Here is a 71,933-nt window from a genome sequence, read left to right on the forward strand (position 1 = left end):
AGAAATGAACAACATTATAAACCCATTAGACCTAATGGATACTACACACAACAAAAGCACAATGCACATTGTTCTCAAGGGCACATGGGACATCTCCTAGATAGGCAATGTAGTGAGACCTCATCTCTATAAAAAATTTAAAAATTAGCCATGTGTGGTGGTGTGTGCCTGTAGCTTTAGCTACTTGGGAGGCTGAGGTGGGAGGATCACTTGAGCCCAAGAGTTTGAGGCTGCAGTGAGCCATGATCGTGCCACTGCAGTCCAGCCTGAGTGACAGAGACAGATCTTCTCTCTAAAAAAAAAAACCACATAAAAATAAAAGAAACTGAAAAAAAGTACAAAATAAATACAAAGCAAGAAGGGAAGAAATAAAGATTAGAGTAGATATAAATAAAATGGAATGGAAAAGCAATCGAGCATATCAGTAAAAAGTTCGTTCTTGGAAATGATCAACAAAGGTGACAAATCTTTAACTGAACTTACCAAGAAAAAAAAAGAGAGAAGACAGAAATTACTAAAATCAGGAATGAAAAAAAAAGAGGCCAGGCATGGTGGCTGTAATCCCAGCACTTTGGGAGGCCTAGGCAGGGGGATCACTTGAGGTCAGGAGTTAGAGACTGGCCTGGCCAATACGGTGAAGCCCCGTCTCTACTAAAAATACAAAAAATTAGCTGGGCATGGTGGCGTACACCTGTAATCCCAGCTACTCAGGAGGCTGAGGCAGGAGAATCGCTTGAACCTGGGAGGCAGAAGTTGCAGTGAGCTGAGATTGTGCCATTGCACTCTAGTCTAGGTGACAGAGCGAGACTCTGTCTCAAAAAAAAAACAAAAAACAAAACAAAAACATCATTACCAACCTTACAAAAATTAAAAGGATCATAAGAGTATATTATGAATAACTGCATGCCAACAAATTTGATATCATGGCCGGGTGCGGTGGCTCAGGGCTGTAATCCCAGCACTTTGGGAGGCCGAGGCGGGTGGATCACAAGGTCAGGAGATTGAGACAATCCTGACTAACAAGGTGAAACCGGTCTCTACTAAAAATACAAAAATTAGCAGGGTGTGGTGGTGGGCGCCTGTAGTCCCAGCTACTCGGGAGGCTGAGGCAGGAGAATGGCGTGAAGCCAGGAGGCGGAGCTTGCAGTGAGCTGAGATCCTGCCACTGCACTCCAGCCTGGGCAACAGAGTGAGACTCCATCTCAAAAAAAAAAAAAAAAGGATTTCAATGGTGAAACCTCGTCTCTACTAAAAATACAAAAATTAGCCGGGCATGGTGGCATGCGCCTGTAATCCCAGCTACTCAGTAGCTTGAGGCAGGACAATCGTTGGAACCCGGGGGGCAGAGGTTGCAGTGAGCCAAGATGGCGCCACTGCACTCCAGCCTGGGTGACACAGCAAGACTCCATCTCAAAAAAAAAAAAAAATTGATATCATATATGAAATGGACAAATTCCTAGAAAGGCACAAACTACTGACTCAAGAAGAAATAGAAATCCTGAATAAATCTATAAAAACTAAAGATGGAATTAGTAATTTAAAAACTCCCCCTACACACAAAAATCCCAGGCCACATGGTTTCACTGTTGAACCAAAGTTTAGAGAAGAATTAATACCAATCGCTCACAAACTCCTCCTAAAAACAGAAGAGGAAGGAACACTTCCCAATTTATTCTATGAGGCCAATATTACCCTAATACTAAAACCAGACAAAGATATCACAAGAAAACTCCATTAAAAAACGCTTAACACACTAGGAATGAAATTTAATTTTAATTTTTATCCAAATAATACATGTACATTGTTTTACATGTATGTCAATTTGGATGGCCAGGGTGGCTGACATTATCAAATAAAAGAGGATTAAAGACATTGGGGTTTTAATTTTCAGTCTCTTTGAGAGCAGCATACAATGGCCTGGGACAAGGTTTGCCTCACTTGGCCGGGCTGATGGAGGATCTAAAAATGGCTGACTTGCACATGCTGTTAGCATTAGCACAGTGCCTGGCACACAGCAAGCCTTTAGTAACCTTAGCCGTTATTCACATTATTATTGGCCGAGGTGAACGTATTTGATAATGCCAAGCACAAGTGGGAGTATGGAGAACTAGGTATTATTGCTGATGCTGAATTTACACATACCTTCTAGAAGGCAATTTGGCAACATGTTACAAAGGAGTTTTTGTTTTTTTAAGTATATTGAGGTAGTGACTTCATAGAAATTTATTCTGAAGAAATAACTTGACAGATACACAACCATGTGATTCATGCCAGTGTTGTTTATAACTAAATGATTCATCTCTGTGTTGTTTTTTGTTTGTTTGTTTGTTTTTTAGAGATGGGGTCTCACTATGTTGCCAGGAGGCTGGTATCGAACTCCTGGGCTCAAATGAGCCTCCCCCTCCTGGGCCTCCAAGAAGCTGAGACTACAGGCGTGTGCTACCATGCTCAGCTTTAGTGTTGTTTACAACATGAAAAACTAGAAAACATAATTTGTTCAGTAATAGAGATTGGTAAAGTACGGTAGTCCCAGCCAAAAAATAGAGCATTATAAAGTCATTAAAACTCATGTTACAGAAAAATGTCTTCCATGGGAAAATGCTAAGTAAAAATTAACTTTAAAAATCATCTGTATCATATTATTTCAAATACATAAAGAGTGAAATGTTATATACTTAGAAAAATATCAATGGTGATTCTCTCCCAATGGTATGATTACAGATAGTTTTAAATCTAATTTCTTTTTTATGTTTTTCTGCATGTTCTGTGTTTGCTTTTTTCTTCTTTTTGTTAATGGAGGGGGGAAAGTCAATAATGTTATTGAAAAAAAGTATAATGGTCTGTAGCATCCCAGTTCACACTTCATTATCTACTCTTTTAATATTCTTTAATTGATTCTGTAATTGATCCTCGGGTGTTAGTTTCATCTTTTCCAACCTGGAAACTGTACATCTTATAAGAAACTCTTTTGACATGAAGAGTTTTCTGTTATTCCCAATGTGTCTTTCAGACCGGAGCAATTAAACCCTGTTTAAACAGTGGCTCTACTCTGAATGGCGGCAGAAGTCTGCACAAGTTACTAATCTCGCCAACATCCTTGCACTGCAGCCCTTGTAATACACTAATAGAATTATTAATCGTCTGTAATAGGTACAGATCTTTTTTCTTGGCACTGTGAAGAGGGCACCTCAGCTGCAGAACACCATTAACATGGGATCCATTTTTCTTCTGTCTTCTCTAAAATACCTAGAACATCAAGTACCAGCAACTTAAGAAAGCTGACAGCGGCATTACTAACAAAGGCCATTCTCCCTTTCCACAAATATTCTGAAGCCATAGGTAGTAATAATGTTTGTAGTGTGCACCAGCAACTCTGATACCTACAGTAAGCTTAAAGCAAAATGAGAAAATTGTTCCAGAAAATAACAGATGCTCTCAGATCAAATTTATTTCCCCAGAGGAAGACGAAACAAACAGAAAATAACCCCAGACATGATAAGGACATCCAACTGAGGAAACATCAATATTATAGACCACTCAATTAAAAGTTATGTGCCCAGGGTTTATTTATGATATTAGTCCTTAATTTGGGGACCTGGGAATGGCAGATAAAATAAATTAGGAGTATCATAGAAGTCTCTAAACTTCCAGAATTCCATGTTGTACCTGTTGGAGCACTTTGTAACTGGGAAGCCACATAGGTAGGAGAGAGGGTCAGGCAGAAATGTATTTTAAGGTTAGCTCTGATGATCTAGACATGTGACTTTGAGTAAGTAATTGAACTTATCTGAACCTATTTTCTCATCTGTAAAATGGGTATAGACACATCTGTCTCGTAGGGTTGTTGTGAATATGAAATAAAAGAATGTACAAGAAACATCTGGGATAGTGCCCACAGGCAGTCCACAAATGGTGGCACTTAGCATTACTGGCAGCATGCAGGGACAGTGCACAATATCATATAGAGATGCAAAACAGATTTGGATAAACAAACAAATACACACAAATGACTGGGTGCTTTAAGGAGGCATCTTAATTATTTATTGGAGAAAATGGCAGAAAACTTTTGTTTAAGACTAATAATGAGGTTAGATCACTGAGTAACCATGGGCTGTAACCATATCTAATGTAACCAACATTCATTTGTTTATGGGAATCTTGAGTCCAACTCTTCCACATTAAAGTCCACACTAAAATGTGGCAGATACCATACCAGAAGAAGTTTGGAAGAAAAGAAACTGTTGTCTAGAAATTTTAAAGAGATTCTTGTGGAAACCCACAATTTCATTTTAAAAGGGAATTAAAAACAACAACAGACTCACCTCAAGGAAACATAATATTCTGGAAAGTTCCTAACAACTGGAGGATGGAGGTAGATGTGAAAAATGTGTAAAATCATTTTCCTAATCCATAACATTATATTACAAAATACCTACAATGTTGTAATAGACACACTTAAATTATTAACTAATTATTTTTAATTAAAAAATTTAAAGACCTTTAAATATTGCTTAGGATCTAGAGCTCAAATCAATAAGGGTAACACGGTGGAAACATCGTGGCAGCTGGGGTAGAAGGTGTAGCATGGATTCCCTACTCTGCCTTTCCTTAGTTGATTGACCTCGGGCAAGTAATTTAATTTTGAAACTGTTTTTGCGTCTCTAAAATGATGATTACAAACACTTAGCTTTCGTTATTGTGTGACCACTGAGATTATGCGGAGTCACAAAAGCTGAGATGTACTGGCGTCAGCTGACTTAAAGGCCATGGAGAGTCCTGGAGACACAGGGTGTTTCCAACACAGGGTGTTTCCAACACAGGCTGTCGGAGATGAGCTGGGAGATGTTTGTGGAGAAAGAGCGGGGAAAGCTGGGGCTACAACCAAAGCAGCTGAGTCCTAGAGTAAGTCAGAGAGGAATTTCTGAAAACTTTAGACTTAGAGGCACATAATTATATTTAAAAACAAAAAAAGATGAAAGTATAATGTGTGATGCCATTTTATTGTAAAGATTTTCTTGGTCATTTCTTAACTTTACCACACTGAAACAAACACACCATGACAGGCATCTTACATAGACACATGCACAGGTTAATGAAATAGTAGTTTGGGGCTAAAGGGAAAGAACTTTTGAATGATCTCCATGGAACTGAACTGTCCTGTTTGTTTGCCTTCCATAGTAAACCCCACTTGCTTGGCCAGGTGTATCTCAGACAATGCAGGTGCTGTTAAGGATCTGATGGCCAACCCATTCACATTCATCTAGCATGATTTCAAACAGAGCTTGTTCTTAAAGCTGAGATTTCATTGAGGGTCAGGCCTGCAAAGCCAGAGTTTTGAGTATTTAGATCATATTGTTTATTATGAGAGGGTGAAAATATTTTATTATAGTAGTTGCAATTTTGAAAAATCATCCAGTTTATAATAATATCAGAACCAATACATTTTGTGTCCAGTAAACATTATTACCGAAACTCTACAATTTTCTTGATCAAATAAAAAAGAGTTGATGAGCTTGACTGAACTGCTGGCATATGGGATTTAAGAAAAAGAAAATTTTTTTGTAGTGGAGGGCCAGTATGTGGAAAGTGAGCTGTGCTATGTCTTGGAATTCACTGTATCTCTGCACTGAATAGGGAGGAAAGGAGGTCCGTGTCTTGATTTGCAAATAGCCCCATGTTTGCCCTTGTTATTCTTCTGACACAACTTGTAGGCTCCTGGACCTTTTGATATTCCTCCATCAAAACTTACTGTCTGGGTGTCCTCTTTTCAAAGAGATCCTGGCTAATCCATGCCACTGAGTTATCCCTAATTCACAGACTTTTTAACCACAGCTGAGGCTTTAACTCAAAGGACTGAGTGTAACACTGGGATTTAAAGCCGAAGTAGCCCCTGGGCTTCGAGTGTCTCTCTTTGTTAGCAAACTCACTAGACTTGTGTTGGAACTCTTCAGAGGAAGACATTGCATTTCCATCAACTAGAACAATTCTTGTCCCATGATTAAGTACCCCATGAATGCTTGTTGAATGAAAGAAAGAGTAAAAATGAAGCTGATGAGGGAGATCTTTTATGGCAGGTCTCAAATTATTGTCATTAATATATTTTAATAGGTATTTCTTAATACTTATGAAAATTTTCTAATACCTATTAGAAAATACCTATTAAATACATTAATAGTAGGTATTAGAAGATACCTGTTAAGATATATTAATAACAATAATTAATAGGTCTACTTTTAGATCTAATTGTCTAAATTTTGCCCTTGTCTGAAGTCCTCTTTCATCCTGACCCCATTGCTCTCTAATAGGCAGCAATTTTGCTTCTGTTTGAGAGACACTGTTGGGATAAGTAATTTGCCTAATATCTCTCTCTCACACACACACAGCAAAATAGATCTGGAAACAGATCCTGCCTCGACCCAGAAAAAGCCTGCTGAAACTCCCCTCCTCCAGCTCTTTGCCATTCCCCTCCCTGCTCCCCACACCAGCAGCCTTTGTAATAAATCGAGAGCTACATAACTACCTGCACTGTGCAGCTTTAAAAAGAGAACGCTGTCTGAAAGACGCACAAATATTGTGACTCCCTGGAATGAAAGCTTCTCTCCTGGGAGTCAGGAGGAGAGAACGCACAGAAATCTTAACCTCTTTGAACATCCCGTCCTTTAAGTAAAGCTCCTATTTAAGAGCAGTCCCTAGGGGCTCCCTGCTTGTCATATTCCTGACACTCTTTCGCACAGGACTGTTTATTAGTGAGACGGCTTAACACAGACGATGGAGGAAGGCCAACTGGAGCACAGGCTTTGTTCAGGGACTGTATCTTCTGATGGCCAATCCATCAGCAGCCCTGCACTCTGATTCCAGATTTCTCTGCAACTGCAGTTTTAATCTCTCCCTGGGCATAGATCTTTTTAAGGCAAAATGGTGTGGTAGAAAAAGTGGCTTTAAAATCAGATATAGCTAGGTTCAAATCCTTGCTTGCCTACTTCTTATGTGATTCTGGGCATATTACTTAACCCCTTGTCTTAGTCTATTCATGCTGTATAACAAACTACCATAGACTGTGTAATTTATAAACAATAGAAATGCGTTGCTCACAGTTCTAGAGGCTGGGAAGTCCAAGATCAAGGCACTAGTAGATTTGGTGTCTGCTAAGGGCTTGCTCTCTGCTTTTTAGATAGTGCCTTCTTGCTGTGTCCTCACATGGCAGAAAGAGAAAGGAAGATCCCTGGGGCCTCTTTTGTAAGGGCACTAATCCATTCATGAAGATGGAGCCCTCAGGACCTAATTTTCTCCTAAAGACCCCACCTCTTAGTACGGCATTAGGGATTAGGTTTTGATATATGAATTCTGGGGGGACAGAAATATTCAAGCCATAGCACCCCTCTGAGTTTTCCCATCTGTAACAAGGTGGTATTAACACCTGCTTTGCAGAGGTGCTGTATTGTTCAGCAGAGTTGAATGGAACCTGGCTGAGAGGTGGTCAATCAGCTTTCCAAATGGAATTCCAAAAAGAAAAGTGGTCGAATTCTGGGGCCTGTTTTGTTCCGCCCCTCTCAGGGGCCACCAAGGCTGGGAGCAGGAAATCACTTGCCTTGTCTTCCTGTTTAAGGGCTTGTTTGCATTGCATTCTTGTTTGAGAAACGTTAATAAGAGAAAGATCCATTTAAGTGACATGTTCTCAATGTCCTGCAAAGGCGGTGAGTCATGCCTGCTGTCTGCCCTTTTGCTTGCCACAGGGGTTTTACTCACTCTGTGTTCCTTTGAGGAATGTCTGGGTACCCCAGAACAGCTCTTAGCCGTTTCGTGTGAATGAGGTCACAGCAGGCTGGTTGTAGCTGGCATGGCACAGGGCAGGGCTAGGACCAATTATTACCATGATGGCCTTTGGAGCTGCTTTCTTTTTCCCTCCCTTCTGCCCCACCCCAGCCTCTTCTTTGCCTTTGAGAGCATGGACATTTGTCAACAATGGCTGTACTGAAGCACTCACAGCATCCCTGTGGCTTGGAGAGAGATGCTTTCAGTAACTCTGGCCCAGCAGTCAGTGTAGGTGTAGTAGGGGCTATTCTTCCAAGCAGCTGGCTAAACTCTTGCACCTCCCAAAGATGCTTGGAATTCCCTCCAACCTCCAGTATCCTGTGACACTCTCAATCCCATCACACCCTAACCATCTTGCTAACTCATGAGACATTTTTTAAAAAGGAAAAAGATTACTCTGAAACTAGACAGAAACGAACTGGCTTCTTTGGGTCCTAAATATGATCCATGCTGGATTAATTAGCTAATCCATACTTCCATGCTTTCAAAATAAGAATAATTTTAAAACTTAAAATGCAGTAGAGGATGTAAAAGATAGCTTCCTGGGCAATTATTATGTGCCAGGCATTGTCCTAAGCACTTTACAGACATTACCTACCTTGTAAGGTGTATGGGCTCTGAAATCAGACTCTCAATTTGAATTTTGGCTTTGACATGGAGTAGCCATATGGCCTTGGATAATTTGTGATTTCACCTCCCTAAGCCTCAGTGTCCTTGTCAGTTTCCCAGTGTTGGCTCTGGGCCTTGCTTGGCTGGCTCCTTCTCCTTCTCCAGGTTTTAGCTTAAATATTACATCCTCCTAGAGATGTCTCCCTGATCGCCCTATCTTAAATAACACCACACCCCATCTGCCATTGTTATTTATCAGATTAACCCGATAATTTCCTTCTGAGCACTTATTGTCTTGAACAAGAGCGCATGTTTGCTGCAAGTCCTGCTTAGACCAGGCCTGGTTTCTAGTTGCAGGGGATACAGCAATGAATACCAACTCCTCCTATGGAGCTTACATTCTAGTAGGGAGAGGCAGAGAAGTAGACAGGCAGGGTGAAAACAAATAAATAATATTCCAAATATTCTAAATTACTTGTTTACTGCCCATCTGCCTTAATAAAAGTGTTAGCTTCTTAAGAGCAAGTTTGATTTGTTTTTATTTCTGATGAATGCCCAGAGCCTAGCCCAGTGTTTACCACATCTTATGCTTAAAAAGGAATTTATGCTTAAAAAGGATTTTTTTTCTTGCTTAACAGGAAACAGCACACCCAAAGTGGTGACTGATAAGAATTTAATGCAGGGATCATTTACAGAGGCATAGGAAGGGGCAAGGGAGCCAAAAAGATATAGTAAAGACACAGAGGGCTATGTGGGAAACAAGGTCTCCTTTATATACCACCTGGCTACTGCAGTAACCTTGTTAGCCAGTTCCAGCCTCACCTCCTTTGCATCTACTCTAGGACCAAATTAATTTCCCAAGTGCCCAATTCTGGTTCTTTTTTCCTTTGCCTAAAAACTCTAACAGTTTCCTATTACCTATGAAATGAATCTTAAACTCCTTCGCTTGGCATTCAAAGATCACTTTCCCCTCCCTTTCTAGCCCTACCGCATTACTCCCTTCATGCACCTCACCTTCTGGCCATGTGTGAACCGCACAACATTTGGAACACCCTTCTGTGTTCTTGCTCAGGCTTTTCCACCTGGCTCAGCTTCCCCACCCCAACCTACTATCTCCCTGCTGAGATCCCCCCACCTTCCAAGGTTCTTCTAGGACTTCTCCTCTATTAAACCTCTTCCAGCCACCTTGGCCACATGAGGCTCTCCCTCCTCTGATATCGCACAGCACTTTATGTCTATCCATGCTTGCCACAGTCTGCTTCTTATTATAGGAATTTCGTGCATAAAGATAAGAATGTCTACCCCTCAGGATTATTGTGGGGTTATAATTAAACATGATTTTAATGTGCCTAGACAGTTCATATCATTAAGCAGAATTCAGTAATTGTACATTGTTATATATAATTCTATAATATTTGTCAGTTATTTTGGACACAATGTGGTAAAGTAGTTGAGAACACAACTTCGTAATCCAATTGAAAAACAACTAACACTTCTATTAAATGTTTACCACGTGCCAGGCGCTACACCAAGAGCTTCAACGCAGCTATCTTTGGAGACACAGAAAGCGAAGGCATTTCTTGAGGGCTTCACTCTGAGACCTGGTTTGGGGAGGTGGTAGTGATAACAGAATGGAGAGAGCAAATGCAACGGGCAGAATTACCTAGCCCAGGTGCAGGCAAGAGGCAAAGGAAGGTGTCAAACCCGACTGTGAGGTTTCAAGCGTGAGTGGTTGATGCTCTTCTGATATACTTGGCACACTATTAAGTTCAGACCCAGATAGCTTGAGGGTTCTTTAACTCAGACAATCTTTCAAAAATTCTTTCTCATGAGGGAGTGGGCCTTTCTCTAACTTGAGATTGTCTCCACCTTCCATGACTTCATGTAGCATGCGCTCTTGATAGCACAGTACCCTGGTGCAGTGCTAGTGCAAGGTTGGCATTCAAGAAACGTTTATCAAGCTGAGCTAAATGGAATCGAATGATTGGTTTGAGGCCACTTTCTTGGTTGCCACCAAAGGTGAATCCAACTTCTGTCTTCAGGAACCTAGAGACAGCTGAAGCTAATCCAAGTGGGTCTGCTCCCTGCTCTGAGGGACTTCCACTCAGGATCCAGGGGACTGAATGGCGGGCAGTGGCGTGGCCTGGCTACTGCATCGGCTGATCTATATGCACAGCTTGCTTACAGACACTGCAAGGATCACAGTGTCTGAAAATGACTGCTGAAGTGTTTGGAACCTATGAGATTAAAATTATAGAGTATTGTTAATTACCTCTATGAGGCAAAATGGCTGGATGGGTTTACACTACATCTGGCAGGTATTTTGGGGAATGGTGTGACTTAAAATACAGGTTTTACATGAAATTCACTCGTGCGTGTATGTGTGTGGGAGGGTGGTGGGCAGGCGGTTTCTGTGTGGCACCCGGGACAGATGGCAGGCATCTTGCAGAGCAAGTGGAGCTGAGGGAAGACTTATTGCAGTGTTCACAAACCAGGTGATGCTTTAAAGCAAGAGCCTTGAATCAGAACTCCAAAGAGTAGATGTTCCTAAGAACAGGTATAGATTTGTATTCAAGATTCTTCACACAAAGGCAATTCTATGTAGCACGCTTTAAGGCAGGTTACTAGTTATTCAATTGTCGTTGGTTGATAATTCTCCCAAACAACACAAGAAATAAGTTTTAAGAGTCCAGAAAAATCAGTATTTTCTCTTCTGTCAATATTCAAGACACTAAAAGCAGGGCCTTCATAACTCAGCACCAACAACATGTCACCAGCCTGAAATTTCGCCCTTGTTGTATATCTTCTGTTTGCCCTTTCTGATCTACATCCACCCTTCTCCCCACTCTCCATGGGGTCCCATGGGGCTGACAGAATGGACTGCACACACCAACTCTCTTCCCTATGGGTTTTGGTTGGGTTTGGCCTGTGGGGAGGTTGATGGAGGTTGGAGTAAGAGGGGCTAAAGTCCTCTGCCTCTTTTCCTATGAGGTCACATCAGGCTGGCTCCCTAGACCCAAGGTCTCGGCTCTTAAGACAGCCCCTCCACATAGCCCTCTGTGTCTCTAGGGGCCCAGTAACAGCTCCTCCCTTGTCCCTCCAGACCTAGGAGAGGCCCCTGGCCTTGGAGTGTGCACTGTGCCTGGTGGTTTCCCTGTCTCTGTACCCTGTACCCTGTATCATGTCCACTCCTTTGTAAATAGCTCCTTTAGAAAACGCCCCCTTTGAATCACCCTAATTTGGGCATGCCTTCTGTTTCCTGCTGGGATGCTGCCTGACACCTTCTTATTGCTTCACAGCCCCCACATATCTCATTTCCTCCAGGGCCTTACCTTTGGATGAACAAAAAAATCTGTTTTCCCTCTCTCTGCCTCTCTCTTACCCAGCCCTCACCTCAGGAGTCAGAGTGGAATTTTCATCTTGTAGGGCCCCTTTCAGTGCATGATTCTCTGTGCTGAGTAATGTGGGAGCTTTCTCCTAGTGAACTGTTTCTATGACTCGGGAGTGGGCTCCAGTAATTCAGATCTGTTTCCTCTTTTTATTTTCTGTAAAACAAAATCATTGACTCTGATAGTTGCTTTTATGTAGCTGAAACTCTATTTGAATTGTTAATGAATTCTTTTTTTGTTTGTTTGTTTTTGAGATGGAGTTTCACTCTTGTTGCCCAGGCTGGAGTGCAATGGCATGATCTCGGCTCACTGCAACCTCCGCCTCCTGGGTTCATGATTCTCTTGCCTCGCTAGTAGCTGGGATTACAGGCATATGCCACCATGCCCAGCTAATTTTGTAGTTTTAGTAGAGACGGGGTTTCTCCATGTTGGTCAGGCTGGTCTCACACTCCTGACCTCAGGTGATCTGCCCACCTTGGCCTCCCAAAGTGCTGGGATTATAGATGTGAGCCACTGCAACTGGCCTGTTGATGAATTCTTAAGAGAGAGTCAATTTTGTGTTCATTGTATAGTGTTTCTGGTCATTTAAGACAGACATCAATGGAAAAACTCCTACAGAGATGGCCTCTCCATTTAAACATATTGACCTCTGTGCTGGTAGTTTTCTGTTTGCCTCCAGATCTACTTATTGTCCTTCTCCAGACTACTATGCTCTCATGCCCACTTGCTTCCAGTTAGGTTTAGTCCATGGAAGTTACTAGCATTGAACAGAAAACCAGGAGCAGAGAGGGTCTGGGGTATTTATTCCCCCTACTCCTCTGCCAGGTTGTCAGGTGGCATTGTCCATGGTGATGACTCTTGCTGGGCTCTGGAAACAGCTTGGTCCCTTTGTCCCTTCAGTGCTAGGGTGGTATCAATGTTGCTAGTACATGGGTGCTTTACTATTTCTTTTTGGCTCCCTTGTTCCTTCCTATGCCTCTGTAAATGGTCCCTGCATTAAATTCTTATCAGTCACCAGTTTGGGTGTGCCATCTGTTTCCTGTGGGGACTTTTACTGAGATATCTTTAATTGCCATTCGGAGGCTGGAAGGCTGGCTTGCAACCTAACAAGCAAGGTTAGGTAGAATTCAGAAGTCACCCTTGGGATTCTAATACTTCAAATCTCAGATATTTCTTCAAGTTCATGATAAATCCAATACATTTTCTATTGATGTGATTTCCCAAAATATACTCTAAACTCCAGGAATAAGTTAAATTAAGAATTCTGAATTCTCTGGCAGACACCTCCCGGAGTACAGGATCTCAAGGCAGCTATCTTTAGAGACACAGAAAGCAAAGGCATTTCTTGAGAGCTTTACTGTGAGACATCTGGTTTCCTCTGGTGAGCCAAACTGGTCTATATGTGGTCCATGGAGGTCATTATTGCCCCTCTAGCCTAAGAGCTCAACTAAAAGCAAACTAGGCAGTCTCCATGGTCTGTTTCCCCAGACTCACATCCAGGGCTGGAGAAAAACTGGGATGACTCTTCAAACCAATATGCTTGAAATGTTTGTTCAACATTTATTCAGTGGAGTATGAGTTGAGATTTACTAAGAATAGTTTTTTTAAAATTTCTTGTCTACTTTGACATGAGTGAGATCAATTTATATATTTTGTTAGTTATAGTAAAAAAACAAAAAGACATGTATAGAGATCTGGGCTAATTGGCTCCTTATGGGTGGGCACAGGGGACCCATCAAAGAATATTCTAATTCTTCTCTCCAGAAGGTCAACCTTCTAGAGTAGATGCCCAATTAATTGTGCCTATATCAGAAACTTCTCTATAGGAGTGAAATGAGAGCTCGTCCAGAAGGTAAAATGGACCACAATCAGCCTTCTTGCTGTGGGGTGTATTAGAATAACACTTTTTAAAAAAGAGATGGGGGTCCTGCTATGTTGCCCGGGCTGGACTCAAACTCTTGGGCTCAAGTGATCTTCCTATCTCAGCCTCCCAAGTAGCTGGGACTATAGGCACGCAGCACCATGCCAGGCTAATAACACCATTTTCTGTGGTGGGAATGACCCATCGAGCGTTGGAAACTAGGGGCTGAGACTGATTAAAGATGAACAAATGAAGAAAAAGGGGCAAACGGGACAAAGACTGAGCAGTATTTTTTTTTCTCAAGTCCTCTTTTTCCCCCCTCAATCAGTAAAGGAGAGATGAGTACCATTAGCAAATGAACGGTGGGCTAAAGTGATAGAGGGAAGGCAAGCAAATTAATTCAGTTGCTTTAACAGCAGCTATGTGGCATTGTGAGTTTGTGTTCAAGTCAGCTCCTGTTTGCTTTGATATATTTATCTTTGTGCTCTTTGAAATATGTGATGCTGAACTAATCTACATAGGAAGGTTACATAATGTCCATGTCCCATGAAACTCCGTTTTTAGAAAAAGTGATCACATAATTAACACGTACTATTTGTCTCATTGGTGGATTACTCCTTACTCTTCTTCCCTCTCATTAATCATTTCACCACCATTTGTGTCACCTGAATTGGATTTTTTGATTGATCAAGACATCTCAGACCCCTGCATAACACAAAGTTGTTTTCAAATCCTTCAAGGTGCCGCAGCTTGAAAGGAACTGTAGAAACCAGTCCATCAGTCACTGTTGTAAAGTGCTCAAAGTGTCTCCCTGATTTGGCAATTCAACCTGCATTTTAGGGGAAGAAATGCCTTGGGAACAAAAGGTAAAACATTTTCACCAACTTAGCCCACTCAGAGCGCAGGGTAGAATCAAGTGTACCATCCACTGCATTACCCAGTGATCCTCCTAGGAATAAGATGCGAAGGCAACCACTAGATTTTATAAAAACATGTCTCCATCTCCTTGTACTGGGTTTATTTTCTTCTCTCACCATGCTCTGTTTTTGTTTTTCTGCCTTCCAGAGAGGCCTTCTCTCTACTTTACATCTTGCCATTCTCACCACAATAAAACTCATTCTCTCTTTCTCTAGTTCCCTCTGTTGCTCTCAAGGGTTTTCCTAGTGTAGTCTCCTGCTATATTGTATCATAGGCCAAATACTTGTTTGTTATTTTTTATAATGAGACAATGATGGCATGGTCTGGAGGCACAGCTTTTGTGAAACAAGGTGAGACTGGCTCAGGATAACACATTTGTGTCTTTTAAAGTGGTTTTCTTCCAATATCCAAAGAGCTAAACGTGACCAGAATAAAGAAGAACTATTTGCCAACATACCATTTTTAATGGAGACTCAAAACATTAAAAAAAAAAAAAAATCAGAACTGAGCATTGCCAGGAGAGGTCAGACTTGCCATAGGATACACTTTCTGGGTCTCATATGAAACCTCCATAGACAGAAGCGTGTCCTATGTCCATGGCCTTTCTGGATGTAAACTGGAGTCTCTGACAAACTATAGCGCTTTTCCAAGCTCACCTCTCCAGCCTGTGATGAATACTGTCAAATACATGAAGTGAAACACCAAAGCCTAGAGGGTGCTGGGCAAGAGAAAATGGTGTCAGTTGGTCCAGCATTCGGACCTCATATTTGTATTGATGGTTCTCCCCCTCCTTGCCTCCTCCCTACTCCACCTCTGCTGCCCTTATGCTTAGTACCTCTCATTTTGGCTCTGCCCCTCTGGAAGATCCTCTCTGTATCCTCATCCTCTGATGAGTGGTGGCAATGTGTGCCCTGAGCCCTATGCTAAGGTGAGTGGTTTCTTTCAGTGTTCTCAGATTTTCCCCAGCTCAGTCCTCCCTCCTTCTCTGCAGCTTGGTCCTGATTTCTTCTTGCCGGCGTCTCCAAGCAGCAATGATGGCTTCATCGTCCATTTCTTCCTCTTCCTCCCTGTCAGTGCTTCTCCGATACTGGGACCGCCGTCCAGATGCAAACCTCCCTTCTTCTCTGTTTTCTGTCCTCTCTTTCTCTCCCTCTTCTTCAGACCTCATAAAGCTCTGGGTGAACTTCCTCTTGGCTCCAAATTCAGAGAAGTCTGACTTGGATGACTCTTCCACATCTTCCCAGTCCCTGGACCTGGCCCAGTTTGGGCGTTGTGGCTCTGGGGACTCTTCCGTTTCTGAGGGCTCTGGGGTCCGGCGGAAGAAATAGGGCTCTGGGCTCTCCTCTCGGGAACTTGAGGTCTCATTGTACGTGGACCTAGAGAACTTGTGCATCTCTCTGCCCTCCCTGGTGGAGGCAGATGAGAACCGTGAAGTGCTTCTTACAGAGTTGCCATTTGCCTCGTGGTAGGAAGAGGTGTCCTGTTCCTCTGACTGGGATTTGGAAAACTTGTAACTGGAGGATTTAGACTCTGTCTCCCTGAGCAGGGACGATCTGGTGTACTTCCCCCTGGAACTTCCAGACCAGTCACTTTGGAAAGGAGGTTTTTCCTCTGTCCTGAGGCCACTGAGCCACTTATTAATACTGCTATCCATCTCTTTGCCAACTCTGCTGCCACTTGCATAGTGATCACAGACAGCCAGGGAGGAGGATGTGTCTGTTTCAGGTTTCTGGGAATTACTGCGGGAAGAATATCGGAAGCTCCCTATGGCACTGTCAGTGTCCTCATCCCCATCACCCACACCATCATCCTCATCTTCCTTGACCTTCTTCTTCTTGAAGAGGGAGCTGCGTTTGTTGTCTGAGGCCAGCTTTTCCATTTTGTACTCGGACATCTTCTCCCTAAGCTCCATCTGCATCTCCTTCTCCTTCCAGCCAAGTTTCTTTAGGTCCACATTGTCAGCAAAGAGGCTGTAGATGGGCTTGCTGGTCCCCCTCACTTTGCTCCTGGAACTTTCGGCGGGTGAGCTCAGTGTGGTGTTGCAGGACAGCACAGACTGCATGTCAGAGCTGGGTCTTGCCTGGCTCTGAGGCAATAGGCAGCCACCCAAGGAGGAGCTGCTCTGTCCACTGAGCATGGAGACTTGGTCATCCCCCAGGCAGCTGGCCGCTGGTACTGCCTTCGTGCTTGCAAGAGACGGTGAGCGGGATAACAGCAGCATTTCATTTTGCTTCTGAGCAAGGGTCTCGCTGACTACGTTGGCAATCCAGTTCTGGATACTGGCAATGGAAATGGTGTCTCCAGGCCCCACTGGCAGGTTAGGCAGGGGTGTGGTGGAGTTGGAGGTTGAACACCCCGCTATGCTGCTTGCAGGCTGAGACAGGTGGGAGCGGTGGCTCTGGGTGCTCAGTACTGACACCGTGTCCCCATCAGCACTGACTGAGGGGGCTGCAGACCAGAACGCAGACAGGGGAATGCTCCCGCTGGCGGTGGAGCTGTCCGCCTCCCAGCTTGCCATAGACTGGCTCTCCTCCAGCGTCTGCCGGCTTCTCTCCAGCAGCTCCAGCCTCCGTTGCCTCTTCTTAGCCAAGGCCGAGTCCTCCCCCTTGCTGAGCTCCACCACCTCCTCCTTGTTCTCACTGCCCACCTTCTTCTGGTGTTTCAGCTTCCAGGCCTGGTAGGCTGTCAGGCTGACATCGGAGGGGTTCTTCTTCTCCCCTACTGCCTCCTCTGCACCGAGCTCACTGCTGCTGTCTCCCGCTTCCAAGTCTTTCTTGTGAAATCCAAATTGGATTCTCTTGATCTTCCATCTTTCCAGGGCAGTGAGCTTGTCCTTGTTCCTGCTGCAGAAGTTGTAGAAGGAGCTGGCCTCAGAGCCCATGCTCTCCTCATCATCTTCCCGCACCCTGCTCCCTGCTTCTGAGCTCCTGTCCGCCGCCTCCTCTCTCTTGCTCTTGGCGTGGTACCTCCGGGAAGCCTCCTTCTCAATCTCCAGCAGCCTCTCGTTCCACGCGTCCCAGGTGCTCTCCGAGGACATCGAGTCTGCGCGGCGCCTCCGGCCGTGGTCCGGGCGGTTCAGCTCCAGCTGCTGCTTCAGGACCCAGATGTCGTGGCTGCTCACACTCTCCCAGGCGCTGCTCTCGCTCAGGGTGCGCCGCCGCCTCCCCACCGAGGAGCCAGCGTCGCTCTCCTCCTCCTCCTCCTCCTCCTCCCTTCCCCACTTCCGGTGCCCTTCTGCTTGGTACCTCTCGTTTCGGCTCTGCCACTCCTGGATGATCCTCTCCACGTCCTCGTCCTCGTCCTCGAGCTCCTCCCCACCCTGGCCAGAGGAGGCTGAGCGCGGGCCACCTCCATCCCGGGGTACCTTGTCCGAGAGGAGGCCCTGCCCCTTCTTCCACTCCTCGTACAGTTTCTCCTCCTCCTCCTCGTCTATGAGGGTGAGGGGCTTGGAGGCCTGAGTGGCCTTCCCCAGGGAGGAGCCACTCAGGTGGCTGGCGCTGTCGTCCTCCTCTTCCACCGTCAGGGCGTGCACTCTGGCCCCAAGCGTGCTCCCAGTGCCCTCGCCCTCCTCAGCCTCAGCTGATCCCCCCTCCCGGCCATAGTCCTCTTCTCTCTCCTCCATCAGCTTCTCATTGAGCTCCCGCAGCTGCTTCAGGAAGCCGTCGTTGGGGTAGATGGCCCGCTTCTTACGCACGGTCATCAAAGCCTCCAGGATGGCCATGTTGTGGAAGATCATCAGGTAGGCGACCACCAGCACTGCTGACCGGCTGATGCCCATTTCGCTGCTGACCAGGACTTTCCCTGAAAAGAAAACACAAGAGAAAATGATGTAATGACAGTGGCTTCCTTGTAGTGTTCTTGTTTGTTTTCTTTGGTAAGTGCTGTCTTAATGTGCTGCACTTAAGGTGTTTACTTTGCCTCTGAAGTTCATCCCAGCTCAAGACACAGGAGGGCTGAGCATCACTGACCCCATATTACAGATGGGAGACACCACAGTCCCCACTGGCCCTGTATTTGAAACACTGGAGTGCATTTCTACTTTCTCCTCACAAACCGAGCAACAGAGGGAGGAGAAATACAAGAAAAGGGGGAAGGGTGATAAAGCAGAAAAGGAATGAGAGACTAAGATAAATGAATCACAGAGAAATAGAATCTTGATGTTGGGAAGCATCATAAGTCACATCCTAAACTTGAGAATTCCCTTTACAACATCCCTGATGCTGGATCACCTGTCACACCTGTTATCCAGCCACTGCTGAATGCTTCCAGTGACGGGGAGCTCATTAGCTCACATGGACACATAGACACAACTCACTCCATTTTTGGATCACTCTAGTCCTTCAAAATTTTTTTCATATGTTAGGGAAAAGTATAAATTTCTGTAACAAGCATCCAGTACTCCTGCTCTGACATTATAAAGTCAACTATGAATATATTATATGAAACAGGGCTTTTATACAAATATCCTTAAGAAGATTGCTATCATATTCTTCCCAAAATATATATATTTTTTCTTTTCCTGGCTATTTTGAGTCCTTCAAACATTTGAACATCTTCTCACGTTCCCTTACTATTCTAGCTACTTTCCTCTAGGTCAAAACTTGAATTTATCAGGTTTTTTTTTTTTTTTTTTTTAGGAGTTTGTATTCAGGATGGAGCAAAATATTTCAGGTTTGGACTGACTCACTCACATAGAGTAGAGTGGGCCCTTCCCCACCCTTGTTTGGGTCACTGGGGCTTTACTGATGCCATATAAACTTGCAATATGGGTGGATATGTCACACAATGAACTCAAGTTATCTTTTACATCTGTCAACTGAAACCTGTAAAATGTTTTTTAAAAACTGCAACTAAGTCATGTTCCTTTTAATGTGCAGTCATTTTTAAACTTAAGGATAATTTCACAAATTCCTAGTAACATCTTTTGGTGGATGTCTGTTTTTATAGCCTTCAGGAGCTTTTGCAAGTCTTGACTCTACCATTCAACAGATCATTTACCTGCTCCTGGCCTCCTTTTCGGCTTTGCATCCTTCATGAACGTGACAAATATGCCTCCTGTGCTTTCATTGTAATAGCTATTTAAAATGCAGACTGGGACCACTGGAGACCTTCCTCCCTGCTCTCATCAATCTACTTGCCAACAGCCTTTGGGGATGTTTGCTAAATCAGTTAAAAATCCTCTCTGACAATATGAGGTGGGAGGTGACTCTTTTATTATTATATCTTTGCAGCAGTTAAGGTCATGTCTTGGTCACACAGGAGGTCAGAGACAGAAAATTCAGGGGACTTGAGGCCCAGTAATGATGAAAGGTGTTATTGCCAAGAACCAGCAGCCACTAGAGGGAGGTAAATCAGCAGAGTCAAAGCCACAGGCCGGGGCGTGGTGGCTCATACCTGTAATCCCAGCACTTTGGGAGGACAAGTTGGAGGATCGCTTGAGGCCAGGAGTTTGAGACCGGCCTGGCAACATAGCGAAACCTCATCTCTAAAAAAAACAAAAACAAAAAACCATGGCAAGCGCCTGTAGTCTCACCTACTTGGGAGGCTGAGGTGGGAGGATCACTTGAGCCCAGGAGGTTGAGGCTGCAGTGAGTGGTGATTGTCCCATTGCATTCCAGCTCAGGCAACAGAATGAGACCCTGCCTCAAAAGTAAACAAACAAGGGTGTGGTGGCTCACATCTGTAATCCCAGCACTTTGGGAGGCCGAGGTGGGCGGATCACTTGAGGCCAGGAGTTCAAGACCAGCCTGGCCAACATGGCAAAACCCTGTCTCTACTAAAAATACAAAAATTAGCTGGGCGTGGTGGTGCATGCCTGTAATTCCAGCTATTCGGGAGGCTGAGGCAGGAGAATCACTTAAACCCAGGAGGGAAAGGCTGCAGTAAGCTGAGATCATACCAGTGCACTCTAACCTGGGCAACAGAGTGAGACTCTGTCTCTACAAAAAAAAAAAAAAAAAAGAAAGAAAAACAAGCAAAAGCCTTATAAGGAGCATCTACAGAAGCACTTGTCTTTTTTCTCCTCTCATCCTCAGCTCAGGGCTTAGCTGTCCCTTACAAGGACCTCCCCTCCACCCTCTCACCAGGCTACCATATACTGTGGCTAATCTCTAAGTCTCACTGGTTTTCTTTGGAGGTGGAATCACGAGACCAGCTCACTTCAGGACACTTCAGGACATGACCAGCCAGTCTTCTTCACAGGGGCATCAAATACTACTTAGACTCAGTCTGGCGGAGACCAGGTTGGGGTGCCACATTTTTCCTGCTGTGTTCCTAGCACACTGGGACTCCTCTGAGGAGCCTAAAGGGCAGCCAGAGAGACAAGAGAGAGGCTGGGTGGGTGAGACTCAGGGATGTTTACCCACTTCACCCAGAGCAGCAACAGGATTTTCTGTCTTCTCTGTTAGAGGCAGGCTGATGCTGTATAGATGCTTCTCTGCACAACTCTAGGGGGCCTTTTCACATCGAAATCAAAATATCAAAATATACTTGGGTTATGGTGAAAATTTTCCAACAGTAAAATGGTTTGAGGAAGGTAGTGTTTTTCTAATTAGCAGAGCTACCATTTTGATTACCAGCAGGGCTGACTGTGAAGAGGGTCCCTGTTTTTAAAATTTGAAAAGTACAGGCCGGGCGCAGTGGCTCACATCTGTAATCTCAGCACTCTGGGAGGCTGAGGTGGTGGATCACTTGAGATCAGGAGTTTGAGACTGGCCTGGCCAACATGGTGAAACCTTGTCAATACTAAAAATACAAAAATTAGCTGAGCAGTAGTGGTGCGTGCCTGCAGTTGCAGCTACTCAGGAGGCTGAGGCCTGAGAATCGCTTGAATCTGGGAGGCGGAGGTAGTGAGCCGAGAGCACATTACTGCATTCCATCCTGGGTGACAGAGTGAGACTCTGTCTCAAAAAAAGGACCTTCAAAAAAAAATTTTTTTTTAAGAGTACAGCTACTGGGGAGAGCATCAGACTTGAGCAAGACTGGATTTGAATTCTCTACACTCTCAGTATGCCTTTATATGGCAGGCAATTATGCTATACCCTCCCAATTCATAATTCCCCCTTTCCTAAGAAGGTACCCCCCTCCACACCCGTATTTGCCCAGAAGCCACCCCACTTGCCACTGTTGATGGAACTCAGGGTACACAAAAAGACCAGTATCTGACAAATTCACCAGGAAATTTGGAAATGGGACTGAGGCAGGAAATTAGCTAGTTTAATGTCAGGCCTGTGGATGGCCATTTGCTATCTGAAGTAGAAAAGAAAGAAGAGGGAAACCAAGAGTCCTGAGATTGTCCAGTCCTTGTTCCAGGCCTGCCCGGCGTGCCACGCTCCTGTCTTTGGCTTCTTTCCTGCATCTTCAGAATTAATGCCTTTGCTGCTCGTGAAGGAGTTTGAGATGGTTTCCACACTAGCAACCAAGAGAATCTTGATTATTACACAGTGCACCATACAAAGTCACCACTTAATCTTCCATGGGTCTCAACTTCCCAGTGTGTACAATGTAAATAACAACACCTCCTCATAGGCTCTTTGTGATTATCATGTAAAACGCCGGCGCCAGGTGTTTCTTTCCCTGTTCTCCTCGTCAAGAACTGACTCCTAAGCATCCTAAAGTAGAGAAAAACCACAGGACCTAAGGCTCAGGGAGTAATTCTAGGGATGCCACGAACTCTCTGTGGTGGAGTAGGAAGGACCCACAAAAGCAGCAAGCACAGCAACAATAAGGGCCTTTCGCTGCCTGGCAGGGAGAGTGAGGCTGAATCGGGAGGAGATGCCCACAGGGCGCACTGGCCCCTGCAAGGGATCTGGGCACTCAGCGCTCCGACCTACGGTCTCTGGCCGGGGTAGCTGACGCGCTGGCTCCTGGCCAGCATGACCCAGCCCGCCTTGGGTATGCTGCAGGGAAGGCAGCGCCTGGGTTACACCCGCGACAGGAAACTTCCTGCTGAGCCCGCGCGGCTCCTGGCACCGACTCCGCCTCCGCGTTTGGGCTCGTTCTTCCTCCCTCCACCCCCAAGGCTAGCTATCGCTTCTGGGATGCGTTCCACATGCTGGGATCTGCCTCATCCACCCTGGGATGCTGCGGGGGACCGCCGGCTCCACACGCTGGAGCTACTGCGCGCGTATCCGCTCCGCCTCGAGATCGGCCGGTGAGCGCCAGGACCAGCGAGCGAGGTGGGACACATTCCTTACGCCGCAGACGACCGACAGACCCATTCAATCCCACATTGGTCAAACGTCCTACATTTTAAAAAGAAGGAGTTTTTTTGGCCGGGCGCGGTGGCTTATTGTAATTCCAGCACTTTTGGAGGCCGAGGCGGGCGGATCACCTGAGGTTAGGAGTTCGAGACCACTCTGGCCAATATGGTGAAATCCCGTCTCTACTAAAAATACAAAAATTAGCTGGGCGTGGTAGCGGGAGTCTGTAATCCCAGCTACTCGGGACGCTGAGGCAGAAGAATCGCTTGAACCCAGGAGACGGAAGTTGCACTGAGCCATAGATGGCACCATTGCACTCCAGACTGGGCAACAAGAGCGAGACTCCGCCTCAAAAAAAAAAAAAAAAAAGGAGTTTTTAAGCATTGAACAAAGGAGAAAACTGAAAACTGTTTATATATATGTGAGTGTGTGTATGTGTGTATATATGTATATGTGTATACATGTGTGTATATATACACATACGTACCTCTCTCTATATATATATATGTAATTTACACACACACATACATATACATATTTAAAATATGTGTATTTGGCCAGGCATGGTGGCTCACGCCTGTAATCTCAGCACTTTGGGAGGCCGAGGTGGGAGGATCGCTTGAGCCCAGGAGGTCGAGGCTATAGTGAGCGCTCCAGCAGCCTGGGCAACAGAGCTGCATCCTGTCTCTAAAAATAAAAAAGTAAAAATAATAAAAAAAGAAAATATGTGTGCTTGTATTTTCCATTAGAAGTTACCCAACCTGGCCATTGGTGGTGACAGGCAATGCCCTTTCCAGGAAATCATTAACAATATTATTATAGCAATGGCTATAATTTTTAAAGCATTTATTGTGCCAGGTGTTGTCCCAAGGGAGTTATTTTATATGCATTTTTAAAACGTTATTCCTCACAGCAACTTTAGGATTTGATATTTTTGTCTTTGTCCTCTGCAGTTCCCAGGGCAAAAGGAAATGGCCCAAGGTCACATTGTATATACAGTGTAGCAAATCCTGGACTCAAACCCAGGTTTCTGGACACCATATCCTGAACTCTTCCCAGCCAGGCTGTCGGCCTCATTGCATGGGCTCCATCCCTCCTCCCTGAGGCCTATGACCTCTGCAGACTAGTCTCATGTCACCTTTCACTTGGATATAGCAACAGCAGCCCCAAAGCACTACGCTCTACCTTCCCAACTCGGTCTGTTCTCCAAGGCGGAGGGAGGGAGTTTTCTAAAACACAAATCAGATCAAGGTGCTGCTCCAACTTCTTACCCTGGCTTTTAGCTCCCTGTTTGATGGGGGGCCTCTGCCACTTCAACCTTCATCCACTATGCTCATCCACACTGGCCTTTGATTCCTGAACACACCAAGGTTTCCACCTTTGGATCTTTGCACTACTAGTTCTCTTCCGCAGGAATGCTCTTCTTCCAGTTTTCCCATGGCTAGCTCTTTGTCACTTGGCTTAAATGTCCCATTGTCAGAAGGCCTCCTCCCCCATACTCTCCAAGGAGCTAGCCAGTCACTCTAGCACATTGTTCTAGTTAGTCTCTGCCTCACACTTGTCACCATCTAACATTTTTTTCTCTTTTTTTTTTTTTTTTCATTTTCTGTCCCCTCTTACAGTGTAACAGTCAAAGGCTGGAAGCGTTGCCTGTATCTTTCACCACAGTGCCTAGAATAGTAGCTGGCACATGCTAGGCACTCAGTAATTACTTACTGGATGAATGATTATCCTGTCTTTTCTCCTTTTCTCAGAGAAAACGGCCCTCTTAAGACAGATACCCCCCAGACACGCCAACTAATCAGGTTTTCATAACATTCCCCACATTGCTTTTCCCCCTGTGGAATTCCAGCAGCCTGGAGCGGGCAGACCCCTCTCACCTCTGTAAGTCAGCAGCGCCTCATCGAGGAACTCAGCCGCCTTCCGGAAATGCTGGGAAATGTCCACTTCAGGAAAGTCATCCACCTCTACACCCAGGTACTGGATCTCCAGGCCAGTGTAGAATTCGGGGCCAGTGTAAACACCGGTGCCATGCGCAGCATTCAGAATGTGGGTGATTCCCAGCCTCTTCAGCCTCCCCTTGTTCACAGCGACACTCCTGGGGGAAGAGGCAGGGACCTGTTTGCCAGAGTCGGAACTAGAAAAGTGTGTCACCACAGTGATGGCGAGCCTGCCTCAGCCAGTCTGGGGCCGCAGCTGGGCAAGTGCCTCCTTTTCTGCCCCTGGTTGTCTGGGGATCACTGCAAATACCTTTATAGAAAGAGTCGATGACTTGGCCTCAGCAAAAGGAAGAAAAGACAGGGAGTTAGGTGAGGAAGGGCGAGATGAAGAGGCCAACAAAGTGATGTGTAAGGAAACCTTTGAATGATCTAGAGACTTCTAGTTTAAAACCACATGCCTTGGGCATGGATATTCATCAAGGCACAAAAGTGGTAGGCACAAATAATAAAATTAAGTATATTCTACATTGATATGGCATGCATATAATTGTCAAAATCCTTTCACATGCATTATTTTATGTTATCCTAACAATAAACTTAAGAAGTAGACAGGGACTCTTGTTTTATTCCCATTTGAAGATTATAAAACTCAATCTGAGAGCTCTTATAACTTCCCAAGATTGTGAAAGGAGAAAAAGACAACAAGAACTAGTGTTTTAGATTTCTAGTTCAGAGCTCTTTTTGCTGTAGCTGAATAAGTGCAGCTTAGTTTGAAGAGGCCCTGAGGACAGGTTGTCCGAGTAGGAACAAAAGCTTTTAGCTGAGGATACCTGGCGATGCCTGGGTTCTTAGTGACCATAAGATGAATGCTCCTGGATCTGAAGATCTATTTAAAGATCACTTAGGACTTGGTGCCCAGCTCTGAGGATCAAGTTCTAGGCAACTGATTACTCCTTGGTGAAGATAAGACCCACTGTTCAAAGCTGTTTTCCCTACTCCCTCCCCTGAGGCCAAATTTCCTCCTTTGCTTCCGGATATCTGGATAATTACCCTGGGAAAACATCTCATTAAGTATTCGATGAGTCAGCAAAAATTTGTTTCATTAATTAACCTAGTGGTAGCAATTATGCACTGGCATCCTAAAGAAATAGGATGTGACTGAGTTGTTTTTGTTCTGGAAACCGCTGATAAACTTTTAGAAAATAATAGTTTTTGGGTTATAAAAACAATGTCTACTTTAGGAAACCTGTACAAGTCAAAGGAAATCTAAAGAAGAAAATAAAAACCGCTTGTAAAAACACCTCCCAGAGAGAAACATTGTTAACATTTTCTCACATTTCCTTCTAACTGTTGTCTATGCAAAAACATGCACACACATACACACACACATCTATTGCTCAATTAGCAGCACACTGTACATGTCTTCTCCTGTAATCTAATTCTTTCTTACTGTATTGTGAACATTTTCCAATGTTGGTAGTTACATATGCATGTCAATATTATTGTCAATGGCTCCTAGTGTCTGGTTCTGTGGTAGCTACAGATGTTATGAGATGGTGAAGTTGGCAAGACTCTGTGGCAGGAAAGGCGGCCCAGGGAAGGCCTTCTTGAGGGACAAGAGAGTCCTGGCAAGAAGGCAAAGGATAAGCAGTCATGGCGGCATCTTGCCTGGAGACCTCTGAATGCAGGTGGATGGAGGGGCCTTTCTCTGGGCTGGGTCAGCGTAAGTGGCTAGGCAGCCTCATTGTGCTGGATGGACCTATGGGTGCCTTTGGTGAAAGTTGGGGGAGTTTCGTCTGTCTCAGGCACTAACCAGAGGGGTGGGACAAAGGGTCATGAAGAGCAGTCAGACTCACTTCTCAGCTATGAAGACATTGGGCCAGACCTCATCCACTTCATTCCAGGGAGCCTCTTGGCGATCCTGAACCAGGGCCCGCTGTAGGTCCAGGACACAGGGCGTACTATACAGGCTGGTGTCATCCATCTTCTCCCTGACGCGGTTGTACAGGTCCTCCACCAGCAGCTGTTCAGCAGACTCCAGCATGCCTGGACACCCTGCGTCTGCTCTGACCCCCCGTGGCTTGAGTTCTAAAGGAGACAGGCGGCATTCTCATCAGAGAGTTAGGAACATCATGGCCTTCCTGGTTCCTGGGGAGAACATGCTCTTGGCCAGTTTGCTGCCAGGATTCTGGGCATGGACTGAATGCCAGCAGGATCTCCCAGGAAGGGCTTTAATTGGGCCCAGGGTACCTGCTGCACTGGCCCAAACACTTTTAATCAGGGTCAGCAAGAAGACTGTATAGATGTGGGTAAAGGGGATCCAATTTCTTTTACTCCCTCCCATGCTTCTCTGAAGCTGGTCGATAATTTTTTAGACCAAGTACCTTAAGTACTAGGTGTACTTTGATTCATACTTAATAACTCCCACAGTGCCCAGTACAAAGTGGATGCTCAGAAGTATTTAGCGGCCAGGCATAGTGGCTCATGTCTGTAACCCCAGCACTTTGGGAGGCCAAGGTGGGCGGATGACCTGAGGTCAGTTCAAGACCAACCTGGCCAACATGGTGAAACACTGTCTCTACAAAAAATACAAAATTAGCCAAGCGTGGTGGCAAGCGCCTGTAATCCCAGCTACTTGGAAGGCTGAGGCAGGACAATCACTTGAACCTGGGAAATGGAGATTGCAGTGAGTTGAGAGCGCGCCATTGCATTCCAGCCTGGGCAAAAAGAACGAAACTCTGTCTCAAAAAAAAAAAAAAAAGGTAGAAGTATTTACCAAATGAGTGAATGGCATTCATTAATAGTATAATTCACTCTGTTAGCTTGACCCTTTTACATATGGATTGCAAATAACCCTGGGAAAAGTAAAACTTTCAGCAGTAATTTATGCAATATTACCTTCTAATATACACCTAATTTACTGATTTATTTCTTGTATTGTCTTCTTCCCCCTACTAGAATATAAGGACCTATGATTCTCAGCCTCCCAGCCCACAGATAGGTGGCAAAGGTTGGCCATGAGCTCTCATTCTAATCTCAAAATGCGACTCAGGGCCTTTCTGACCACAGGTCAGAAAAGCTCAAACTCCAAATGAACTCAAACCCCAATTCGCTCACATCTGGGGTGAATCTTTATCTTCTTCTAATAATATATTTGCTCACAGTTTATCAAATTTGGGGAAATGTAAGATGTTTTCTTTCTTTAAGTTAGACAAAAATAAGAAAGAACAAAATCATTCCTCTCACGTGGTAGCCAAAATACTGAATAGAGAGAGAAAAGAAGCTGGAAAGATGTGTCCTCTGTGTTCCCCATAGCCTCTTGCTGGCACCATCTCTTTCCCTGATGGGCAGTCTCTGGGTGGGGGCTGCAGAGAGTCCAGCCACATTTGGAAGGTAGACTTGGTTCAGCCCCTCATGGAATCTGCTCCTCCCATGGGTCTGTAAGCAGGGCTTGTTGCTCATGGACTGCAAATCCAGGGAGCCTTGGGTTCTGCCTAGGGCTCAGGATTTCATTTCCCTTCTCTCTTACCTCCTTTAACCCCCCTGAGGGACCCCCACATCCCTGCATCAGGGCTCAGCTCTAAACGTTCTCTGATCTCCGTTTCAAACGCAGAAAGAAGAAAACTCCTGCAATCCCAGAGCTCTATTTTGTTTAAAAATAGATGAAGTGTTCCTATTTTCTCCACTACCCAGTTTTCTCCCCTGGCTCTCCTGGGGTCTTTCATAGCAAATTCAGCCCGCTCTCCTTCCCTTGTCTACTTAGATGTCTTTCCCTTACTACATATAAAAAATGGGACTCCTGACACCTCATTAAAATACACAGTATTGTCTTCCTCGGCTATTTATCTAGCAGATTGTTGTTTCCATTTCTTTTCTTTGCAATTTAAAAACAAATGTCCCAGCCCTTCACCCCTGATGGCAACTCCTGCTTTCACTAGATCTCTGGTTCACACTTCAGCCTCTGTAGAGCTTGCCTCTCTCCCTGCATCAATTTCTTTCTACTACTTGACATTTCTTCAGCAGAAAGTAAAGCCCACACGTTTCTCCCCTACACTCTCGGATGTGTGGCATATGCAGAGTTTCATGAAAACAGAAGGTTTTCAGCACACATTTTTACCCCTGTAATCACTAGTGAGCATATATTGTTTTTTCTCTCCCTATAGCCCTTCAGCCACTAAGGCTAATGAAACTTAGGTTTGATGCCCCCAGAGAAGGGAAGAATAGAAAAGAGCCAGGATAAAAAAGGCATTGCACATCTTTTGGTTTCAAACTAGACTGAATGTCCATAGCATTCTATAGACTTGAAAGTGAAGCTTTCAAAGAGAGAAAATTTTTTTTTTTTTCTCCCCACAATTCCTAAAGCTGGACTTTTACTTATCAAGAACCAAAGCCTGGAGAATGGTCCACAGAATGAAGCACAAAGCAGAGATGATGCAGAATGGAAGGTTAGGGAAATTTCCAATCACAAAAGAGGAAGAAAAGACTTTCTAGAGCTATAGTGGTGCTGGGAGCAATTCAGAGAGAACTGGACCAGGGTGAAGACACTGCCTGGGTTAGCGGGCAAGATATCTTGGGACAAGATATCTTGGAGCAAGATAACAGACACCCCAGGTATGGAAGAAAAAGAAAAAAAATCCCCCAAAGCAGATGGGTCTTTGAGAAGAGGGGGCCTCCTAGAGTGCCCAGAACAGTGAGCAACAGCAAGTCAAATTTCTCGTTCTATGTGAAGTGTGCAAGAAGTCCAAATGTCCTCTGGAGACCCTGGTGGAGACCCAAATGGGTCAGGGGACCAAGACCAGAGTTAGAATGGACAAAGAGTAGCATGTGATTCTCATATTGAAAGACCAAGGAAAGGATTGTTGCCACCAGCGGTGGTTGTGAGATTAAGCCCAAAGGCCAGCTGGGCCCTGCTTCATCAGTGTGCACCTTATCCCACTCCATCCCATCTCACCAGAGTTGTGAGGCTACCCAGGGAGAAGGGAGAAGAAAGGGGAAGAAAGAAATTGCAAAAGATTATTTACTTAAAGTTGATTAGAAAAAAATTCATCTAATCCAAATAAGTATCTTTGAATGAAATATAATAGTATGTTGTCTGCTTCAAAATTTTACTGTGTAAATATTAACATATTTAATATTGGGTGCTCCCCACCCAAGCTTTTCCCTCCTTCCCATGCACCCTTCAGTTTGAAGCATCTTTAAGCACGGTGGAAGTGCAGGTCTAAGTCTAGACTCCCTTGGAAGAGAACCCTCTGGATGCTTCTGGCCATTTCTTGGGCTCTCAGGTCTGTGCCTCTGCCATAAGCCACCTCAGGACCACTGAGGTAACCAAAAATTGAGCAGGAGGCCCTAGGGACAGATTGGTCCTGCCTCTCTCGTTGTCCCTGTTCACACTGATGCATAATTATTTCCACTTCCATCCTATCAAAGTTGAGGAGGTGGGGTTGGCAGAATTGCCTTCTGCAGATCTGCTCTTCCTAACGTGATGGGCAGCACCTGAGAGGCACATTGACATCTTCTTTCTTTTCTCCCCACCTCTAAGGGTCTCCAGATGACCACTGGACTTTGCTTCCACCCAGCTTTTGATTGCATTACCTTCATTGATGATCTGTTTGGCTGCAATGGCTGAGGAGAGGTGAATGGGTTCCATGAAAATGCTTTCTGTTTCTGCATCTGAGACCATCGAATACCTAAGGGAAGAGGATATTCATGTGAGATAAGCCTGCAGCATCTGAATTGAAGGCATTCTTTTAGATGAGAAACCTGGTTTTGATTTTAGCAACAAGTGGGAAACAATGAGTGATCAAAGCAAAGCCTTCCTAAGTTTAAGGACCCAAGAATACAGAACACTGGGTATCATGTGACTCAGATGCCCACCTATTTTCAGATCACAGTTGGCACTGATGGTGTGTGATGTTTAATGACATGGTGGTCTATGTTGTGGAGGCAAGAGCGTACGTCTATGCTTGGCGGAACCCACCCTGATGTGGCTTCACTTTCTTGGATGTCCCGCTGCTCATTTTAAAAATTTTGTCTCCTTTTCCTCTGCTATCAATCTACAGGGTGTCCTTAATTGTGCCTCTGCCAGTCTTCTGCTGGACTGCTGGGCTGAATAGGTTGCCATCACTCTTTCTGTTCCCTCTGTTCTCCCTTCCTTCTCCCTGTTTGTAAGGGAATGGGCTAATGATGAAGAACTGGCACAGCACCAAGTGAAATGCTAAAGATGAACTCAAATGCACGGGTACTGATTCTGAGCACATGAAATCAAGAGTCAGGTTGAGCCCAGGGATGCAAAGAAAGTAACTTGGGTAAATGTCAAGGCAATTTCCCAAAAATAATTCAGTGCAGTTGTCAAAAGAGACCTTTAGGAACATGGAGAATCTAGAGCAGAGACAAGACTTGGGACTGCACTATGGCGGTGGGGATGGGACCACACCATAGTTCACTAGTAAACAACTTTCTAGTGAGATGTCCTGATCTCCAGGTGTTCAGATGAGCTGTGGGTCATTTTCTTTTTTCTGCTTAGTCTTTCCTTTATGTCCATAGAGGGAGGATTTAATGGATACCATTTGTGAGTGCCTTCTATGAATTTAATTCTGACAAACCCTCCACAAATTAGGTATTATTTTTATTCCTGCATTACTGATGAGAAAATTGCGGCTCAGAAAGGTTAAGAAAATTGCCTAAGGCAGTAAGTAAATGGCAGGGCTAAGTTGAGAACATAGGGCAGTCCTGCTGTAGGTCCAGTGTTCTCTCCACAATACACAGATACCATTTAGATTAGAACAGGGAGGTGGATTGGTTGGTGGAAGCAACCCCAGCTGGATTCCCAGACTCAATGCAGGCTTTGACAGGTAAGTACTTAAGAAATGCTTTATGGGAAGCCTAGATGCATGGATGAATTACACTGAGTAAAGTTAAGTTGAGCAGAATCCAGATGAGCTGAACAAAGCTAACTTGAGCTGAGACAAGTTGAGATTGAATTAAATTGAAATGATTAGCAGAACAATTCTCTTGTGCATCCACAACATCAGAGTCCACCCTAGGGAGAATGGTGTGCTCAGTGTCAGCAGGGCCAATGATCTTGCTAGGAGAAAGAAGTAGCCTGGAACTCTACCCAGGGCATGGCCAGACCTGCCTAGGCAACCTCAGGGACAGCATGCTGTGACATCATCATCCATAGTATCTGAGAGTTTTCTGATAGCAGTTGTGCTGGCTCATTCCTATTCTAGCACCAAGTACTCCTGTGACCAAAAATGCATATTCAAATATGCATGACTGGGGAGTGGGGGTGGATTAAGGGTGAGCTTTGTTCACTAGAGGCTGTATGGGCAGGTCTGGCCATATCTTGAGTAGATTCACAGGCTACTCCTTTCTCCTGGCAAGGTTATTTCCTTCTCCATGGCCTGGCTGACACTGGGCACAGCATTCTCCTGAAGTTGGACAACAATTTGTGGATGGTTACTACAAAATAATTGTTCTCCTAATCAACTCATTTTTTTACATTTCAATAGGTTTTTGGGAAGCAGGTGGTGTTTGGTTACATGGACATGTTCTTTAGTGGCGATTTCTGAGAGTTTGGTGCACCCATCACCAGAGCAGTGTACACTGTATCCAATGTGTAATTTTCTATCCCTCACCCCCTCCCATCCTTCCCCCCAAGTCCCCAAAGTCCATTGTATCATTCTTATGCCTTTGCCTCCTCATACCTTAGCTCTTACTTATAAGTGAAAACATACAATGTTTGGTTTTCCATTCCTGAGTTACTTCACTTACAATAATGGTCTCCAATTCCATCCAGGTTGCTGCAAATGCCATTATTTTAGACCGTTTTATGGCTAAGTATTATTCCATAGCATATATATATGTGTGTGTGTGTGTGTGTGTGTGTGCGCACTACATTTTCTTTATCCACTTGTTGACTGATGGGCATTTGGGCTGGTTCCATGTTTTCACAATTGTGAACTGTGCTGCTATAAACATATGGGTGCAAGTCTTTTTCACATAATGACTTCTTTTCCTCTGGGTAGATTCCCAGGAGTGGGATTGCTGGATCAAATGGTAGATCTACTTTTAGTTCTTTAAGGAAACTCCCTACTGTTTTCAATAGTGGTTGTACTAGTTTACATTCCCACAAGCAGTGTAAAAGTGTACGCTTTGCACCAAATCCATGCCAACATCTACTATCTTTTGATTTTTAAATTATGTCCATTCTTGCAGAAGTAAGGTGGTATTGCATTGTGGTTTTGATTTGCATTTCCGGATAATTAGTGATGTAGAGCATTTTTTAATATGTTTGTTGTTAACCATTGGGTATCTTCTTTTGAGAATTGTCTATTCATGTCCTTAACCCATTTTTGATGGGATTATCATTTTTTTTTCTTGCTGGTTTGCTTGAGTTCCTTGTAAAATCTGTATATTAGTCCTTTGTTGGATGCATAGTTTGCAAAAATTTTCTCCCACTCTGTGGGTTGGCTGTTTACTCTGCTGAATATCTCTTTTGCTGTGCAGAAGCTTTTTAGTTTGATTAAGTCCCATCTATTTATCTTTATTTTTGCTGCATTTGCTTTTGGGTTCTTGGTCATGAAGACTTTGTCTAAGCCAATGCCTAGAAGGGTTTTTTTTTTTTTATGTTATCTTCTAGAATTTTTATGGTTTTAGGTCTTAGATTAAAGTCTTTGATCCATCTTTAGTTATTTTTTGTATAAAGTGAGAGATGAGGATCCAGTTTCATTCTTCTACATGTAGCTTGCCAACTAGCCCAGCACCATTTATTGAATATGGTGTCCTTTCCCCACTCTATGTTTTTGTTTGCTGTGTTGAAGATTGGTTGGCTGGAAGTATTTGGCTTTATTTCTGGGGTCTCTATTCTGTTACATTGGTCTATGTGCCTATTTTTATACCAGTACCTTGCTGTTTTGGTGACTATAGCCGTATAATATAGTTTGAAGTCAGGTAATGTGATGCCTACAGATTTGCTCTTTTTGCTTAGTCTTGCTTTGGATATGTAGGCTCTTTTATGGTTCCATATTAATTTTAGAATTGTTTTTTCCAGTTCTGTGAAGAATGATGATGGTATTTTGATGGGAATTTCACTGAATTTGTAGTTTGGTTTTAGCAGTATGCTCATTTTCACAATATTGATTCTACCCAACCATGAGCATGGGATGTGTTTCCATTTGTTTGTGTCATCTATGATTTCTTTCAACAGTGTTTTGTAGCTTTCCTTGTAGAGGTCTTTCACCTTCTTGGTTAGATATATTCCTAAGCATTTTTTTTTTTTTTTTGCAGCTATTTTAAAAGGGGTTGAGTTCTTGATTTGATTCTCAGCTTGTTCACTGTTGGTGTATAGCAGTGCTACTGATTTGTGTACATTGATTTTTTATCCTGAGACTTTGCTGAATTCATTTATCAGATGTAGGAATTTTTGGATGAGTCTTCAGGTTTTTCTAGGTATATGATCATATCATCAGCAAACAGTGACAGTCTGACTTCCTTGTTACTGATTTGCATGCCCTTATTTCTTTCTCTTGTCTGATTGCTCTGGCTGGGACTTCCAGTATTATGTTGAATAGAAGAGGTGAAAGTGGGCATCTTTGTCTTGTTCCAGTTCTCAGGGGGAATGCTTTCAACTTTTCCTTGTTTAGTATAATGTTGGCTGTGTGTTTGTCATAGATGACTTTTATTACCTTAAGGTATGTCCCTTCTATGCCAATTATGCTGAGGGTTTTAAGCATAAAGCAATGCTGAATTTTATCAAATACTTTTTCTGCATCTATTGAGATGGTCATGTGATTTTTATTTTTAATTCTGTTCATGTGGTGTATCACATTTATTGACTTGCAGATGTTAAACCATCCGTGCATCCCTGGTATAAAAGCCACTTGATCATGGTGGATTATCTTTTTATTACGCTGTTGGATTCAGTTAGCTAGTATTTTGTTGAGGATTTTTGCCTCTATGTTCATCAGGGATGTTGGTCTGTAGTTTTCTTTTTTTGCTATGTCCTGTCCTGGTTTTGGTATTAGAGTGATAATGGCTTCACAGAATGATTTAGGGAGGATTCCCTCTTTCTCTATCTTTTGGGATAGTTTCAATAAGATTAGCACCAATTCTTCTTTGAATGTTTGATAGAATTTAGCTGTGAACCCATCTGGGCCTGGACTTTTTATGTGTGTATGTGCAATGTTTTTATTACCAGTTTAATCTTGCTGTTTGTTATTGGTCTGTTTCAGAGTTTCTATTTCTTCCTAGTTTAATGTAGGAGGGCTGTGTATTTCCAGGAATTTATCCATCTCCTCTAGGTTTTCTAGTTTGTACATGTAAAGGTGCTCATAGCAGCCTTGAACAATCTTTTGTATTTCTTTGGTATCAGTTGTAATAGCTCCTGTTTCATTCTAATTGAGTTTATTTGGCCCTTCTCTCTTCTTTGCTTGGTTAATCTCACTAATGATCTATCGATTTTGGTTTATCTTTTCAAAGAACCAGTTTTTTGTTTCATTTTTTTTTTGTTTGTTTGTTGGCTTCAATTTCATTTAGTTCCGCTCTGGCCTTTGTTATTTCTTTTCTTCTGCTGGGTTTGGATTCGGTTTGTTCTTGTTTCTCTAGTTCCTTGAGGTGTGACCTTAGATTGTCTATTTGTGCTTATTCAGACTTTTTGATGAAGGCATTCATTGCTATGAACTATCCTCTTCGCCCTGCTTTTGCTGTATCCCAGAGGTTTTGATAGGTTGTGTTACTATTATCATTTAGTTCAAATAATTTTTTAATTTCCATCTTGATTTCATTGTTGACCCAACTATCATTCAGGAACAGGTTGTTTAATTTCCATGTATTTGCATGGTTTTGAGGGTTCTTTTTGGAGTTGATTTCCAATTTCATTCCACTGTGGTCTGAGAAAGTATTTGATGTAATTTCAATTTTCTTAAATTTGTTGATACTTGTTTTGTGGCCTCTCATATGGTCTATCTTGGAGAATGTTCCATGTGTTGATGAATAAAATGTATATTCTGCAGTTGGTGGGTAGAATGTTCTGAAAATATCTGTTAAGTCCATTTGATCTAGGGTATAGTTTAAGTCCATTGTTTCTTTGTTGACTTTCTGTCTTAATGATCTGTCTAGTGCTGTCAGTGGAGTACTGCAGTTCCCCACTATTATTGTGTTGCTGTCTATCTCATTGCTTAGGTCTAGTAGTAATTGTTTTATAAATTTGGGAGCACCAGTGTTAGGTGCATATATATTTAGGACCATGATATTTTTCTGTTGGACTAGTTCTTTTATCATTATATAATGTCCCTCTTTGTCTTTTTTAACTGTTGTTGCTTTAAGGTCTGTTTTGTCTGATATAAGAATAGCTACTCCTGCTTGCTCTTGGTGTCCATTTGCATGGAATATCTTTTTCCACCCCTTTGCCTTAAGTTTATGAGAGTCCTTATGTGTTAGGTGAGTCTCCTGAAGACAGCAGATACTTGGTTGGTGAATTCGTATCCATTCTGCCATTCTGTCTCTTTTAAGTGGAGCATTTAGGCCAGTTACATTCAACATTCGTATTGAGATGTGAGATGTTATTCTATTAATCATGCTAATTGTTGCCTGAATACCTTTTTTTCATTGTGTTATTGTGTTATAGGCCTTGTAAGATTTGTGCTTTAAAGAAGTTCTATTTTCGTGTATTTTGAGGTTTTGTTTCAAAATTTAGAAACCCTTTTAGCAGTTCTTGTAGTGCTGGCTTGGTAGTGGCAAATTCTGTCAGCATTTGTTTGTCTGAAAAATACTATCTTTCCTTCATTTATCAAGCTTAGTTTTTGCTGGATACAAAACTCTTGGCTGATAATTGTTTTATTTAAAGACGTTAAAGATAGGAACCCAATCCATTCTAGATTGTAGGGTTTCTGATGAGAAAGCTGCTATTAATCTGATAGGGTTTCCTTTATAATTTACTTGATGCTTTTGCCTCACAGCTCTTAATATTCTTTCCTTCCTCTCGACTTTAGATAATCTGATGACTATATGCCTAGGTGATAATCGTTTTGCAATGAATTTCCTGGGTGTTCTTTGAGCTTCTTGTATTTGAATGTCTAGATCTCTAGCAAGGCCAGGGAAGTTCTCCTTGATTATTCCCTCAAGCAAGTTTTCCAAACTTTTAGATTTCTCTTCTTTCTCAGGAACACCAATTATTCTCAGGTTTGGTCATTTAACATAATTCTAAACTTCTTGGAGGCTTTGTTCGTCTTTCAAAAATTCTTTTTTCTTTGTCTTTGTTGGATTGGGTTAATTTGAAAACCTTGTGTTAGGAAAATAAAAAGGAAGTGAGCAATGGAGAGAAAGCAACTCAATGGCCAAACAGGTTTATTCACAGGAATAAGCCTGCAAGGGGTCTCCGTCAGGAATCTGGTTGAGACTCTGATAGCTTAAAGCTGAGGTTTTTATAATAAAGTTTCTACAGGAGAGGGGTTGGGGAAGTGCTGGCAGGTTGGAACTGTAAGGGGCTGGGAAAGGATGTGGTAAGGGCCAGTCAGGCTTTGTTGTGGTCAGGGTTGTTATGCTCCGTTAAAGGTACCGGTGAGGTTGACATTTGCTTTGTTTCTGGGAACACTGTCACCAAGGTAGAAAACACAATCACCAAGGTAGAAAAATGACATTACTATTGTTAATTCTCACACCTTGTCTTTGAGCTCTTAAGTTCTTTCTTCTACTTGTTTGATTTTGTTGAAACTTTCCAGTGTATTTTGTATTTCCCTAAGTGTGTCTTTCATTTCCAGAAGTTGTGTGATTTTTTTTTTTATTGATGCTATCTATTTTTCTGGAGTTTGTTTTGTTCATATCTCATATTATTTCTCAAATTTCTTTAAGTTGATTTTCACCTTTCTCTGGTGCCTCCTTGAGTTGCTTAATAATCGACCTTCTGAAATCTTTTTCTGGCAATTCAGAGATTTCTTCTTGGTTTGGATTCATTGCTGGTGAGCTAATGTGATCTTTTGGGGGTTTTAAAGAACCTTGCTTTGTCATATTGCCAGAATTGTTTTTCTGGTTCCTTCTCGTTTGGCTAGACTATGTCAGAGGAAAGATCTGGGGCTCAAGAGCCACTGTTCAGATTCTTTTGTCTCATGTGGTGTCCTCTTGATGTGATGCTCTCCTCCTTCCACTAGAGATGGGGCTTCCTGAGAGCTGGACTGCAGTGACTGTTATTGCTCTTCTGGGTCTAGCCACCCAGTGGAGCTACCAGGGCTTCAGGCTTGTACTGGGGAGTGTCTACAAAGAATCCTGTGATGTGATCCACCTTCAGGTCTCTCAGCCATGGATACCAGTACCTGCTCCAGTGGAGGTAGTAGGGGAGTGAAATGGACTCTGTGAGGGTCCTTAGTTACAGTTTTGTTTTGTGCACTGGTTTTCTCAAATGCTGGTTATGGTAGCAGTGAAGTTGTCCTGTGGACAGACTCAGGACCTCTGGTTAGCCAGGATGTTACAGGTAGTAGAATTAGCTGTTGTTTTCTCCTTTCTTAGAGCAGATTTTCTTTTATGAGTTGTTGTAATGGCTTGAGCTGGTTGACCTCCAGCCAGGATGTGGCACCTTCAGGAATGCATCAGCTGCGGTAGTATAGGGGGGAAACAAACTTGTCCTAAGGTCTTCTGGATAAATATTCAGGTGTCTCAGGTGATGGGTGAGGCCATAGAGCTCCCAAGAGATTATGTCTTTTGTCTTTGGCTATCAGGGCATGTACAGAAAGACCATAAGGTGGGGGCAGGGTTAGGTGTGTCTGAGCTCAGACTCTCCTTGGATGGGGCTTGCTGTCGGGGATGGAGGGTGTGGTTCTCAGGCCAAAGGAGTTATGTTCCCAGGGGGATTGTGGTTGCCTCTGCTGCATCATACAGGTTGCCAGGGAAGTGGGGGTAAAGCTGGCAGGGGGCGCCTCACCCAGCTCCCACACAGCCAGCAAGGCCAGTCTCACTTTCACTGTGCCCTACCAACAGCACTGAGTTTATATTTAGGCAGCCGGTAAGCAGGGATGAGATCTTGCCCCAGGCTACAAGCCTCCCTGAGGAGAAAGCAAGCAGAGCTTTCAGGCCCCACCACTACCCCCCTGTGGTGGCTTCTGTGCTCTTGTTTGCACTTCCTGTTTGCCATTCCACCATCCCCATTCTGCCCTGGACAATTTACGCTTGGTTGAAATTATTACAAAGTTCAGCTGGAAGTTTCCTTCTCACTGTGGTCCTTCCCCAATACCCCTGGCTGCCCTCCCCAAGGACCCCTGTGAGATAAAGTCAGAAATGGCTTCCCTGGGGACTGGGAGTGTTTACAGGGCTCTTCCTGCTGCTTCTTCTACTTTTACATGTTTCTCAGCTCTCTAAATTCATTTCACCTCTAGAAAAGGTTAAATCCTTCTCCTGTGATGTGGATTTTCAGGTTCCCCAGTGAGAATGTGTGTTTGGAGGCAGACTTTCCCCCCTCACACTTTGGACATTCACAGTTCTTTGGCTATCTCATGATGTTTGCAACAGCAAGCTGCTTCTTTGAAAGCGTCTGTGAATTGTTTCAGTTTTCCTGGTATGTTTCTACGGTAGTTCTTGGAGCAAAGGTTCATGATGTGAGTCTGTATATGCTGTTCTGTTCATCCAAGTGGGAGCTGCAAGTTAGTCCTGCCTCTTATCTGCCATTTTTCCCCCCATAAATCTAAGCAACTCAATTTAATTCATTTCCAAATTATCTTGGATGTTAAAACTAGAGAGGCCTTTAGAGATCTCATTGCTTGGTGAAGATAATAGAGTTTTATGACAGCAGTTGTGTTAGCTCATTTCCATTCTAGCACCAAGTACTTTCTGTGACCAAAAGATGCATTTTCAAATAAGCATTATTGGAGAGTGGGGGTGGATTAAGGGTAAAGTTCGTGGGACATTATCTTTGGGTGTTAAAACTAGAGAGATCTTTGGAATCTCATTACTTGGTGAAGACAGTAAAGACTTAAACACCTAGTGGGGGTGGCAGTGAGCTCTGTAAAGGTACAGATTAGGTGGATTAGATGGTCTTATTTACCTGTGTCTCTAGCAGATGGAAGGTGATCAGTCAGGGTTTGATGACTGAGTGAGTAGATGTACAGACAGATGGGTAGAGGGATGAAAAGCTGGATGTCTGGATGAATAGATGGACTATGGTAAGGCTGGGCCAGGTGACCACATACAACCTAGGGGATCAAAACTGATGATTTCCAAGGCCCTGTAGTCTCTGGCCCTTTCCTCCTCCTCAGCCTCAACTTGCACTGGGTTCTCTTTGGCTCACTCCTTTCCAGTACACTGGTCTTCTTTTGGCTGTTGTTCTCACCAAGTTCCTCTCTGCCTAGAGACTTTGTAGAAGTCCATTTCTGCAGCCTGATGGTTAGTCCTCTCCTGCTTCCCTCATTTTTCAGATTTTAGTTAAATCATCCCTTCTTTAGGGAAGTCTTCCTTGATCTTGCACCATACACCTGTTTTTATGGCACTTCTATAAGATGCAATTTTACACTTATTTATGAAATCATTTGATAAATATTGGTCTCCTATACTAGATCATACCCTCTATGAGGGCAAGGACCATGACTGGGTATTTTGTTGACCATTGTGTTCCTCGCACCTAGGAGAATGTCTGGCACACAGTAAATGTTTAATAGATAATTTCTGACTCACTGACTGAATTTGTCTTCAATAGTACTATACTTAAGGGAATGTGGCAGTTACAACAATCAGCAATAAGATCTATCAAGTGTTTGCTGCATGCTCATCATTTTACTGGGACACCAGTAGCAAGCCTCAAAGCAAAAGCAGGATCTTGGCTGTGTCCTCTCCATGCCTACTCTCTGCCCTTCAGAGGCCAAGATGTATACAATATCTGAGGCCTATGTTAGCAATTAGCAATTTTTTCTTATGGTAGAGTAATGGTCAACCCAGATCTGTGATACTCCTTGCATAGAGAAGTGGGGTCTATGTCTACTGCCCTAGAATCTGGGTAGTCTCTGTGACTACTCTGACCAATAGAATGGAACATGGTGGAAGTGATAATTGATCAGTTTTTGAGCCCACATCTTGAGGGAAGCTTCCCTTCTTTGGGTCTTGACACTCTCTCTGGGAACTCCTGAGCTGCCATATAAGAAGTCTGACTACCCCCAGAACACCAAGCTAGAAAGGGCACTGGTCAACAGTCCCTGCTGAGCTCCCAGCCAACAGCCAACCATGTGAATGATCCTCTTAGAAATGGACCTTGCAGCCCATCAGGCCACTCCAGCTGATGCCATATGAAACAGATAAACTGCCCAGTCAAGTCCTGTCCAAATTCCTGACTCACAAAAAGGGGAGCAAAATGAAATTATTGTCCTTAGTCATTAAGTTTTAGGGTAATTTGTTAAGCACCAATAGATAACAGGAATAGTGCTATTCCGAGGGCTAAGAAGCAAGTTTTAAGCAAATGCTTAGGCACTCTTCTCCTCAATAGTGATACACAACTTACTAAGTATCAGTGACTGAGCCAAATATGTTACGGATGGGAAGCAACAACAAAATAATGCCAATATGGTAGAGCAAACCTTGCCTCTATAACAGACCTGGTGGACATTCTGAGCTCCAGGGGTTCAGGACAGTTAGTTTTCATATAACAATATTTCATAAAACTAGAATCAAAGCCCCAGATTTTATATAAATGTGAGCAGTCATATTTTCCATTTCAACAATATTTATTAAGGAAGTTTTATTATTTTATTTTTCAGTAATTAATACTATTTATACTCCTATTAACAAAACATTAATCATTTTATTTATTAAGGGTCAGTATTATGTAAAACGAGGTTTGGGGCAAAACCAAACCAAACAGATCCATGCTGAGAATTATTGTGTTACTGTAGGGATTACAAGGGCTTCTTCCTTGCACAGCACCACATTTCTCTTACTTGGTCAGTTTTCTTTGTTCCTTTGGGTCCCAAAGAGGCTTTCTCACATCTGTAATCAGTAGTCGAAGCAACTGACACAGACTGAAAATAGACACAGGAGGCGCCCTCACCTGTCAAGTGTGCAGAAAGGCCTTGCAAGGAACTCAGCAGGTGGGATTGCCAGGATCCTGGCCTGGGATTATCCATCCGGGAGCCCTCCATCCTGCCATTTTCCCTAAAAAACGTTGACTTTGAATTGTGAGGATTTGGTTTTAAGTAACAAATACTGAGAATCAAGAATCTGTCCTAAATATACCTACACTCTGAGGCTGTGGGTTTGATAGGGGAGAATTTGAAAAAAGAAATCGCTGTGAAACATCTTTCCTTCTTCTGGGTGGTAAAGATTGAAGTTCGGCTAATGAGTCAGCAAACCTGAGAAATCATACGTGAATAGCCTACCCGGTACACTCTTGAGAAGCTGGCAGCTTTGTAATCGAGAAAAGAGGGGGGATTAAGAACAGATTTCCTCCTCAGCCCCACGATGTTTCTGTCTTTGGCTGCTAATGCTCAAATGTGAGCAACATTAAACTCTGCTCCGTATTACCCAGTGTGGAATGTACGATGTAGATTACACATGCTTTTACGAGTCAGCCGCCATGAGGAGGAGATGTAAACCTAACAGTCATAAAACTGTTTGCCACAGACACGGTTTATTAAGTCTAATAAAGAAAGCTGTGGGGGCGAGACCTAAAACGGACGCTTGTTTTCCACAGAGAAGGACTGCAGAAATAGAAACGAGAAAGGAGGGAGAGACCTGAACAACTGGCCTTGTTTATATTTGCAAGGTCAGTGAGATGGCGGCCCTGGAGGTTTTGATTTATGACTATGTCTGTGTCCCAACCGGCATACCTGAGATGGAGTGAGATGACACTCACACCCTGATTAGAAAGCAGTGAGGGCTGGCTGTTCAAGAAAGACAGGCAGGGAAAAAAAGGATCTAGGATCGATACATACCTCATCATAGGATCAGGAAGCAGCTGCTAAAAAGCCTTGAGGCTGAATTGAAAGAGGAACAATAAAGGGGAGTTTGATGGACTTCCTAACCAAAAGCAGGAGAGTGGTGCAGCTTGCTTTAGACCTGCGTTTTTCAAAATTGCAGACTGACCAATCCATGTATCATAAAATCAATTCAATGGGTTGTGTTCAGCATCTGGGACAGAAAGAAAAAAAGGAAACAGAAAAAAGGGAAGGAAGGAAGGAAAGAACGAAGGAAGGGAGGGAGGGAAGGAAGGAAAAGAGGAAGAAAGGGAGGGAAGGAGGAGGGGAAAGAAAGGGAATAGCATCACCCGTTGTAAGGATAAGTGTAGTTTTGTGAACTTTTAAAAATTTATATATACATGTATATGTCTCTGAGTTGAGATGCAAATGGCATTGTCATACTGCAGATTATAGTCAGCAAAGTTTGAAAGCCGTTGCTTTAAACTAGTTGCCTGCTGTTCAGACACGGAATGTAGTGGAATTGGGGTCCTTCAGCCCAGACTTTCCTATAGCTGATCACTTCCTGTCAAGGAGTCCCTTGGAAGTGAAATGGAGGTAGAGGCCCAGGAGGAGGTGTCTTTCTTGATATGGCTTTTGCAAAAAAGGACAAGGTTTCTGGGCTCTAAGTGTTCAGTGACTTCAGAGAAAATGACCACACACAGGCAAAGTTCAGGCTCTAAGGAAGAAGAGAAGTCAGTAAACGAAAGAAAATAGATTTTTAGCAAGCTGCTTCCAACAGGCTTAGTGAAAGAGCCGAGGTGGAGAAATTTTCACTGAAAAAGAAATGTAAACGAGAAAGGATGGACAGGAGGAGCCATTTCCCAAAGAAACATAACGAAAACACAGAGAAATTACACTTCATGCGCCTGTCTCCTACCACACCCACCACAGATGCTTGCTCGCCACAGGAAGGGAAAGGAGAGCACAGTTAAGGAAATTCACTGAAGGTCAAGGGAAACTGTCACCGTGACAGGAAGCCTGATCGAGACTTACCAAGCAGTTCTACAAAACTGGGAAGTCTTGAAAAGTTCAGATCTAAAAGCCAAAGCAAGAAATGGATTTTGACTTGGAAAGATACAAAGTCAGGTAGAAAAACATTCTTCAAATCAGGAACAAGAGAATGATAAAAATGTCTTTGCTCCTTTAGTTGGAAAGGAAGAGAAAACTGATGATAATAGCTAAGAAGGAAGAGACGGGTGGTGAGGGGCAGAGGCTGATTTGCATTACAAGCGCACTTACTTCTTCTACTTCTTTTTTTTTTTTCAAGACGGAGTCTGGCTCTGTCGCCCAGGCTGGAGTGCAGTGGCGCGATCTCCGCTCACTGCAAGCTCCGCCTCCCGGTTCATGCCATTCACTTGCCTCAGCCTCCTGAGCAGCTGGGACTACAGGTGCCCACCACCAAGCCAGGCGAATTTTTCTATTTTTAGTAGAGACGGGGTTTCACCGTGTTAGCCAGGATGGTCTCGATCTCCTGACCTTGTGATCCACCCGCCTCGGCCTCCCAAAGTGCTGGGATTACAGGCGTGAGCCACCGCGCCCGGCCGTGCACTTACGTCTTAGGCTGTATTTATTTAGGTGACTGGGAAGGCCTGACGGAGACTATAGGTAAGGGAGAAGTCCCCACCAAGCTCCCCCACTGACAGGGGGTTTTAAATTTTAGTGTCAAGTCATGAATCACTTAGGGAAATTTGCCTAGCTGTAAGACGGATGAATCTCTAACCGCCCATTTTCTTCCAGAGAGTGACTCATAGTGGCTAGGTTTGAATTTAAGGTGTTTGAAGTTAGTGCCTAACTCAGGCAAAAATGAAGATTTGATACCCCATCCATTGTCTACACCCCTTTCTCAGATTCTTAATTCACCCTAGGATGAGATTTACAGATGAGACTTGAAATGTTAAGACTCCCTGCCAGGACAGCAGGCAGGGTACATCCCTGCTAATTTTGGCTGGCTGCTAGTGGCTGTTTGGAGCACTGGGTGAAGTTTTGCAAGGCTCTGTTCTAGTTCCACAGGAAAGAGTACAATTCTGTTTCCTAGGGGCTGGATATAGGGCTGTAGTGAGTTGAACGGTGGCCCTCTAAAATGGTATGTCTTCCAAAACCTGGGAATGTAATCTTTTTTGGAAAAAGGATCATTGCAGGAGTAATTAAGTTAAAGCTTTTGAGATGAGATAACCCTAAATTAGGATGGACTCTAAAGCCAGTGGCAGGTGTTCTCAGAAGAGAAGAGAAGACAGAGCAGAAGGCCTTCTGAAGGAGCGGCAGAGATTGGAATTATGCTGCCACAATGCAAGAAACGCCCGTAGCCAACAGAAACGAGCAAGAGACAAGGAAGGAGTCTTCCCTAGAGTCTTTGGAGGCTGTGTGGCTCTGTCACCACCTTGATTTCAGACTTCTGGATTCCAATATGTGAGAAAATATATTTCTCTTGTTTTTGAGATGCCTAGTTTGTAGTAATTTGCTGTGGCAGCCCTAGGAAACTAGTACAAGGACTAAGAGTCCGGTGGTGAGGTATTTGCTGACTTGGTGCATAATTTAACTTAAAAGACTTAAAATTTAACTTAAAGACTCAAACCTTTATCTGAAGTCATAAAACCAGAAGGATGGAATTTCAGGCACTTATCAAGTACAAGGAGGACTGTTCAAGATGGGGACAAATATCAGTAAGTGATACTCTGCTTCTTAGAATACGGGATTTGCTCAGGGCAGAATTAGAGAAGCATGATGTCTTAACCAGTGTGTGTGGGACTCTGGATAAATAAAAATTTCTTGACATGATGAGTTACTGAAAAAATTTTGTTGTCAGATATCTTTCTCTGGAAGGAAAAGGGAAGAGAACCACCATTTATCAAATACCTAGTATACCTTTATATATGTTATATTATTTATTCTCTACTACTGGGTAAAACTGGTATTCTGATTTTTTTATTAAGTAATTTAAGCAAGTTTTCAAGGGTTTATAAGTAGGAGGGCAGATATGACCTCAATTTTGGTCTCCACTACACCACTTAATTTCTTTCCACAGTACCATACTGCCTCCTAAAAGAGGGTTTTATCATATATATATATATATATTTTAAAAAACAGCTTTATTATTGATATACAAACTGCACAAATTTAAAATACACAAGATTCGACATATGTATACATCCGTGAAGCCATCACTGCAACCAAGATCACATCATCCCTTGTGCCCCTTTTTAAGCCCTCCCTCTCACCCCCTCCCTGCCCTATGCCCCCCAGGCAACCATTAAACTGCTGCCACTGTAGAGATGTGTTTGCATTTTCTAGAATTTTATATAAATGGAATAATATAGTATGTACCCTTTTTTGTCTGACTTTCAAGCAGTGTAATTATTTTGAGATTCATCCATGTCGTTGTATGAATCAATAGTTCATTTCTTTTCATTGCTGTATAGTATTCCTATGTGTAAATGTGACACAATGTGTTTATCCATTCACTTGTCATTAGACATCTAGGATGTTTTTAGTTTTTTGGCTATTACAAATAAACCTGCTATGAACATTCATGTACCAGTCTTTTCATAGACATAGGCTTTTTTTTTTTTTTTTTTTGAGATGGACTCTCACTGTTGCCTAGGCTGAAGTCCAGTGGTGCAATCTTGGTTCACTGCAACCTCTACGTCTCTGGTTCAAGCGACTCTTTTGCCTCAGCCTAAGTAGCTGGGCTTACAGGTGCCCACCACCACACCCAGCTAATTTTTGTATTTTTAGTTAAGATGGGGTTTCACTCTGTTGGCCAGGCTGGTCTCAAACTCCTGACCTCAGGTGATCCACTTGCCTCGGCCTCCCAAAGTGCTGGGATTATAGACATGAGCCACTGTGCCCTGCAGACATAGGTTTTCATTTCTCTTTAGTATATACTAGGAGTAGAATGATGGGATCATGTAGATATAGGTGTACATGTTTAGGTAGATGTATGTTTAATTTTATAAGAAACTGAAAAACTGTAAAATGGACTATTTTACCTTCCCACCAGCAGTATATAAGATTGTCCCAAGTACTCTACATTTTCCACCAACATTTGGTATGGTCAATCTTTTTAATTTCAGATATTTTAATAGGTATGTAATGGTAACTCATTGTGGTTTTAATTTCTGTGTCCCTAATGATTAAGGATTTTGAGCATCCTTTCATGTGCGTATTTGCCATCCACATATCATTTTTGGTGAATATGTATTCCAATCATTTGTCTGCTTTTTAATTCAGTTGTTTGTTTCCTTATTAGTAGGTTGTGGGAGTTTTAAAAAATCTATTCTAGATAGAAGTTCTTTATCAGATATGTAATTTGAAAATATTTTCTCCAAGTCTGTAGGTTCTGTTTTCATTTTTTAAAAAGCACTGTAGACTCATTCATCTGAACTGGTTTAGGTGTGGTTCTGTGTAGTAAAGTGGGATTGATTGGATGATAGCTCCAAAGCCTGTGCAATTGTAATAGTTTGGAGTTCAGATTTTATGAGGCCATTGTGGGAAGAGATAGCCTATGAAGTGTCACCACATGTTTGCCTTCCTTGAGAATTTCTGAAAAGGGCTAGATGATTTGGGATGTTTCTAGAAATCAGTTGCTGAGTAGTATACACAAAACAAGAAGGGCATTAAAACCAACAGGATTCAGCAGCAGTCACTGCAAATCCAGAGAACATTTGCTCTGGATGTGGGGCCATGTTTTAAGGAAGTTCAGCCCATTGTACAGGAAAGTGGGTCTTTCAGGTTGAGCCTGTTTTTGCCTAGGAAGGGAGAATGGCTGCGGAAAAGGCTAAGGACTGAATGCCTTTGCTTCAATGCTTTTGTCTTGTGGTAGGCTAAGGTGATGTAAAATTGTGAAACCAGCAGAATTAGTCTTCCCTGCCTCCTATTTCCCCTTTTGGTGACTCCCTTCACCCCTACCCCTTTGTGTCATATTTATTATTTGCCATCCTCAATCAACAATCTGAGAAGCTCAATCACTCACTCCAAAGCGATAGGCAGTTAATAAAATACATATTTCCTAGGGCAATTCTATGGTTTGTCCTCACCAAAACTCATATTGAGGCTTGGTCTCCAATGGGGTGGCATTGGAAGGTAGTGTCTTAAGAGGTGATTAGGTTGTTAAGAGAGAGGAATGCTTTTCTCATGGGAATAAGTTCTTGCTCTTGGGGGACTGGATTAGTTACCATGAGAGGGGGTTGTTATAAAGTGAGGCTGCCTCTTGCATTTGGTCTCTTTTGCACATGCCTGCTCTCCTCTTTCACATGCACTCATGCTATGTGATGCCGTCTGCCATGTTATGAGGCAGCATGAGGCCCTTGCCAAATGTGGCCACTTGATGTTGGACTTTCCAGCCTCCAGAGCTATGAGCCAAATAAACCTCTATTCTTTGTACATTACCCAGTCTCAGGTATTCTGTTATAGCAACAGAAAAGAGACCAAGACAGGCAGTTTTTAAAATAAATATATATGCCAGACTTTATTTATCTAGCTTACTGCTAATTGGACAGTTCATCATGTTGTTTATACATACCATATTCTTAATGACTATTAGTTGCTAAACATTATAGTATTTATCTTCTGGTGCACATATGTAGTTATTTTTGTTAAGTATTTACTAAGAGTGAGCCTGCTGGGTCAGAGTACAACCATATGTTTAGCTTTAGTAGATACTGCAAAATAGTTCCAAATGGTTGTACTAATTTACACTCTCACCAGCAATGAATGGGAGTTTTGATTGCTTCACATCTTCATTAATATTTGCTATTGTTGGTCTTTAGTTTAAGATATTCTGGTGAGTATGTAGTAGTATTGAATTGTGATTTTAATTTGAATCTCTGTTTTTTAATTGATCTCTACCTTTATTCTTCTATGTTCAGATAACATGTTCCATATTATTTCAATCACTAAACATTTGTTGATATATGTATGGCCCAGTATATGATCTATTTTGGCAAATGTTCCACGTGTACATGATAAGAATGTGTATCCTGTACTTGTTGGGTGCATGTTCTATAAATGCTAATTAGGTTAATTTTATTTATTGTTTTGTCCAAATATTCTTGATAATTTTTTGATATTCTTATTAAAAATTATTCTTTTGATAATTTTTTTATTTTATCAGTTGCTGAGATAGTTTTTAAAAATATACATACAGTTGAGGGAGATTGTGGCTTTTAATTTTTCATTCAGTTCTGTCAGTTTTTTGCCTTATATATTTTGAGGCTGTGTTATTAAACATAGAAATTGAAAATTATTTTATCTTTCTGGTGAATTGAACCTTTGATCATTATGAAATGTCTCTTTTTGTCTCTTTGTATCTAGTAATGATTACTTTAAAATCTGCTTCACTGGTTTGCTGTTGCTTACTTTACAATATTACCTTGGTACTTCTCTGATGGAGTGATGAAATTTATGTTGCCTCCCCTTGAAACTTCATGGACATTTGTGACAGCAGAGTACAGCAGAAGTGGTGCTATGTAACTCCTGAGGCTAGCTCATGAAAATTAATACACATCTATCTTATTCTCTCAGATGCAACTCTTGGAATTTAGCTACCATGCTTAGAGAAAGCCCAAGGTAGCCCACATGGAGGGACTATCTTAGGTATTCTGGCCAAAAACCTAGGTAAATTTCAACATAAACTGCCAAACGTGAAGATGCCTCCGTGAGTCACCCTACAGCCTTAAGTCATCCCCAGTCTTCAAATCTTTATAGCTGAGGCCTTGGACATCATGGGGCAAAGACAGGCTAACCCCACTGTGCCTCATCCAGGCTCTTGATTATGAACATAATAAAATGGTATTTTATGCCACTAAAATTTGAAGTTATGAGCAGTAGTAACTGGAACAGTGTAGTATAAATTTTTTATTCTTCGTTAACTTTTGTATATCCTTATTTTATTTTTTGAGACAGGGCCTCCCTTTCTCACCCAGGCTGGAATGCAGTGGCATGGTCATAGCTCACTGCAGCCTTGAATTCCTGGGCTCAAGCAATCCTGTTGCCTCAGCTTTCTGAGTAGCTGAGGCTACAGGCATGTGCAACCATGCCTGGCTAATTTTTTTTAAAAAGTTTGGGCCAGGCACAGTGGCTCACACCTGTAATCCCAGCACTTTGAGAGCTGAGGCAGAGGGATCACAAGGTCAAGAGATCGAGACCATCCTGACCAACATGGTGAAACCCCATCTCTACTAAAAATACAAAAATTAGCTGAGTGGGGTAGCATGCGCCTGTAGTCCCAGCTACTCTGGAGGCTGAGGCAGGAGACTCACTTGAACCCTGGAGGCAGAGGTTGCAGTGAGCCAAGATCATGCCACTGCACTCCAGCCTGGTGACAGAGCGAGACTCTGTCTCAAAAAAAAAAAAAAAAAATTGTAAAGACAGGGCTTCACTATGTTGCCTAGTCTTGTCTGAAACTCGGGGCCTCAAGCAATCATCCTACCTCAGCCTCCCAAAGTGCTAGAATTACAGGCATGAGCTACCATGACAAACCTATATCCTTATTTTTAAGGTGTGTCTCTTGTAAACAGTATGTAGCCTTTTTAAAAAAATTGAGTTTGACCATCTTTGTCTTTTAATTGGAGCATTTAGTCTATTTACATTTAACGTAGTTATTTATATATTTGAGCTTAAATCTACCATCCTACTATTTTCTTATTATACTTTTTCCTTCTTTTTTTTTTTAACCTATAGTTTCTTGTGGAGAAAGTTGTTCTTTTTCTGTATTCTTTTTCTCTACTTTCTTTTCTTCTTTTGGATTGATTATATTTTATTATTTTATCCACCCTTCATTAGCTTGTTAGCTATACATTCCATTGCAAAACTTTCTGACAATTACACTACAAATTACAACATGCATCCTGGACTCCCCACCCAAATTTACAGTTTCAGATAACCTCCCAAGATAACTATCATTAAACAGAGACAAAGAGGCAAATGAATGAATCAGGACTGAAAACTATACCTAGGAAAGAACTTTGAGTGTGGTTAGTAACACATGGAGTTGTCTGAACTACATAGATCATAAACCTATTGAATTTTTGAAAGGGTTGTATTTTCAAAGAAACCGGGAACTTCCAAAAGCCTTTGGGCAGCATAAGCCTTAAAACAGCCCCCGAGCCACCAAAGTTTCATAAACAGGACACAGTCTGCAAAAGCTATACAGCCTTCAAGGAAGACATGTCTTCAACCTGGCTATGGAGGATAATGGACAAGCAAGACAGCTAGGAGGGCAGAGCTAGAGGTCAAAGAGAACAACAGACAAAGGTATTCCTCTCAGAGAGACAAATCAAGGTCGAATTTAGGAGGATTCCTCACATCCTGGGTCAACATATTCATTAATTATATGACAGCAGTATTTCCTCTTCCTCCTTTTCTAAAATGGTAGCTGTTTTTGGCAGTTATCCTGATCCGACCATAATGTGTTGCATTCAGGCCTGAGGGACAGAATGAATACCCATTGGAGAACCTAGCCTGGAACTACATATGCAGCGGTTGGTAAGTGGGATTTTGAGTTGCCTCACTTGGGAGGCAGTAAACATGTTCTATAGGTGGGGAAAAAAAAAAGGTAACATGGATTGACTGACTAGAGGAGTACACTGTGGCTGAGACTGCTATTATCGACACACTCATTTCCTCTTTTTCTTGGGCTCATGGGCCTTATTTCCCATCCTTCCTTGCAAGAAAGCATGACCTTGCTGAGTTCTAGACAATGGAATATGAGTGAAAATGAAGTGGCCATTTTCAGGTCTGGATCATAAAACCTCCTGGGAAATTCTCCACGCTCATCTCCATTTTATGTTGATACTGACAAGCATTGTGACTTTAGAAGCCATGCTTTAAAGTGGTGAACCTTCAAGATAGAAGGAGTCTTAGTTCTTGAATCACTGCTCAGGTACCTGTTTTCGAACTTATTTGAGCAAGAAAGAAATGTCCTTTAGATATAATAGCTAACATTACCCTTAGCAATACACGAAACTGTCACCTATCCCAACCACACACGAAGCGACCTCTGCCTTATCGGGGGTATACAAGAGAGGAGGACATATGTTAAATCTCTCAATCCTGAGAGTTTTCCTAAGTGAGACCATAATGCTGAATTTTCTTTTCTTTTTCTTTTTTTTTTTTTTTTGAGACGGAGTCTCGCTCTGTCACCTAGGCTGAAGTTCAGTGGTGCCATCTCGGCTCACTGAAACCTCCGCCTCCCGGGTTCAAGCGACTCTCCTGCTTCAGCCTCCTGAGTAGCTGAGATTACAGGCACCTACCACCACACCTGGCTAAGTTTTGTATTTTTAGTAGAGATGGGGTTTCACTATATTGGCCAGGCTGGGCTCGATCTCCTGACCTCATGATCCTCCCACCTTGACCTCCCAACATAATGCTGAATTTTAAAGGAGAAGTCTCTAAGCTCCATTTGGTTGAAGTGCCCTGGCCCATGAGTGCCGAGCACCTGCCCTCATTCCTGTCTTACTCCACTGGGGAAGCCTTTTGACACAGGAAGCAGGAGCCAGCAAGATCCCAAGAGAATCAAAGAAAAGTGAAATCAAGCAGAATGATAAATTCTTAGAGGAGAAGTTAATTTCAGATGTTTTAGTTAGGCGTTTCCAACTAAAGGCTCAATCATTTAAGTTATTCTTCACACCAATTTGGTGACAGAGATATGATTAAAAGTCAGGTCTCCTGTTATGATTTATGACAGAAGAAAATGGACAGGCACACACAGTATTGTTTTAGCAGGCAATTAAGCACGACATTTCTCTAATGTCTCGTGGTTTGTCTTAAAACGTTATGCACATTTTTTTCATTCTACATGATAACATAACGTCGATGATTTTAATGTAAAATAAAGTTTCAAATTGCTCGTAGTAAAAAGAGGACTCTCCAGGAAGATGCCTCATGTCCCTTGGCATCTTGCCACTTGCCCCAGGCATGCACATCTCCCAGTTTAAAATACACAGCTTGATTATAGACAAAAAATTATTTTAGTGCTAGGGAATGCTTCCATGGGCTTCTCCTCTCCTCATCCCTTTTCTTATAGCCTATGGCCTGTCATCCCCATATCCAGCCCCGGTCCTAGTGAATCAAGAAGGGCCAAATTCCTACTCATCCTTTGAGGTTCGGGTCCACCATCATCTCTTCCAGCCAAGCCTCCTATGACCTTCCAAGTCCAGTTGTTCCCTTCCCTATTGTCTAGTCCACCACATACTAGATCCTGGACATATTAATATCTAGCGCACACCTGCCACATTGCAATCATTCTATTTGCATATTTACCTCCTCCAGAAAGTAGGACACATACAAGTACTCAATAATATTTGTTAGATGAGTGAACCAAGGTGATGGCTGCAGGCTCCCAGCTGAGGCTGTGAGGGTGGGAGATAAGTGGTCACTTACTGGCTAGGGGAGGGGCTTCGGAGGTAGTGGGCCTGCACCGCCCTCACGTTGGCTTCGTCCTCCTCGCTTGGGACTACCTGCTCCTCCTCTGGGTCCTTGCTGGTCGCCATGACAACCTGCCAACCTCTGAAAGTTTGGCAAGAAAAAGGCAGTTAGGGAATTAGGTTCCAGAGGTTTTGTCGGGGGAGAAGGTGTGTCGGTGATGTCACCTCAGTGGAACTGGGAATAGGAAGGTCCCGGTGGGCAAAGGACCGGCAAGGAAAACCCAGTCAGACCTGGCCCAGTCACTGTTACCGGGACACCAAGAAGTGCACCCCACCATATTAGGAGCCCACCTTGAAGTGACAACATGGAAGTGCCAGTGTGGCTCCTTCCACAGATGCCAACAAGGGATGAGGCAGAGGAGCCAGCAGGTTACCTGAACTCAGCTCAAGATGTTGAAGAACAATGACTTTCCCCGGACCAGCAAGATTTTTCAGTTGAAATTATAGGGTGTGCATACACACACACTCCTCACCTATGCCCATGCACACCCATTTGTCTCTGCTGGGGAAGACGCAGCTGGCCTTCGGTGACTCTAACCAAGGCCACAGGAGGCAGGGCCTTTGGCTCAGGCGTCATCCTGGAGCCTATTAAGGGACATGAAGTATACCAGCAGCTGGTCCCAGCCATCATGGCTGTGCCCTGACACTCAGAGCAAAGCAGCTGCCCCTTGTATTGTAAGTCCTGGGCTCACCAGGACTGATGAGGGGAGAAGCACACTCACCTCTAACCTGCCTGGATGTTCCCCACCACGGGCTGAGGGACCTGGATGAAATGACCGAAGCTGAAGCTCCGGCCAGTGAGACAGGAACCAGCTACCTCCTCTCTTCAGGGCTTCTTCTCCTAGGGGCAGGACAGCTGTTAACAGGAAACCTTAGCCACCCTCTAAATTTAGCCTCTGGCCCCATAGGCTGGCAGATCTCTGGGAGGAAGGAATGCAGGCTCTGGACCCAGGCCCCAAAGCAGTCCTCACTTAACTCTTTCCTTCCTGGCTGATTCTCCAGACACTGACATTTAGCAGCAGAATTGGAAGACGTTTGTGCTTGGTAGATGGAGAACCTGAAGAATAGCTTTTCTCTGGGTTCTCTCTTCAAACCCTCTTGCCTGGGACCGCCGATTCAAAGTTCTTCCAGAAGAGAGTCTAAATCCGAAGATATAGAAGAATAAACAAACTTACCACAGCCTCATGTCAACTAGAGAGGCCTAAAAAAGGACCAGATATATAGAATGGAAAGGGTCCTTAACAGATAGATATTGGAAGAGCACTGTTGTGCAATTAAAGAGTAGTCATTGCTTGTGACCAAGATTACATTTCTTTTTCTTTTTTTTTTAGACAGGGTCTCACTCTGTTGCCCTGGTGAGAGTGCAGTGGTGCCATCACAGCTCACTGCAGCCTCAACCTCTCAGGGTCAGGTGATCTTCCCACCTCAGCCTCCTGAGTAGCTGGGAGTACCGGCACATGCCACCACACCCAGATAATTTTTAAATTTTTTGTAGAGATGGGGTCTCACTATGTTGCCCAGGCTAGTCTCGAACTCCTGGGCTGAAGCGATCCATCCACCTCGGCCTCCCAAAGTGCTGGGATTACAGGTGTGAGTCACCGTGCCCCGTCTACATTTCTTTTAATTGACATGTCTCTGGATGGTCAACTGGACAGTTATGCTCACCCTCCTCCACGTTTCCTCCCCTCTACTCACACCCCAAGGTGATGATGGATTGGCAACCCTGGGTGACATAAGAATTATGTGAGCTTCATAAATGTCATATAAGCTGTCTTACCCCACTACCCCCTCTACCATCACAATGATCAAAGCAAAGCCAAATAGCCCACACCTCTCATCCCACACATACTATAGGCATCCTTTCATCCATTTATCCATCCATCTATTTACCCACTTACAAATATTCATTGATTACCTACTACATATGGCACTGTACTTGACCAAAGTTGGTAAGACACGTAGCTTAAAGTTGTCTTTCTTCCTAGTTAGGTGGAACGATGCCTGGTATATAGTATCATTAGAAATGGCTGAATGAATGAGCTCACCATTTATTAGGAGGAATGAGACACAGACCAAAAATAACTCAAGCATAAGACAGAATGTAGTTAGTGTCCTAAAAGAGATCCAGAGCGCTGTGTGAGTTCAAAGGTGAGAAAGAGCCCTTCTGACTGAAGAAATCAGGAAAGACTTCATAGAAGCAGTGGTGATATATGACCTGGCTTCTAAAGGACAAGTCAGATTATAATAGCAGATATAGTAGGAGAAGGGAATTACAGAGGGGTGGCATCGACAAAGTTTTGGGGGTGAGGAAGTATGAGTTTTGGGTATGAAAAGATGTCTAACTTGGTCAGAGCATAAATTATGTATTCTGGAAGGTAGACTGTGTTTGAGAACAAATGCTAGAATACCTTAAAAGCCAATGTGTTAAGTTCTGCAGAGTCAGTGATAGGACCCGAGCAGACACGTAATATCATCAGGGCTGTGTGTTAGGAAGACTAATTTGGCAAAGATATTATAAAATGTTGGGGCTGAACAATTATTACATATAATAAGAGAATTTAACAAGGTGCCTGAGTGAAATGCAATAAACAGAAAACAAAAAATTTTGTATGTCAACTAAACCTAGCAGTCAAAAGGATTGATAACAGTAATTCATGTAGGATATTATGAATTCGTAACACAAAGAAATGCTAGGGGAAATATTTGCAATGCTTATCACATCCAAAAGTTCCTTTCCCTAATATACAAAGAGCTGCTAGAAGTCAACATGCTAAAGATCAACAACTCAATAGAAATATGGCCAAACAGCTGGACGTAGTGGCTCATGCCTGTAATCCCAGCACTTTGGGAGGCTGAGGCAGGATTGCTTGAGCCCAGGAATTCAAGACCAGCCTGGTCAACGTAGCGAGATTCTGTCTCTATGTTTTTAAAAATTTATTAAAAAAAGAAATATGGGAAAATGAGCTACCTAGTCTCAGAAAACAAAATATATATGATGTGCAACTATATTAAAAGATTTTCAATTTCACTAATAATTTTTTTTTTTTTTTGAGACGGAGTCTTGCTCTATCACCCAGGCTGGAGTGCAGTGGTGCCATCTCGTCTCACTGCAAGCTCCGCCTCCTGAGTTCACCATTCTCCTGCTTCAGCTTCCCAAGTAGCTGGGATTACAGGCACACACCACCAGGCCCAGCTAATTTTTTGTATTTTTAGTAGAGGTGGGGTTTCACCCTGTTAGCCAAGATGGTCTCGATCTCTCGACCTCATGATCAGCCCACCTCAGCCTCCCAAAGTGCTGCGATTACAGGCATGAGCCACCGTGCCCGCCCTAATTTCACTAATAATTTAAAAAAGTAAATTATATATACGTGGGATATCATGTTCACTTAGATTGGCGATGAGCAGAAAGTTTGATAACTGTGTCATAAACATTTGGTAACTGTGTTAGTGAGTGTGTGGGGAGATAGGTATCCTTATATGCTGCTAATAGGAGTGTAGGCTGTAAAATTCTCATGGTAGCTAGTTTAGCAATATCTATAAAAATTGGAAATATGCATAACTTTCAGTGAGTCATTTCAGAAATCTTACTTTTAAGAATTTATCTTACGTGTATAATCACAACATGTGTGAAATATCGTACACATAATAGATATTGGTTGCAATCTTTTCATAGTTGTGAAAGATGAGGAAAAACAATCTTAAAAGTAGTTTGGTTAAATAAATCATGTCACTCATATACAGTGAAATATCATCCCCATTTTAAATAGACGATGGTGGTGGTGCTGTACATACCAATACAGAAAGCTTTCTGAAACCTTTCATTAAAAGAAAAATGAATAAATCATTGCAGAACAGTGTATATGGCACACTATCATTTGTGCATATTATATCATATATCTAGAATATCTATGAAAGAGACCAGCAACAGCCGCTGCTCCTGGAGAATTATGGTCCCACACCACTCATCATTCTTTCAGTAGGGTGACCATCATCCCAACTTGCTTGGGACTGAGGGGGTTCCTTTTGGTTTGAAAACCAGGACAGTCCTAGGAAAACTGAGACGAGTTGGTCACACATCCCCAAGATAATCTTCTTTCACTTATGAACTTGCTACTTTCCCAATCAGAATATAAACTCTGAGGGGAGAGACTTCCTGTTTTCTTCTTGACTGTGTCTCTAGCGCACTGTGGGGTGGAGGTTGTAGAAGAGGAGAAAAGCAGAGAAACAGATCACATTGTGTCTTGAAGTGTTTCAGCAAATATGGGCAACACCCTTCTTTTACTAGCTTGGAACCCTACCTCTGAGGGCTTTTCCCTTTTTATTATTTATTTCCTGTCAGTTATAAGAGAGGCCTACCCCTTTGTGAGCAGTCTAGGACTTTGTACACCTGCTAAGTAGGGAGAAGGCAGGGGAGGTGGCTGATTTAAGCGGAACTCGAGGGAAGTAGGGAAGACTCCTCTTGGGACCTTTGGAGTAGGTGACACATGAGCCCAGCCCCAGCTCACCTGCGAATCCAGCTGAGGCCGGGCAGAGGTGGGTGGGAAGAGGGAAAACTGCAGGGACCTCTAGTTGGGCCAGGCCAGAGGCTGCTGCAGCTTTAACCAGACAGCTCAGACCTGTCTGGAGGCTGCCAGTGACAGGTTTGGTTCAGGGCAGAGAAGAAGCAAGACCATGGTGGGGAAGATGTGGCCTGTGCTGTGGACACTCTGTGCAGGTGAGTAGGCCCCTTTTCTGTCCAGCGCCCAGGAGTGGGTGAGACATGGGGACCTAGGGCTGAAGGAGAGGCTCTCCCAGAGCCTTCCCAGGAAGGGCCTCCAGCAACACAGCTGTGTTCCTGCTGGGCCAGAATTACACATTCCGGGCTAGAGCCCAGAATCAGAATGGTTTTTATTTGCATATGAGTAAATAACATTCTAGCCCATTGCTGAAATGAAGAATTCAAAGTACTCTCAAGACCACATTTTCTTATTCCAAATTAGATTATAGGATCAGACACAGGATTTGACAATGTAGACAAAGGATTTGAAATCCGAGTTGTCCTAGAAAATCCAGGATGTGTGGATCTAGATACATTCATTATCTAGTATATTAACGTTTGTGTTAAAACCAGAGAAAGAGACGGGAACTGAGGCAGAAGAGACAATGCAACTTATCCAGTATCATTCACAGAGCAAGAGAAGATTCAAACCCTAAAAACAAACAACTAACTAGAAAGGTCTTTTCCAAAGGCCAAAGCTCCTTGCCACTTCTGGGACCCTGGTCATTGAAAACTCTGGGACTTTGAGCATTTCCCTCTGGGAGGGAAACCTCTCAGAATAAAATCAGACATTCATGAGTATATGGTTGAATCCAAATCAAGTGCTTAATAGCACAGTGTTGTGTGGGGACCTATGGAGCATCTAAGGGTTAGAATGGAAGTCTTGGCATTAAGGTACCAACCATTTTGCTGGGCATTGGAAGGAAATAGAATGGAGAGAGGGAAGTTGAGAGATGCAGGGTTTGGCAAAGTTTAGGAGTATCTTTAGTTTAGTGTATTTGGCAGTCACCTTGCAATTCAGACACTGTTGAGGGCCTCCAGGATCCAGCAGCAATGGGGAGGAGAAGAGCTATACCAGGAAACTCAGGAGCACCAAGCCTCGGGAAGTGGAAACCAGGAGACTGGTTTAGAGCTCACTTTTTAGCATACACAGGAAAGCCCCGGGCCACGTGGCCTACAGCTCATCGTGGTTCTCTCAGGCCCTAGACAGGCTCATCTCTCAACACCTGGCCTTGGGGCTCTCAAGGGAAGGGTAGCCTGCTGCTGGGCTGCTGGGGAAGGGCTGGATCACATGGTTTGGAGGAAGATCTGGGTAAGATCATTAAGCTCAGGCTGGCTCAAGTCCATCTGACTGAAGGCAGAAAGCCCCTCATCGTCTACCAAGATGGACTGGTTGGCTCATTCCTTTATCCAAACAACTCTTTATTGAGTACACAATTTGTGCAGGCACCATAGAAGTGAGGAGTCTGGAATGATTAGTCGTAAGTGGGCCTGTGTCAGCCATCAGATTCAGGCTGGGAGGATGCTCCAGGGCCTGAGAGAGGGAGGCTGAAGGAAACACCCATCCTTCCCTGGCTGGGCCAGTGATTCTCTCATCTTCTCCTGGTAAGCCAGAATCTCCTCCACGCCTGCACCACCCCAACCCCCAACACATATCCCCACACTTGTAGACTGGCTGCGACCCATGCATGAATAAAAAGAAGAAATTTTGGCTTAGAAAAGCGATCTTAAAACAAAATGCTCACCCAGCTTGGAGGGAAAAGTGGCCTTAACTCTGAATTGCCTGGAGCAGGACATTTTGCTTCGTCCTATGAGAAGGCAAGTGACCCCTGGGGAACTCATCCGGCAGAACGAGTCTTGGGCATATTTTCAGACACACTGATGAAGTGTCTTCTACCTCCGCCCCATCCCTCCCACCACAGCCTGCCCAGCCCAGAATCATGTTCCCACCACCTTTTCTTCCTCCATATCTTACATTAAGAGGAAGAAGGGGCCAGAGCAGTGGGGCAGGAGAAACCAGGCTTGGTGGTCAACTCGAGGCATATAGACAGAGTTTACCAAATAGTGAAATAGCCATTGCAACTGCAGGTGAGCAAGGAAGAGCTTCAAAGGTTGACCAAAAGCAACCAGGCAGCCCTCCCCACCATGCCTCATGAGAGGACACCACCTCCTCCTTTGCACAGGTATGGGAGACCCAGGTAGGAGCAGAGACATTAGGAAAGGCTTCCTGGAGGAGGTGGAGCTTGACTTGGGTTCCAGAAGACCTACTGGGCTTTTCTCCTCTTTCTCTTCCCATCTGACCTTTCTGAGGAATTGATTCTGCTAAGACCTGGGCAGGGAAGCACTGCGCTGATGAATGGGCCCCAGGACTCAAGTGGTGTTCGAGGAAGCAGAAGCTATTCATAAGGTCTCATGCGGGGGGCACAAACGTAAGGCTGTGCTTTTAAACTAGGGAGTTAAAAAGCAATCATAAAACCGACTAAGAGTTGGTCGGCTTCTTTTTTTTTTTTTTTTTTTTGTGAGACAGAGTCTCGCTTGCACAGGCTGGAGTGCAGTGGTGTGATCTCAGCTCACTGCAACCTCTGCCTCCCAGGTTCAAGAAATTCTCCTGCCTCAGCCTCCCGAGTAGCTGGGATTACAGGCATGCACCACCATGCCCGGCTAATTTTTTGTATTTTTAGTAGAAACAGGGTTTCACCATGCTGGCCAGGCTGGTCTTGAACTCCTGACCTCACGATCCCCCTGCCTCAGCCTCCCAAAGTGCTGGGATTACAGGCGTGAGCCATCGTTGGTCTGCTTTTTAAGGTTATCATGTGCTGACAATTCTAAACAGACTCAGTGACAAAACAGACCTCCATGCCTGGGAAATGTTCCACCCATCCCTCCTGACACTCCACTGCCATCCCAGGGGACCAAAGGGGGCTGACCCCAGTGCCTCTTAACTGACTATGGTGTGGGCAAATGACTTCACCTTGCTAAAGTCTTCTTGCACAGTCTTCTAGTCTGAAATGGAGGGGTGTAAAATTCACACTGTGCCCTAACAGGGCTATGATAGGTACTAAATGAGTTTGCACGTGTAAAAATCTTAGAAGAGTACCTGACACATAATAACCACTCAATAAATGCCAGTTATGAGTGCAGTTATTATTATTACTGTGGGGGAGTGTAAGTTACAGAAAATTAGTAGACTTTGGTGACCAATCATCCGAGAGCTCTGAGATGGCAGACACGTACCAAGAAAGGGAGTCAGAGGTCACTGTGGATGAACCCTAAATTATCACCCAAAAAGCCACCATGTGCTTCCCCCTCCACAAGGCTGTTAGAGAAAACATTCCAATGTGTGCACAAAATCAAGGCACTTCCATTCCAGGATTTTTTTTCAGCCACCAGACTTCATGAAAGATTTGATGTGCTGCAATGTGCCACTGCATGAAAAGGGATGCATAAAGAGGAGAGCTCCAGGAGAAAAAAGTCACTGAACAGCTCTGCTCAGAGCCAGTGAAACCTTTGAAGACCCAATCTCTCTCACACACACACTTACTTACACACCCCACCTTCCTAGAATGAGAGGAAGCTTCCTTGTTTTTCTAAGTTAAATGAGAAAAACTCAGGAGAACTTTAACCTGGGAAAGGTGTAAAAGCTTTTTTCTCTCTAGAAAAAAATATTTTTTCTCCCCCCATATAAAAAAGTTTCAGAAAACCCACAGATGCTTGATCCATGAAGGGTTTTTGAAGGGAACCAAGTTTGCAAGTTGCTGACATTTTGAGGCTGATTGTGCCATTTTAGAACCCTTCCCTGGCATCTTTGTTAGAGGCACAATCCCAGCAGGAAGATTTTTCCTAAATGTGGTGCCCTACACTTGTCTGCTCTGAAGTGCCATGTTCCTGTGGATCACACAGGCGTGGGTTGCTCCCTGGGGTCTGCCCTATCACGATGGCCTATCTGAGCCCAGTGTCACATGTCTAAGCTCTGTGCAGTGGCCTAGCATAAGATACGTGGTTTAGGGACTCAGCCTCAGATGTGCACTTCTGATGAGACCCTGGACCTCAAGAGGGTAGTATTTGGGCCAGAGCCGGGGTGGTGTCAGCCTGCAAATGCAACTGCAAGATAAGTGGCCTGCCCACCATCTGCTCTGTGGCCCTTGGTCCTGTTGCCATTCCAATCCCTAAATTAGCCTGGCTTCCCGCTGGGGCTTGGGCACCTGAGCACAAGTCAGAAGCCAGTGCTTGTAGGAAGAGCTTATGCACCTGGAATGAATCACAGTGCCTCCCTGTCAGAGATGCAATCAGGATTAAAATGTCCTACTCTAGTCTCAGTCCCAGCCTCGATGGAGAAAAGATGTTATGAATGGTCCGTCTAAGAAGGTTAGGTGTTCAAAAGAGGAAGAGTAATAGTTTAGGCCAGTGGCTCTCAATCCTGGTTGCCCATCGGAGTCACCTGGGAAGTGAAAATACAGATGCCTAGTCTCCCCCATACCTTCTGAGTCAGAATCCAGAGGGGCAGGATCTGGGTTTCTCTCTGGTTTTTGAAAAGTTACTCAGGTGATTCTGATGTGCAGTCTAGGTGTAGAGGCACAAATTGGAACTTAAGGAAAGGTCGGTTTAATGAACAGTTGCCTCTAGTACACTGCATGTGACTTTCAGCTCAGTTTTGCATCATCCAGCTGCTTCTCTGAGTTACTGTCCAATTCCCTCAATTTAGGGTGCTCAATTGTATGCATTTTCTCACCTTAGTGTGCATACAAGTCATCTGGGGATGTTAAAATGCAGATGATTCAGTAGGTCCAGGGTAGGGCCTGAGATTCTGCATTTCTAATGAGCTCCCAGGGGATGATACTCCTGGTCCAGGGACCAGAGTCTGAGAAGCAAGGCTGTAGGGAAGAATTGATTCGTGGGCACAGGTATGATCCTCATCTTGCCTTTGCCCACCAGAGTCCCCTCTCAGGGATTTTCGGTAATACAACCATGCTGCCTATTGTGATGCTGGTCACCAGGAAGCCTGGGGAAAGTGTGCCTGGCCCAGCATGTACTTGTAATCCTGGCAGTGTTTGACCTGGCTAATCTCTCCTGTGTTTCTGAAACACTCTGTTCTGTTGGTTCCCGTGAGACTTCCTCTCCTTGTTCTCCTCCTACATCTCCGGCCTTAATCTTTCCATGTCTCCTTAGCAGCCTCATTCTCCTCTGTCCTGCCATGAAATGTCAGAGTCCCTCACCCTCAGTCCCAGGCTCTCCTATTGTCACTCTACATCCACCTCCACCTCCAAAGCTTTAGTTGCCACCCATTTCCAGCTGACTTATAAATTTCTGTCTTCAAACCCAACATCTCTCCTGAGCTATTGTCTCACAAGTCCAACAGCCCACATGACTTCTCAACCTAGATTTGCGGAACACTGAAAACTCTCAAACTGAAAACAAAACTCATGATCTTTGTCCCCAAACCTGGGTCTTTCCCAGTGAGCTCTCTCTCAATAAATGACAAACTGTCCATTCAGGAATGAAAGCCAGAAGCCTAGCAGTCATCTGTTACATTTTCTATTGCTGTGTAATAAACCACTCCAACATTTAGTGACTTAAAACAATAATAATCATTTATTTTCCTCTTAAATTAGCAATTTGGATGGTGCTTGGCAGGGACAGCTTGTCTTTGCTTTATGCAGTATCAGCAGGGTTGGCTTAACCAGCATTGGAAGACCCACTTCCAAGATGGTGCACTCACTGGCTAACAAGTTGGTATATAGTCTAGTTCCTCTCTCCAGGGGCCTCTCCACAGACAAGCTTGCGCCTCCTCATAACATGATGGCTGGATTCAAGAGTAAACATCTAAAGAGACAAGAAGTTAAAGCTGCTAGTTTCTTAGGGCAAAGCCCAGAAACTGACCCAGCATCACTTCTGCCATAGTGTATTGAGAAGAGTCACAGAACCCAACTCAAGGGAGAGAATAAGAACAGCTTTTGATGAGAACAGTTTAAAAGAATTTTGGGACAACATTTTAAAACCGCCACATCACCCTCGATCTCTTTATCCCCCACCTACAAATTCAGATCATCACTTTGTGTGATGATTTTAGCTCTCCAGCATTTCTTCAATCTGCCCGTTTTTCTCCATTTCCTCTGCCACCTCATGCTCTACACTGCCTCTCCTAAGCTACTGCCAAAGCTACCTCACTTGCCTCCTGAGCCTGTTTGCCCTTCTCCTAACTGCTTTCCACCCTGGAGCCAGAATGATCTCGTAAAGTAAAATAATGACCATGTCACTACCTCTGCTTAAAGCCCTTTGATAACTTCCCATGACTATTAGGATAAAGACTCAAATGGTTGTCATGGCCGATAAGGGCCAGGCCCAGCCCACATTTCTGGCTGCACTAGCCATGTATGGTGTGATTTGAGTTGCTTGTAGGAGGGTCTTGGTGGGGGCAGGCAATCTGGCTGAAAGGGTGGATAGCAGGATTTGTCCTCAACTACTTGGATGAGACAAGGACACTGTTTTTACTTGTCCTGTATTTGGACAAGTTTATTTGGATTGACAGTGGGAGGCTAAAGGATATCATATGGGGAATCATACATCCCCAAGAAACCTCCCTGGTGCCATAGCTACACACTGGCTTGTGTTAGTTTCTGGAACATGCCTCGCCTTCTGCCACCCCCTGACCTCTGCATGATGCCCTTCCCTCACACCTCTTCTCCTATTTTCTCATGGTTCACTCCTGCTTATATTTCAATCTCAGCTCAAAAGGCCCTTCCACAGGGCACCCTCTCTGTTATATCCTCCCATCAAATGCATGACACTTGTTACTATGGTGGTTTTACATTTATTTCTATGATTATTTATTTATTACTGTCTGACTTCCCTGGAACAGTGAACACTGTGAGAGCAGCAACTGCGTCTGTCCCTGCCCCACATTGTATCCCCAGAGTCTGGCATAGTGCCCAGGACACAGGCACCCAGCAGCCGTCTGCTGGATAGGTGTTAATGAATAAGTGCCGACCCTTCTGAACCTCCCCTAGCAGCAGGCTGGCTGGCTTCACCATTTCCTATCTTGCCTTTCCTACTTTTCTTCCTCCTCCAGGCTGCCCCTGCTTGTCTCCAAGCTCTGCGTTCCTAATCTCACTTGCTTCTCTCAAAATGTTCCTGTCTCACATTCCTTTCCTAGGTTTGATAGATAAGGGGCACTAGCTAGTTAGGGAGATGGATTAATCCACAGGTTAAAGTGACTTAGAGAAAGTCACTTAGTGTGTCTTCCCTGCCTCTCAGACATCACTTGCATTTTAGCAGGAGCTTCTGTGCCTTCTGTCAATGGTGGAAGTTTCAGTATCACAAGAGCTGGTGGAGGACATAGTGGACTTGGGGGGAAGTTCAGTTGCCCCTCAAGCCACCCTGGGTTGGCAGCACTCAGATTTTGCCCTCCATCGTCTTCTCTCTGCCTGCTCTGTGGGGCTTGTCTCTGTTCCCAGATCACCCTGTCCCCTTTCTGCCTAGGGCACCAACCGTCAAGCTTGGAACCTGCCTCCTTCCTGAGGTGTTTCCCTCTCCTCTGCTACCCAGTGACCTTTGTCCTGCTTCCTCGTTTTCTGACCTGGTGAATCAGGGATGCCATAAACACCGGGCATGGGCAGAACATGGCGACAGACAGACGCTTCCCATCAGGGCCGTCACAAAGTTCACTGGGAGAGGAACATAAAATGTATACCTGTTGGCTAGAGCTCACACCCTGCACCTGCCCACCGATGTAGCTCCATCTGCACTTGGGGAACAGGTGACACTTGCCATGAGCAAAGCTGGCCTTCCACCTGTGCCCTGGCCCTTCCCCTCCTCTCGGGTCCCCTCCCAGGCTAAGATCTTGCTCTATCTGGTGTCTCCTGCGCTTTCAGACTCTTCCTTGCTGGGAGCACCTTCCCTATAACCTACAAACCCACCTCCTTTTCTCCTTCTTCAATCCCAGAGGGGCTAAAGAAATCTGCTCAGGATCCTCTGTGCCCCTCTGGTCTCAGCTTTCTCATCTTTCAGTGTTAGGTGAGCTCCTGACAAAATAGGCTGCCCTCACTGTCTCTACTTCTTCACCTCCTAGTTGGCTTTATTGTGAAAAGAGGGCTGTATGTTTGTTGCAGAGCATTTGGGAAATAAAAGTACACATAGAAGAAATCTCAGATTGCCCCACGATCTCAGAATCCACAGATAACTGTTATTAATACTGTATTTTGGTATATTTTCTTCTAGAAATATTCTCTCTCTCTCTGTCTGTGATTGTGTGGGATTGGGACACTGTTGTATGCACAGTTTTGCATCCTGCTTTATTCCCTTATATATGCGGTCCAACACCGTGAATTGAATCCCTTGGGAGCTATGTCAAGTTCTACCTCCTCAATAAGCCTTCCCATTAAATCTCTTTTCCTGGTTTTAACTCAGCTCCTCCCCTACACACCTCACTCCCTTAACACTTGCACTTTAACACTTAATTAGGCTCTATTAGGATGCTGGCTGACAGTAACCTCTGACTGCTTCTTGAGCAGGGATTGTGCCACAAACCACTCAATCAACAAGGCCTTATTAGCACCCAGCTCAGTGTAGACACCTTGTGGGTAGAGCTGGTGGTACAGTGGTGGATATAAGAGAAGTCTGAGACTCAGACCCTGCTCCAAGGAGCCTGCCATCTGTTGAGGGAAGGAGCCTGAGGCACATCCCACATCAACACAAGAACTACATGTGCCTGGGATATAGCTGCCTGAAGTGGCTCAGGAAAGCCAGCCAGCAGGAAGGGCTGGGGTGGTCCTGGTGAGCTTCCAAGACGGGGTGTGAACACACCTCTGATCATTTTTCCGGTGCCTTGCACTAAACTAGGCTATTGGGAGAATTGTATTGGATTGATCCGAATTTATAGATGTCTAAAGAATCATGTTGAACGAACGGTTCAACATTTATTGAGTCCTAAACCACCTCCCTCCCTGCCTCTAAATTTCTCCTCTCTCAGCTGCCGGTTTGAGAGCCTGCAGGGGCTGTTCCCCCTGCCTATAGAGGAAGGACAAACCAACCTGCATGTGTGAACTGCCTTCTTCTCCCTAGAGACCAGCACTTTCTCAACACCAGAGCATGGTACTTGGTCCTGGGGCTGGCTGGGTCCCTTCTGGCCTCCAGAATCTCCTCCCTAAGAACGTAGCTTCTCTGAGCAAATGGATTTTCCTAAGTGGAGGCATTACTGCCAGTTTCCCAAGGGCTCACGTAATGTGCTATGTATGCCTCAAGCCACCGGTTCCATCAAGCATTTCATTATCCTCCAATGTATTACTTTCCATTTAGTTCTCGAGAGACCGTTTATTATCTTCTTAATAAACCTTAATTTTTTACAAGCAATCATCGAGACCTCAAGCTGCCTCTCCATACCGATCCCCTTAGGGAGGGGAAATGACCTCTCCCATTTCCAGCTGAGGTATCTTGCAGACTCCACTTCCCATCTCTGGGGCTCCTTTGGTCCTTTATTTTACTTTTGGTCACTTTCCAGCAATTCATTGAATAGGTTCTTCCACAAAGTTTCTCTGGTTTTAGATCCTACCCATCCTGTAAGCTTAAATTCTCTATAATTCATTCATTTGCTGTCAAAAAGCACGTATTGAGACCTTTTATGTGTTAGGCACTTTGCTGAGCTCTAGGGACATGAAGATGAAGAAAACACAGGGCAGCAGAGGAGAGAGACATGAAAACCTAGATTGCCTGTAGAGTCCTTTATGTCCCAGGGTAAAGGATATGCACTTTATGTGAAGTCATTCAACCCTCTCACAACCTGGAGTTAGATAATACGATGACGCTCACTTCACAGTTGAGGAAACTGAAGCCCAGAGAAGTTAATTCAGTTGCCTAAGATTACACAGTTAGGAAAAGTAAGAAAGAGGATGCCAACCCAGATAGTTTGGCTCCAATGTTTGTGCTCTTGGCCATGCTGCTGTATTGTGTAATAAAGTTTTATGAGAGAGAAGCAGTAGGAGACAGGAAGCCATGGGTAGTAGGTGACACAGAGGACAGAGTTATCAATTCTTCTTGGGAAGGTTGGGGCATCTTCTTTAGGACAATGCATGTGCTATCATGCAAGAGATTGTTATGATTCCTTCACTGCAGGTAAAGGCGCTTGCACTTCCAACCTGTATACCCCTGGAGGTTAACACATTGATAGTTACTATTACATATATTTTTCATATTGAGCCACTTCTGCTTCCTTGTCTCATACTCTGTTGTGGAGGTGCATCCTTGGTAGAAGTTAATCACAAGAGGCAGCACTTAGTAACACCTTACAGTAAATTAGCTTATCTGATGGATGCTCTTCTTGAGCATCAGAAGAGCTCAGCCTTGACTAGGAGAGTAGGGGAGAGAGGATGGAAGAAAGAAAATGTCTAGAGCATGACGGGCACAGGGCAAAGGGAGTGACTGGATGGGAGAGCCACAGCTACTGGGAAGAGGGTGGGCTCTGGGCAAATGGAGACGTGATATTCAATGCCAACCTATACAAGGAAGCAGAAAATGAGGTAGCTGGAAGACTCTAAAACTGAACTTCACTTCTCAACTTTCTAATCCCAGCTTAGATGTCCTACCTGGTGCTTTGGTCTCATTCACTGAGTACAGATGCAAAGACCCCCCAGGAGAGAAAATGAGAGATGCAGTGCTAATAAAGATAAAGCCTGTGGAAAAAAGTAAAAGAAACTGGATTTATTCCAGATGGAGGTGAAAAAGCTGGTGATTGCAAACATCAGAAGCCTCTAAAGCTACAATGGTAAATTATTTAAAAGTCCAGCCAGATGTCCGCATTGCCAGTAATGTCAGAACAAGAGGATATTGACTGAATTGGTGGAAAGGATTTAGGCTAGCTATGAAGGATTCCCAAGATGGCTGTTGGCGTAAAGTTCTTAAACACGGAATAACTTCTCGTCTCAAATTATGGAAAATGTAAGTGTGCCTCAGGGCATAGGATGAGCTTTTTAAGATCCTTCTCAGGTTTACAAATAACCTTGAAAGTGTGCTCCACATTTGTGCAAGTTTTATTTTTTTTCTTTTTATTTTTTTTTGGAGACGGAGTCTCGCTCCACTCTGTCGCCCAGGCCCTGGTGTGATCTCGGCTCACTGCAACCTCCACCTCGTTGGTTAAAGCAATTCTCCTCCCTCAGTCTCCTGATCTGTTGGAACTACAGGCACATGCTGCCACACCTGGCTAATTTTTGTAGTTTAGTAGAGACAGAGTTTCACCTTGTTGCTCAGGCTGGCCTCGAATTCCTGAGCTCAGACGATCCGCCCGCCTTGGCCTCCCAAAGTGCTGGGATTACAGGAGTGAGCCACCACGCCCAGCTGGTTTTTTTCTTTATGAGCTCTTTCTTCTTCATTCATTTCTATTTCTTCCTTCACAGGTCTAATAACATAAAATGGATTTTAACTCTCTGTTATAATGATCTCTAAAACTGATCTATTCTTTAGTTATAATCATTAGCAATTACTATTCTTTTTTGACAGCTCACCCATGGTGATGGTGAGTGCTGCCTCTTGTGATTAACTGCTATCAAGGATGCACCTCCACAACAGAGTATGAGACAAGGAAGCAGAAGTGGCTCAATATGAAAAATACATGTAATAGTAACTATCATTTATTGATTATGAGTTAGGAACTATTCTAAACAAAGTACCCATTTCGTGTCACTTAATTCTCACACAGCCCGTTTCTCAAAGGAAAACTCTGTGGCACAGAGATCTTAAGTAAACTGTTCACGGTTATATGTATAGTAAAGAAAGGAACCAGAGTTCCAACGGGGGCATTCTAGTTCTAGAATCTGTGCATTCAAATTCTATGCCATGCTGCCTCCTGAAATGGCCATGGAGAAGTTGTGCGATACAGAGTGGTACATGCTCCAGGATTAAAGTATCGAAGGGATGTTTCTGAACCAGAAGAAAGGGAGAGTTGAGAGACAGAATGAACAAGTGGTAGGAGTGGTTGATGGGAGTATATTGCCCTCCTTGGAAGGGGATGTTCAGAGAATCTGAATACAGCCAATTCGGCCATTCCGTTTGGCAGAGTCTCGCCTCTCACAAGGATGTGAGGCTGCTGAGAACTGTGAGGTGCTAGAGAATAGTGGGTGTTGTTTCTATGCAGTTGCCAGCCCTAGTTCTTTTCCTACATAAAGGTCACACTGAGTTCTCTTCTATGAGCAAATACTGTACTTAGCATTCGGTTAAGAGGATCTAAGCATATGTGTGAAGCTAGTCTATGTCCATTAATTTGCCAGGGTAAGAAGATGACTTTGTGGGCATCTATCTTATCTCCCTGAGTAGAGCAGGGGGCTGGTTTTATATGCTAGGCACATATTAAATACTTGTTGGTTGACTGAAGAAAGCAGAAGGGTTTCTGTGGCAAGATTGAGGGGTATGATGTGGTCAAGGAACAAAATAGGAAACAGATTCTGTTGACAGCCAAGGAAAACACCATCCTCCTGTCCCTGCAGGCAAAAATGAGCACTTTTCCCTGACAGCTGGGCAGCAGCCCTCCACCCTCACTAGGGCTGCCTCTATCTGAAGGACTTGCCAGCAGCTCTGCCATTTGTTAGCTGTCATATCTAGATAGAGCAAAGGGTTTAACCTTTTGGAACCTCAATTATGTCACCAGTAAAATAGGGAAAATACAAATGTCTATCATTAAAGAGAGTATGAAAATAAATGAGAGAATATCTGTAAAATACCTGTATGGTGCCTGTACCATTGAGATGTAATTAAAATAACATGAGATTAACAGGAGATGAGAATGATTAACTCAATAGAGTGACTCATTTTTCATCCATTGATGGTTGACTTAACGTCCCTTTAATCTTGAGTGAGCAGGTAATTAGACACTCCATTGTCTAAAGGAATGACTTAGTGGGTTGGTTCTCTTTGATTTGAGAGTGAGAATTGTTACTATCAGATAGAATGTGCTTGAGTTTGGGGGACCAACTGTGCATGGGCCGTTTAGGTTCTGCCAGTGGCAGAAGTCCCTTAATGTGTAGTCTGTGGCCAGGGTGATAGACAAGAACAGAATCAGTGTAAAGGTCATGGAGAGGCCCGAGAGTGGTCACCGTGAGGACAGGGCTCCAGGGAAAATGCCCTGGTCCAGGCAAGGACAGAAGAGGTGAAGTAAAGATCGGTGGCAGTTGCCATGACTACACCAGGCATATGAGAAATGATATCTAGATGGGCTGTCTGCTATAGCTGGGAGCTGGGCAGATGGCACTGGAGGGCTCCATTCAAGCAAATAACTTTCTGATGAAGGGTGACTTGTTAGTAATGATGACTAATGTGCTTTATTTTCTTTTCTTTTTTTCTTTTTTTTTTTTTGGAGATGGAGTCTTGCTCTGTCGCCCAGGTTGGAGTACAGTGGTGCAATCTCAGCTCACTGCAGCCTCCACCTCCCAGGTTCAAGCGATTCTCCTGCCTCAGCCTCCTGAGTAGCTGGGACTACAGGCGTGCACCACCACAGTCGCTAATTTTTTTGTATTTTTAGAAGAGGCAGGGTTTTATCATGTTGGCCAGGCTGGTCTTGAACTCCTGACCTCTGGTGATCCATCCACCTCGGTGTCCCAAAGTGCTGGGATTACAGGCACAAGCCACTGCACCCGGCCAGCAAATGTTTTCTGATAGATGAAGGTGGTGGAAAGACACCAGTCACATGGAGGGTCATTTGATAAGTCTTGGCCACTTTGGAATCACCTTCTGGAGCAGCATCAGTGACTCAGGAAGCCAACATTTGAACGAATTTTCAGGGGCTTCTGGCACTGGCATCACCATGAAGAAAATATGCAAATGCCAAAGAAAGGAAACCTGTTTTTTTGACATCTTCCTGTCTCTCACTCCCAATATCCAATGCTCCCTGATATTATAAACTCACCCCAGGAGCTCACATGGCCCTCACTGCACAGTGCCCATTCCAGGAGGGTGGCTGACTTTCACCTTATGAAATACTGCATACTGAAGTATGAACAACTGAATGCTTCACTGTTCCCCAGGAGCGATGTGCATTTTGAAAGAGAAGTGTGTTAATCCAGCTGGAATTTGCCTGGATAGTGGAGTCTTCCCAGCTGGGGAGGTCTTCGGCAGGACATTTTCCTTCTTTATGCTGCAGCCTCTTCATGGCAACATTCAGAAAGAACTTGCTCACCCTTCTACCACCAAATCTGCCAGCCCACTTGCACCTTTAGCCACATCCCGTTACAGTGGGTGGACAGCCCGGGATCTCTTCTAAGGCCTGTCCTCCCATAGCACCATACCCCCAGCCCCATTTGCCCTACAAGGACATCATTTCTGTCCCCATTCTCTCTTGGTTCATT

The 71,933-nt window shown here is 43.8% G+C and overlaps 1 protein-coding gene across 2 annotated transcripts; it reads right to left on the reverse strand.

The window, feature by feature from the left end:
- Positions 1–14,996: 14,996 nt before the first annotated feature.
- On the reverse strand, positions 14,997–53,918 carry DUSP27 (dual specificity phosphatase 27, atypical). 2 transcript variants are annotated; one of them, XM_030823194.1, is made up of 6 exons: positions 53,798–53,918; positions 53,032–53,157; positions 30,323–30,417; positions 26,587–26,818; positions 24,671–24,888; positions 14,997–18,390 (listed from the first exon to the last, which is right to left on the reverse strand). In XM_030823194.1, exons 2-6 carry the CDS (start codon positions 53,139–53,141, stop codon positions 15,557–15,559), a joined length of 3,489 nt encoding a protein of 1,162 aa, XP_030679054.1. In that variant the 5' UTR covers positions 53,142–53,157; positions 53,798–53,918; the 3' UTR covers positions 14,997–15,556. The 2 variants fall into 2 exon arrangements, with proteins under 2 accessions (XP_030679054.1, XP_003258859.2); XM_003258811.2 differs by lacking the exon at positions 53,798–53,918 and adding an exon at positions 53,549–53,646 and having other exon boundaries at positions 15,039–18,390.
- Positions 53,919–71,933: the final 18,015 nt, after the last annotated feature.

Source organism: Nomascus leucogenys, chromosome 12 (genome assembly GCF_006542625.1).
Source record: "Nomascus leucogenys isolate Asia chromosome 12, Asia_NLE_v1, whole genome shotgun sequence".
Lineage (NCBI taxonomy): Eukaryota > Metazoa > Chordata > Mammalia > Primates > Hylobatidae > Nomascus > Nomascus leucogenys.

Coding starts and splice junctions, on each gene's coding strand:
- DUSP27 (XM_003258811.2), bottom strand. CDS start 53,568: ATGGGTGTGCATGGGCATAG. Junction 53,158..53,548: donor ATGGGTGTGCATGGGCATAG/GTGAGGAGTGTG, acceptor CCAAACTTTCAG/AGGTTGGCAGGTTGTCATGG. Junction 30,418..53,031: donor CGAAGCCCCTCCCCTAGCCA/GTAAGTGACCAC, acceptor CTCTTCCCTTAG/GTATTCGATGGTCTCAGATG.